Source organism: Myodes glareolus, chromosome 3 (genome assembly GCF_982192425.1).
Source record: "Myodes glareolus chromosome 3, mMyoGla1.1, whole genome shotgun sequence".
Classification (NCBI taxonomy): domain Eukaryota; kingdom Metazoa; phylum Chordata; class Mammalia; order Rodentia; family Cricetidae; genus Myodes; species Myodes glareolus.
The window spans coordinates 23,529,427-23,590,374 of NC_142028.1; the positions used below are offsets into that span (position 1 = coordinate 23,529,427).

General features: G+C 43.3%; 2 protein-coding genes across 3 annotated transcripts in view; one reads left to right on the forward strand and one right to left on the reverse strand.

Moving 5' to 3' along the window:
• The window catches only part of LOC148122601 (killer cell lectin-like receptor subfamily B member 1B allele C), a 14,812-nt gene extending 614 nt beyond the window's left edge, over positions 1–14,198 (forward strand). The window contains exons 2-6 of the mRNA XM_087904152.1: positions 5,185–5,283; positions 6,065–6,166; positions 7,397–7,551; positions 7,890–8,005; positions 13,068–14,198. Coding sequence (XP_087760278.1) covers positions 5,185–5,283; positions 6,065–6,166; positions 7,397–7,551; positions 7,890–8,005; positions 13,068–13,191 — 596 coding nt within the window. The 3' untranslated portion in view covers positions 13,192–14,198. The remainder of the gene's footprint in view (positions 1–5,184; positions 5,284–6,064; positions 6,167–7,396; positions 7,552–7,889; positions 8,006–13,067) is intronic.
• Positions 14,199–29,574: 15,376 nt separating this feature from the next.
• LOC148122602 (killer cell lectin-like receptor subfamily B member 1B allele A) lies at positions 29,575–44,845 on the reverse strand. 2 transcript variants are annotated; one of them, XM_087904154.1, is made up of 7 exons: positions 44,745–44,845; positions 43,210–43,346; positions 38,170–38,268; positions 37,228–37,311; positions 35,803–35,957; positions 35,348–35,463; positions 29,575–30,237 (listed from the first exon to the last, which is right to left on the reverse strand). In XM_087904154.1, exons 2-7 carry the CDS (start codon positions 43,292–43,294, stop codon positions 30,114–30,116), a joined length of 663 nt encoding a protein of 220 aa, XP_087760280.1. In that variant the 5' UTR covers positions 43,295–43,346; positions 44,745–44,845; the 3' UTR covers positions 29,575–30,113. The 2 variants fall into 2 exon arrangements, with proteins under 2 accessions (XP_087760280.1, XP_087760279.1); XM_087904153.1 differs by having other exon boundaries at positions 37,228–37,329.
• Positions 44,846–60,948: the final 16,103 nt, after the last annotated feature.

A 60,948-nucleotide genomic window follows, 5' to 3' on the forward strand; every position in this document is an offset into this window, starting at 1 on the left:
GTAATCTTGGGGAAAAGTCACAGTCAAAATCAAAGACTTGAATTAAATCAAAAGCTGCTGCTGGTGGTGGTGATGGTGGTGGTGGTGGTGGTGGTGGTGTGTGTGTGTGTGTGTGTGTGTGTGTGTGATTTTATTTAATTTTTTCAAAGCTGGCTGTTTCTATCTTGCAAAGTATAACGGTTTTAAATGGATGTACCACACAAGGTACCGAAGCCAGTCAGGAATTAACCCTTCAACAGTGACTGAAAGTAGCACTCTTGTCTACCTGAGGATTTAGTGATACGAGCTAAAGAAATGTGGAAGGTTGGTCAGATGAAGCACACGACCTGAGATGGCTGAGATGTAAGAGGCCAGGAGCTCAGGCAGAAAGTCTGTAAAATGCTGATGACACATTATTCCGTCCTGCTGCCTAACTGAACCCACTGACTTCTGTCTGAAAGCAGTTGCTTTCCAATCTGACATCCTCTGTGTGTTGTGACACGTGGACTTCCAACTCCAGAGCTTCTTGTTAGAATTCTGTGCATTGCCAAAGGTTTGAGTCAAGGAGAAAGTCCTCGAGTCAGCAAATAAGCTTCATCATAATGTTTACATAGGGTGAGCCGACAGTGGAGGGGACTGCTGTTCTGATAACTGCAGGGGGAACTGACAGCACCAGGAATTTTGTGGTTGTTGTTGTTGTTGAGAAAAAGCAAGTCTTTGTTTTCCCATCATGCCTAGCAAAAGTGGAGAACGAGTGTAAGAAAATGATTATGGAGAAAGATAAGGAGGCTCTTTTCAAACTCTACTGTCAAAGCCCCCAAGTCAAGAAGACTAGAAAAAAATGTATCTAGAAAAAAAAAAGGACTAGGAAAAAAGATCATTATTTTAAAGTTCAATAATCTGGGAATAAACCTGAAGAAAAACAAAACAAACAATAGTAGGATAAAAACAGAACATAGTGTTCGAATAGAAAATGTTGACGCAGAAGCATAATAACTGTGAAACCACCGGGACCTATTTAGCTAAAGGGCTCACACCATGGTAAATTCGAAGCACCATGATTAGATCTGCCAGCAAAGAGAACCGGAAAGGTAGACGTGAGTAGTGACCTATTTTGTTTGTGGTCAAATGGCCAAGGGTTTGTTCCGATGGTTCAATGGACATGTAAAAATGTAAATGTAATATGTAAAAATGCCTCTGGAGTTTATTTATTCATTCAGAAATAACCACTTACTATGAGACAAACATTGCTCTAGACACTGGGGAAACAGCCATGAAGAGACAGGAGAGCGTCTTTCTCCCTGTAGATTTTATATTACTGTGAAGGGTTAAAGCAGTGATATAAACACCTGCGTCAGAGACAGTGCGATTTTGAATGCCAACAATAAAACATTGAAATGGAAATTAAGATTTTTGCCGTTAGAGATGGCATCACATCAAGCAGAGTGATGAAGGCAGGCCTTTCTGAGAGATGACACTGGATTTAAGTCCTGGAAGTCTCTGGAGACCAAGGCTGAGTATCTGAAAGATGAGCCTTCTAGGCAGCTGCACCGGCAAATGCAGAGGGAGAACAGGCCTGTGATGTGGGGAACATGCATGACCGGTGTGCTGTGGAGATCAAACTAGGAGGAATGGTGACCAGTGGAAGGGATTTTGAGGGCATTCCATAGGTTCAGATGTTGAGGGGAAGCTATTGAAATGCCTGGAACAGTGGAGATGACTTAGCATTCTGTGGGTACCAAAGCAGGTACTGCCGCATAGCCAGTGTTTACATAGCTTCTTCTATGTGTAACTCCAATAGTAGAAGTAGTACTCCAGATAGTGCGGGGAGCCCGGGGAGCCCAACTCTGAGGACAGGAGCTCTTTAAATTTTGTCATGAATGGATAAAGATTTTTTTAAAGTCACCTAAGTGGCTTTTTACCTATAATTAAAACGAAAGCAAACAAACAAAAATCTCACTTCTTGGAAAAAAGAAAGGAAGGAAGGAAGGAAGGAAGGAAGGAAGGAAAGAAGGAAGGAAGGAAATGATATTTATTGCCAGTTACCACTGGCCAGATGCTATGCTCATGAATTTAGAGTAATTATTGCCTATAGTCCTGCCTCCTGTCCAGGACACTCACGATCTACGCAGCAGCGGTGGTGAGCCACTGGCCTTATCTTCAAGCCTAACACACTGCTTCCTTCCATGAGAGTTCCGTCACCTCTCTCCATACAGTCCTGCTCACTGTCCACAGAAGGTTACTTCCAGACCTCTGCATGCATGCTGGTCTCTTACACAAAATGTAGTCCTTATAAGTAACTTGCTTACATATTGTTGCGTGCTTCAGGTAATCTGTCGGTTACTGACAGTACCGAGGATGCTTTCAGAGCCATGGGAATAGCTGCTGTGGAGTATTCGTTAGAGACTAAAGATGGAGAAAGGAAGTGTGCCTTCCACACAGAAGCAGCCTTCTGTATGTGACTGTCCTCCGTCTGTAGCTAGTGGGGTCTACGGATACTACTCCAAGCACATGTTAAACTGTCTGTGTCTCTTCTGGAACACCTTTGTTCTTCTCTCCCTCTCCATCCCTTTCTTTTATTGTTTCTCCAGAGGAAAATTTGAAAAGGAACTAACTCATTTAAGTAACTGTCCTGCCTCAATGCTGGTCTAGATACTAGAGACAGTTGGTTCTTGTCTTTAGTCTGGGTTAAACTATTCAGTTGTCAGGGATAATGTAAAGAAAAATTAAAATGTATCTAGAAGAGGTAGAATTGGATATACAAACAATTCTGGAAAATACAATGAATAATAAAAGACAATATAATAAATAACATCATATCTGATTTTAAAAATTTAACATGATCTCAAAACATATATTCATTTACATTAAGATTTAGATTACATTTTCATTAGATTAGATTCAATTACATTAATATTTAGAAAAATATAAAGCCAACAGGAAATATATATAAATCATAAATCAAAAGGTACTTTGAAAAAATAAGCAAAACTCAGGCAGGAATGTGGTTCAAAACTATTATACCAACCAGAACCTGGGAGGTGGAGGCAGGAAGATTGGGAGTTCAAGGCCATTCTCAACCACACAGAGTTAGAGGTCAACCTGGATGACAGGAAACCCTATCTCAAAAAGGGAACAAAGTACAGCAAAAAGGAAACTAGGAAAGTTTTCTTAGAGTTTATAAAACTATTATCAATGTAAATGCTAGAGACCAAATAAGAGCAATCTGGTATTTTAATTAAATTAGAGTGATAGAAGCTAGCTAATGGTTCTCCATAGTATTTTCATTAATAAACCAAAACGATTGTTAAAATGTTTCATATGACACCCATACTTTTAAAGTTGTCTAAAGTCAAAATAAACTGTCCAAATCATGATACTTTATGAACACATTTATAACTTGGTGTATTTGAACTCCTGATACACATAAGATATTTACTGTGTAGTAACTGATATGGTCACCAAGAAAAACACAGATACAGGACCCTGTATTTCAGCAATGCAGTGTTGTAGACGTGTGTGTTATAGCACAGAACCCCCTTTATCAGACATTTCAACTTGGTGCACTTTCATAATTTGTAGTCAACAAGCTGATAAATATTAATCCAATGTTGAAATAGAAAATTCCAGGAAGAAGTAACTCTGTGTCTTAAGCTGACATTGTTCTGAAGAGCACAATGGGCTCTCGCACCACCTAGGTCAAGGCATAAGTCCTTCCTTCCCTCCTTCGTCACGGCTATTCTTGGTTGTCAATTTATGTCTGAAGTGAACTATAATCCAGAATTGGAGGGCTCATTTGCGATCCAGATGTTGAGGCAAGAAGACATCTGGCCTTTAAGGCTGGAGGACCTACGCCTTTAATTCAGACCTGGAGACTGGAAGACACACCTTTAATCTGGGCTACACCTTCTGTTGGAAGCCCATATAAAGACAATGGAAGAAGGAAGGGTGAGGGAAGGGTGTGCTTCACCTGCTTGCCCCCACCACCATCAGCACATTCATTCATTTCCTTCTTCAAGATCCCAGAAGACCAGCTGAGACAGCCAGCCTTGCAGAACTCAGCAGCTACTAGAGTAGAGCTCTCCATTCATAGCCAGCCATTGTTGGGCTGCAACCTGAAAGTCCTCCCAGTGAATTCATATATACATATATATGGATAGAAAGGGGGGAGAGAGAGAGAAACAGAGAGTGAGAGAGGTTCTTTCTGTAAATTCTGTGGCTCTAGAGAACCTTGGTTAACACAGCCTGCCAGTCACCCAGGCTTGTGCTCAAAGACCTCTCATTTTACCGAATAGTGGCCTCAAGTTGTGAACTCTCTGAACGCTGGCAACACTCCTGCGTCAAAGAGAAGCCACACTTGCTTCCTCTACATGAAAAGGTGGAAACACTCCATTTAAGGAATAGGAAAAAAAGAAAAACAAAAGCTGATTTTGATAGTACATACCAGCTGTGAAAGTCACAGCCACACTTATGCACGCACCGAGTTAAGAAGAAAAACTCCATTGTGTTTGTGTGTGTGGAGCAATATTCATAGAGATGGCTTCTAACCACAGCTCAGCTCTCCATTAAGAGTTTGAGAGCTCGACCTGTGCAGATAAGCAGAGAATAACGTACTTAAAATCCTGGAAACAACACTGTGGCCAAGGCCACTGGGGTCTGCTTAGAGTTCCAGACCAGCCAGGGCAGCATATTGAAACTCTGTCCAGAACAAACAAACAAACTACACAGATGCCTAAGCTTTACTCCAAGATGGAGAAGATCATTACAGACAACAGTGAAGCAGACCCCATGTTCAATAATAGAATTGCTATACATCACCAGCACCAAAGGTGGTACTTAGCACAAAACTGAGGTGTGTGTGTGTGTGTGTGTGTGTGTGTGTGTGTGTGTGTGTGTGTGTGCCTCCTATAAACGAAGATACTCCTTCTTGGAGGAATTGCTGGCTCATTCCCATAGCAGAACACATACTTTATTTTTGTAAAGCACTCACTCAGCAATTTTCAAGACATCTTCTCCATCAATCAAGTTTGACCTTCCTAACACCCATTTGACCCAACTGTGGAATTCCATCGTAAGGAGGCTAAGAAAGGGTCTTTTCTGCACCCCACCCTCAACGTGAATCCCATTATCCATGTTAATCAAACTACCTCATTGATTACAAACGCTCTCAACTAGACTAAAAGTGTGTTTTCTTTAACTTCTTAGACACCTGCCAGTGCCCACGCTGGCATCGGTTGGCTCTGAAACTCGGCTGTGTTTTGTTGATCCTTCTTGTCCTGACTGTGATTGGACTCGGTGTCTTAGGTAAGTGAGACAAAAGCTTTTACCTTAGAAATCTCTCTCTAGCCTGTCTGTGGTGACACACAAATTTAATCCCAGCATTCTGGAGGCAAAGGCAGGTGGATCTCTGTGAGTTCATAGGCCAGCTTGGTCTACAGAGCAAGTGCCAGGACAGCCAAGGCTACACAGAGAAACCCTGCCTTGAAAAACAAAACAAAACAAAATAAAATCTTCCTCTAGTTCCACCATAAGTATTTTGGCTTCTTCACATGAGCTGACTGCCTTGAGCCTGGGAGAACAATGGCGGGCAGTTACAGGACAATATCCCCTGTTGCATTTCTCTTGTTTTGGAGAATCACTATGGAGATGACGCATGTGCACCTAGAACTCTTCAAAAGCTCACAAGTGTGACAAGATAACAATAACAATGAAAACCACAATGCCTAAATATGAGTTTATAAGGTGTCTGCAGAACTCCAGAAGACAGTCAGCAACCTTATGCTTGGTACGAGTGTGAGTGAGCATCCTCACTCCACAGGGGCGAAGTTCAGAGGTGTATGCACTTCAGCAATGCCCTTAAATATGGTGTAACCAACAGCAGTGTGAACCTGTTTCTTCTGTGCTCTTCTGGTTCTCTATTCACTCTGTCTCCAAAGTGGTCCACGTGTCGCTAATACATTGTCTCCTGTCTATACTCAAACTTGTTGAGTTGACTTCGTTTCCTGAAGTGATAGATACAGTATCCATTCTATTGTATGTAGAGTGTACATTTCACCTTCCTCCTGTGTTTTCTATCTACCGCTAGTACAAAAAGCACAACAAGGAAAAGGCATTCAAGAGAACAAGACGACAGCAACAGGCAAAATGTGCAATGTGAGCTTTCCAGAAAGCAGTACAGAAGCAACAGGTAATTATGATTTCCTGATTTTAATCAATACCGCATTACCTTTCATCAAGGCTTACTTCATGGTGGGTCTTATGTTTGAGAAAACGGAAGCATAGAGGTTAAGAACTTGTCAGAAGTCATGTGACTGGTAAGTGATGCTGTTGGAAATGTCACTGAGGATGTGACCTGAAATCTAGCATCTTGGCCTCCTGACCATGCTGCCTCAGCCTGGTAGCACAGTTGGTTACTAACAGACGAACAGCAACTTAAAAAGTAAAATACGGAGCTTAAGAGATGGCTCAGTGGTTAGGAGCACTTGTGTGCAAGCGTGGAGACTGTAATCACAGCCCCAGCCTCCATGTAATGAACACCCCAGGACAGGCACTGAGATCTGCCTGCTTTCAGTTTTGGAGAAAAAAAATATTAGTTTCACATTCAATAAGAGACTCTGCTTCTAAAGAATAGGTGGAGAGGGATAGAGGCAGAGACCTTACATTCTTATCTGGCCTCCGCACGTGCATAGGCACATGTACTTGTACACACATGCATATAAAATACACACATACATACACATATACACACACACATACACACATAGACACATAAACCAAAAAAAAAATATTTTGCTTTAGAGGAATGTTTTAGAGTCAGTGTTCTAATGCTGTGCAGAGACACCATGACCGTGACAACTCTTATAAAGGAAAGCATTCATCCGGGCCTTGCTTACAGTTTCAGAGGTTGAGTCCATTGCCATCAGAGTGGGGAGCGTGCACGGCAGCATGCAGGCAGACATGATGCTAGAGAAGTGGCTGACACTTCTATATCTGGATCTGCAGGCAGCAAGATGAGAAGGATACTGGGCCTGGTTTGAGCTTCTGAAACCTCAAAGCCCACCCACAGGACACACTTCCCCCAACAAGGCCACACCTCCTTCAGTAGTGCCACTCCCTGATAACTAAGCATTTAAATATATCAGCCTATGGGGGCCATTCTTATTCAAACCACTACAATGAATATTTGCTTTTTTTTAATCAAAATTTCATGTAGTTAACCTCATCTAAAGTTAATTAAAAGAAACAAAAATAAAGTCTGTGTCATTTATATTCTTTTGATGTGTCATAACAGTGATCTTGTCCCAGCACATGTTACTGTGTGTGTAAAAGTGTGTGTTAGCAAAGCAACTACTATGTGTAACTGGCTGGGTGCAGAAGGGACAGGGTGGAAATTTATCATGTCTGCTCCTCCCTTCAGAGAGTCCAGTTCAGCTAGCGTGCCCCAACGACTGGATGCAACACCGAGAGAAATGCATACAGTTTTCTCAAAAGACAGGTGTTTGGAAGGAAGGTCTATCTAACTGCACTAGAAAAGGAGCCACTTTGTTGCTCATTTGGGATCGAGAAGAACTGGTAAGTTCTGCTATAAAACAGAAATGTTAGCACATCTCTGAAGTTCTACCAACATCTAGATTTAACAGATCTTCCATGCAAAGGCAGTGGAGACTTTCCATTATGGAAGATCATAGTCTGAGAGACTAATGGGGCATGTGAGCCAATAACTGCATATGTAAGGTGAGTGTCCTAGGATTGTAAATGTTGGGCACAGATTTCTCAAGGGAGGAAGAATGAACTGTGCTGAGGACTCAGGATGGACACAGGTGACACTTGACCTAGGTGTCGGGAGGCTGTGGAATATGAGTCACAGCACACAGGCTCAGGTTAAGTCCTCTCCTCTGCTTTGATTGTAGAGATTCGTAAAGGACTCAATAAAGGAAAAAGGCAATTCATTTTGGATTGGACTAAATTACTCATTGCCAGACAAGAACTGGAGATGGATAAACGGCTCCACTTTAAGTTCTGATGTGTGAGTATTGGAGGAGCTCACTTAAATATGCAATTCAGGTCATCTTACTGTAGGGCTCTAACACTGATACCAAAGATTAAAAAGGTTCAGAACAGTCTGAAAGTATGGTTCCAAAAGTGACTGAAAATTTCCGTGTATGAAAAAATACCAGCCTTTTATTAAGTCATGTGTATGCATATATGTATGTATGCATGTATGTGTGTGTGAGATGGAGTTTTAAGGCCAGGAAGCAGACTAACTCCTTTGAAAAATGGCTGCTTAGAACCTATCAGCACACATTGCTCATTCTTTTATCTTCTGTCCTTTTCTACACTTTGCATGGAATGTCTTAAGCAGCACATTAGCTATTTGCCCTTTGGTGTCTTGTTTTCTCGTTGTGTGAGATTGTCTGCACAGTCACCAATGCAATGAAAGAGCTGATGCTTCATAGCTAAGCTATTTATTTTAGCAGCATTCATGATTATTGGTATAACAAGGAGCAACATGTCACCACTCCAGATGTGGTAGCACCTGAGAGAATGGAGCCAGTAAATGAGGTGAACTAAAGTCTGTGCAGCAGCCGGCTGTGTACAGAGCAACAGGCCAGCTATACTCTGAGGGTTGAGCCAGTTCACATGAGTGAAGTTCACAGGCTTTAGCTGTACACAACAGCAAAGACAAGCCAAGCATGACAAATATGCTCTTTCAGAGACGTACACAGAGGACAGCTTGAATATTATTGATTACCAATAGTAAGTACTAATAAGTAATCTGAAATAAGCCCACTCCTTTCTGTTGTGCCTGGAGGAGCAAGAAAATGCATTCCAACAACATTTCCATGTTTGGAAGGAATTGAGTCACAAGACTCTTGTCCTGTTTTCTTGGAGTGTTCCCTCAATCACTCAGACTTCTCCTTACATGAGTCCATTCCTGCACCGTGTCCCAACAGCAGTGTATTTATGTTTTTCATAAGCAAAACAAGCAGGATTCAATCAAATTTCTGTACATAGCTTTCAATGATTGTTTTCAGAAGAGATGATGTTGAAAATCATATTTTAGTAATTGTGCTAGTGAGTTTAATTTTATACCAACTTGACACAAGCTACAGTCATCTGAGAGATGGATCTGAGAACATTCATTGAGAAACTGCTTCCATAAGATCAGGCTGTAGGCAAGCCTATAGGACATTTTCCTAATTAGTGATTTAAGGGGTAGAGCCCAGTTCATTGTGGGTGGTGTCCTGGGTTCTATAAGAAAGCAGGCTGAGCAAGTCACAGTGAGCAAGCCTGCAAGCAGCATCCCTCCATGGCCTCTGCATCAGCTCCTGCCTCTTGTCCTGCACCTGCCCTGCTTAAGTTCCTGCTCTGACTTAACCTCAGTAACTATCAGTGAAATAAACCTTTTCTTCACAAGCTACTTTTGGTCATGGTTTTTCATCACAGTAATGGTAGCTTTAACTAAGACACAAATCTTGAGTAAATTAGTGCATATTGCACAAATCAATACTTAAGATACTCATTTTAATCATTTAAAATAAGAAGGTAGAAATTTAAACAATGAAGCATATTAGGATTATATGCAATATACTGATAACATATTAAGTATAGAGATTGTTAAATAGAGAAAATTTACCTAGATAGCAAATATTGACAGTATACAGAACCACATTTTGAATTTTTTTCAGTGAATGAGATGTTAAAGTGAGGATTATTTAATAACAAGTGTTCTCTTCTAGAATATAGTTATGAAAACAAAAATATACATATTCTATTCCATAAAATCTATCCTGATTTTTCCTAATGCTTTCTGAGTGTCTTACTTAGAGTTACTATTGCTGTGCTAAAAGCAAGTTGAGGAAAGGGTTTATTTCCTCACTGTTCATCACTGAAGGAGTAAGGACAGGTACTTAAAACAGGGCAGAAACCTGGAAGCAGGAGCCGATGCAGAGGCCATGGAAGTTTACTGCTTACTGCCTTGCTCCTCATGGCTTTCTCAGCTGCTTTCTTATAGAACCCAGGAGCACCAACCCAGGGGAATCCCTACCCACAATGATCTGGGCCCTCCCACATCAATCACTAATTAAGAAAATGTCCCACAGGCTTGCCTGCAGCCCTATCCTATGGAGGCACTTTCTTATTGAAATTTCCTCCTCTCAGATGGCTCAAGTGGTGTCAAATTAGCATAAACCTGTGACACTGAAGATGATTTTCAACATAGTACCTCTAAAGAAATAAAACTATTTGATGTTAACTTATACTTTTCATACAAGGCAAGGTTTGATTTGTGAGGTGTTCCTTACTAATTTCATCCAAATATTTAGTGAATTTGGGTCATTTTCATGTACCGTTTCCTTCTATCTCTTCTACTAAAACTCTTTTTATTCCCAATAAACTCCTCAAATTCCTCTCCTACTCTGTGTGTGTGTGTGTGTGTGTGTGTGTGTGTGTGTGTGTGTGAGAGAGAGAGAGAGAGAGAGAGAGAGAGAGAGAGAGAGAGTTATGTGACACTATTTCTATGGAAATAAGTGTCTACTGACCCCAGATAGGGAACCTATGATAGATCAAAATAACAATAACTACCCAATTCCCCCTTGACAAGCCAGTGAGTTCATTGGAATTACTTGTAAGAGTATGAATGAGGGAATATTTACAGAACATAAATGACACAAAGGCAGCTGATCACTGAAAACCCTTCCCCAAACTGGTGACAACATGTAACAGCTGGATCCTTCAAGCTCACTACACAGCTTGTAGGCAATTCAACTGGTGAGACAACTTCCTCTTCTCACCAGTCCTTACTGTTCATATAACCTTTGGCTGTAAAACGTTTCCTGCATCTGATCAGTTTCAGGAGCTTGTTAAGACTTGTGATTTGTTTATTTTCTGAGTTTTAGGGAGCGTCCCTTTAGAACTTTCTGAATCTGAATGAGTCTCTCTCCAAGATGGAATGTTTCAGTTCAGAGGAAATTGCTATTCAACAGTGTGTGTGTGTGTGTGTGTGTGTGTGTGAGAGAGAGAGAGAGAGAGAGAGAGAGAGAGAGAGAGAGAGAAAGAGAGAGAGAGAGAGAGAGAGAGAGAGAGCCATTGAGTTTAATTGTGCTTGTTTGAATGAATATGATCTGGGGTATTCCCTGGAGTATGGGCAAATGAATAATAGCTATGTCATTGAAGAAAATGACATCTCCTCATCCAGCAATTAACTGCCTTTTCCTCAGTCTGGGGTCTGAGATCTCCCTTTGTACCTGTGATGGAAAGTTTGCCATCCAGTCCCAATCTCATCCAGGTCTTGTGCAGGGAATCATAGCAGCAGTGGCTTCATGAGTGCATCAGCCACATCAAGTTCAGAAGACACTTTCATGGACATTGTCCTCACCCTCTGTCTCTTACATTCTCTCTGCCCCTTTCCATGATGTACCCTGTCCCACTTAGGGCTGAGCACTCAGTGATCACTTCCAGTTGTCAAGTCACTTCTTACTGCAAAAGATGTTTCTGTGCTAAAGACTGAGAGCAGCAATAATCTGTAATAAAAAACTTATGTATTTGGAAGGCAATTTGCAACACATTCATCCAGCAATGCAACAGCAGTGTGTTCCCATATAGGTTTGCCCAGACTTGCAGTACAGGCATGAATTCCATCCTGTCCAGTGGGCCACAAATCCAATCAGAACAGAGGGTGGTTGGTAACTTCTATAATAGTCTTGCCGTCATTGCTCCAGTGGTTTAAGCAGGTTGTTATTGTAGTCTGTGAGATCCACAAGTTGGACATTGATGACTCTTCTTACCCAGAAGCCTACATAACACTTTTCTGTGTGTGTTCTGTGCATGCGCATGTGCATGTATGTGACGTCACGTGCTTATTTTATTGTGATTCATAGTGATAATAAAATTGTAAGACACATGAAGAGTATGGATTAAGCTCAGTTCATCTCTCATTTTTACCCTGAGTGTAAAATGATGCTTTGATTATATGACAGCCATCAGGTAAGCCCGGAGCCTGCTGAGCTACGGCAGAAAGAACATTGGTTAAGCCCTGCTTTTGTTTTACCTTCAACCCTGGTTTTCAGATAAGGAAAAAGTAACCATTTTCCCTGCATGATTATTTGAGGGATTAATAAATAATGTTAGAGGTCTCCGAAGGCCTGGTAGGTGAAGGCCTAGGAAGCCTCAAAGGCATTTTGAACAGATCAGTCCTAAGCAAATCATCTTTAAAACTGAATAAAACCCCGAAGCATGGAAGAAATAAGACAAAGGAACCTTTACAGTGGAGGGAGTCTATGGTATGACTAGCATCCAGGCAGCTGGGTGAGAGCGATTTCTCTCTCAGACCCAAAGGGCTCCTGAAGAAATGACCAAAGGAAAGAGAGCAGCTGGGAGGAAGTCCCGCCCACCTTCTGTCACAACCCCCCTTCTGTTTACCATAAGTCAGTGCATTTTGAACTCATCTCGTCCTTACAGTTAACCCTAATTTCACCTGTGCTGTGTTTGAATTATTGTATGGTTCACACCTGCAGTGTACCATGGGAGCCACGGGAGTCATGTATGAGTACTAAATCAAATACTCCCAGGGAATAAAGGTACCACGACCGTCACACAGCCTTAGCCTCTTTCCTCTGTGGATGCTGAGAGTCTGTAGAGCCACTAAGCACCCGCTGTGTTTATCTGTTGTCACATTTTCATGTATACATGAGCTCCTTCCCCACGCATTGGCTGGTTATAGCCTATATATTTAGGAGACGGAAGCTCAGCAAATTGAGGCAGCTTTTTTCCTTGCATGAGATGTTAGCAGTAGAATAAGATTCATTTGTGATTCTAAACCTTCTCCTTTTTATATTATATGAATGTTACTATTATTATTATTTTGCTGCGTGAATTCTTCTCCAGTAGTAAGTAAAAGTGAAAATTATTCTGGAGAGTTGTTCACACAAATCTGTATCTTAAATGTTACTCTAGGTTTACTATGACTATGAACTAGTATGACTATGATTAGTCTACAGTCCTTACAAGTCCAGAGGAAAACATGGCCAAATCAAAATAACTATGAGAAAATCCTAAACACTAAGAGTGGCTGTTCTCTTCCTCCTCAGACTGAACATCGTGGGCCATGCTAAAAGAAACAGCTGTGTCACTGTCTCAAAGGACAGCGTGGTTTCTGAGGCCTGTGATTCAGACAACAAGTGGATCTGCCAGAAGGAACCAAAACGTCTCTGAAACCAGGTGTAAGGACTCCTGACTGCCAATCCCGTCTCGATTACTTTACCACACAGATCTCTGCACTCTGTCTAGCCTGTCGGTCCTCCCAGTGGACAGCAAACCATGTGATTCTTCCAGATGCCCCTGTCCTGTTTCTTTATTCTGTAAAGGGGACAAGATGCTGATGTGACCTTCTAAGAGAAGTGTTCTGTGTAAAGAAGCCCAGGCAAGCTGAGGGGCACTGGATTCTAACCCTGGAGTCTGTGTGACCTTCGCTGGTCTCTGTTCCTGAGATAGTCTGCGGAAAACTGGTTGAAGAGTCCTCTTCTCTCCATCCCCTTGCGTCAAGCCAGCACATACTGACTAAAGCCTTTGCTCCTGATTGACCCTAGAAGCCATGGTTAAGGGATTTGGGGAAAGGCCTGACAGTGGTTTGAATGGTACCTACAAAAGCCCAGGTAAACTGAGCTCTGGTCATGTGACATCCCCACCGGGACATGATGCACTGGCACACCCTGGGCCAATGCTGGCATCTTGGTGTTGGGTTTCACAGCTCCAGAACTGGCAGAGATGAGCTTCTTCCTTACCAGGGAGGCAATCAAAGGGGCTACGGCTGTGTCTTGGTTGCTGTGTCTCCTGATGCTGCAGTGCTCCTTTGTGGACAGAGACCTTTGAAGCTGCAGCTGGGCTCCTCCTGCCATGTAAGAAACTAAGGCACCAGGGGACTTTCCAATGGCCATAGATGCCACCAATGAGTATGCTGATGAACAGGCAAGGGATAATTGTGCAGACATCTTGGCCCTGGAACAATTTCAGCAGAGTAAGATAAATGAAGCTGGCTCCCAAAGGGAGGAACTTGATATTGGTATAAGAGAGAGGGAACCATCAAAACTTTAAAACCTCCACCATGTAGAGCCCAGTGGGATGCCACCCACCTTCTGTCTAGCCTGCTTTGATATTGTTCTTGAGTTTGTTATTGCTTTGAGCTCCTTCGCTTTGCTAAATAAACTTGAGCTTAAACTGTGTCTTAGCTGACTTCTCTCTGTGGAAAGACAAAATGAGAGGAGAAATCTTTACCCGGTGTGTTAGTTAACCTTTTACCAACCTGACACAAGCCAGGCTCATCTGCGAGGAGTGAAACTCAGCTAAGAAAACACCTCCATAAAACTGGAGTGTACGCTAGCCTGTCTGGCATTTTCTTAATTAATGTTTGATATGACAGGGCCCCCACTGTAGGTGATGATGTCAGCTCTCTGAGAAGGTGATCCTGCACAGTATAAGAAGGCAAACCGAGCAAGCCAGAAGGAACAAGTCAGTAAGCAGCCTTCATCCTTGGCTTCTTCTTCAGTTCCTGCCTCCAGGTTCCTGCCCTGAATTCTTCACCTGAGTTTCCTTCCAAGGCTTACTGTAAACTTTAAATCAAATTAAACCTTTCCCCCTAAGTTGCTTTTGATCATGGTGTTTATCATAGCAACAACAACCTGACTAAGATACCTGGTGATGAAATGGTCCATATGAGATAGTTACTGACAAGCACAAACATGGGGCAGGAGAGATGGTTCAGAGGTTAGAGATCTGCTGTTCAATTCCTAGCAACCACTTAATGAGATCTGACACCCTCTTCTGGCCTGCGGGTATACATGCAGGTAGAACACTATACATAATAAGTAAATCTTAAAAAAAAAAGGAAAAAGTAATTAAATGGTTAGAACCTTTATTAATAGCCAGACATGATGGATTCACACCTCTGGGATGTATCTTGGTGCCTGAGTTCAGGAGTACAGCATTTAAAAAGATAAAACTATAATTATATCAGTGTTGGGGAGGGGTATATAAGTAAGGAATTTAGGGTTGTCTAGTAACATCTTCGTTGTTTACAAAGCTAGTCTGTATCTTCCAGACACAATACATCTGAATCATAGTCAAGGTCGTGGACAGTACCAGAAGCATCAACACTGTGAATGTGACTGTTGAAGGTGGAATGCTGAGAAGTGACCAGGGAGGCACAAAGTAATGTTAGGACAGGACAATGTTTTTCATCTTTTCAACGACATCATCAGAGCACAAATCTGAAGGAAATAGTCCCATAAATTAACATTTGCATGCTCACCTGGTACTGATAACAATTTGGCATGGTATTGGTAACAACTTTCTGTATCTGTTCATGACAGCTGAGTCCTTCCTGATGGCTCATGAGTCATCTCTCACACATAGATATTACATATGGAATCAAGTGACCCTTAACACACATTGAATAGAATATTTTCCCATGACCCCAAATTGTTAGATTTCCTGTCTCCATCACTTCCGCCGCAGCCTTAATTTACTATTGGATCATATCCTACTGAGATCATCTCTGAACTCCAGCTATGGAGGTGAAATTCCACCAGGAAGGCTTGTGAAACCTCAGGTCTAATTCAGATGTCACAGGTGGTCACTGAGCCCTGTCAGATCTGAGTCAGTGTTTATCCGCATAAACTGTCTGCACCTCTAAGTCACATCCAGAGGATGCAATTCCAAGCCTGCCTCCTGTCAATTATAGAACAAAACAGAGATGAATATTCATGAGGATACGGAGAAAAGATCAAGTGCCTACACTGGTGGGACTGAAAGTTGTCATGGCCGTAATGCACAAGAGCAAGGGAGTCCTCAAAAATTCAAGACACATCCACTTAACCGTTATACAATCTCATTCTGTGCCTATGTCCTAGTAAAAGAAAAACTGTGAAATGGTTTTACTTCTAATTTTCAAGGATGGGGGATGGGAAAGGAAGAGATAAGCGGATTTAACTAGTTAGTAGTTATTAGTTCAAGGATGGCCTTCAGATTGTCCTGCCACTGCTGGAATTAAAGGCGGGGCCCGTACGCCTGGTCCCAGTATGTGTCTTGATACTGTTTTGTGATTCCTGTCAGGGCACCTGCCTTCTAAGGCATTTTTGCACATTTCTTTTCCTAGATCCAGCAATGGAAGACATTGTCTTAGGAAGGTTTTACTTTCAAGCAGGAGTGTTAGCTCATAAATTCAAAGGGCAGTCTTTCCCTATCTTGCGTCTATAATGCGCAACTGCAACTTTGAATGTGTAGCACATGGGGAGAAATTTCACATTTACCACCTGAGGGAACCTTCGCAGTCCCTGTGCTAAAATATAGTCATAAAGCGAGTGATGTTTCAATCTAGAACACTTTGGAGGGATTTTTTTTCAGCAATGATAGTACTTTTTAATACAACAATAATCAGAACAGTGGTGTGGGATAATGCTCTTGTACACTGTAAAAATTTCATTTGTATTTGTTTAATAAAATGCTGATTGGCCAATAGCCAGACAGGAAATATAGGTAAGACAATCAGACTAAGACAATTCTAGGAAGAGGAAGACAGAGAGACATAGTCACCAACCCAATTCAGAGGAAGTAAAATGAGAACAACTCCCTGAGAAAATGTACCAAGCCATGTGGATAAACAAGGATTATGGGCTAATTTAAGTTGTAAGAGCTAGTTAGTAATAAACCTGAGCTAATAAACCAAACAGTTTATAATTAATAAAAGCCTCTGAGTGTGTCTTTGAGACTGAATGGCTGTGGAACCAAGTGGGACAGAAATGTCCATCTACAGAACAACTTTATTTGCTTGCTCCTTCATTCCTGAGTTCAGCTGTGTGGTTGCTTCAAAGATGCATGAACATCACAGGATATTTCTATTTACATAAAAACAAATTTAGAGAACGTCTTGGTGTAAAGGAACTCATTTCTTAACCTCTTAATCCCTCAAGCAGTTATAATACCTGATGCTTCCCAGAAGTGCATCCTCAGTGAAATCTTGTTTTCCAGTGTGGAGGCCACAAAATGTCTATTTTCACCTTGAGCAAATGTCAGAGAATTGAAACTTCTATTCCTTCAAGGTTATTGTGTTTCTACCTCAACCAAAGTCGCACCTAGATTCAAATCAGAGAGTTCTGCTCTCTCAAGGTTATTGTTGACAGGTGTGGCTAAAATCCAGACCTTGTGCTTCAGGAATAGAGAAGTACATGTTTCTGCCTCTAACAAAAGTCTAGGATCCAACTAAAATTCCAGTTTCTTTAAAGAGATAGCATTTGATTCCACCCAGGGAGTGGTTGTCTACAGAATGTTTTGGTCTAGGGTGTGAGTGTGACTGTTTTCTAGCAACAGAATATTTAACTATGGATGTAGCCTGCGACTTTCTAAGGGTTCACTTGTTCATCCCCGCCACTCGGCTAGCCTATCCCTGAAATAATCACACATTATTTATAAACTGTATAAATTAAATCACTGCTTGGCCCATTAGCTCTAGCTTGTTATTGGCTAAATCTTACATCAATTTAACCCATTTCTATTCATCTGTATATTGCCATGTGGACGTGGCTTACGGAGATAGGCATGTCTAACTCTGGAAGCCCCATGGTTTTCTCTCTGATTTTGTCTACTTCCAATCAGCATTAAGTCCAGTTTTTCTACCTACCTGAGTTCTGCCCTAGCAACAGGCCAAAGCAGTTTCTTTATTCTTTAATCAATAAGAGCAACACATAGACAGAAGGACCTCCCACACCATTTTCCCTTTTCTGTTTAAACAAAAGGGAAGTTTTTAACTTTAACATAGTAAAATTACATATAATAAAACAGGTATCAAGCAAGAATTACAGTTACAATATTTAATCTATTTTATCTTTTATCATAACTAAGGAAAACTATAACTATATCTATCTATTTAACTCCTTCAAAGACTCCAGATTATAATATTACTCAAGTAACCAGGAAGTGCATTGTAAGCAACTTTCAAATTTCTAGAATTGACAGAGACATCTCGCTGTCTGGACACTCACCCGAAGTTCTTCTGCACCATTGGGCCATCTGTCTTCAGCCTACAGGCCCAGAGTATCCAGCAGACTTTTCGATAAAGCAGGAAATTTCAAAGACAGTTCCGCCTATATTGGTGGTTTGTCAGTCATTTTCTTCTGTGTCCTGCAGAATGTCTCGCAGATTATTTCATGAAACAGGAACCCCAAAGGATCATTTCACCTACGCAATTTCAGCAGTCATTTCTCTGTGGGTCCTGCATGTCCAGTTATGCAGTCCAGGAAAGAGCAGTTTCTTGCCTTAATGGCCAGCAAACTCCATAAGAAGCCGCTTCAATGCCATCTTCCTCTTGAAGTAGCTGGTGCTGCCAGGAGCAGATGTGTCTCATTGCCATGAAAGTCCCAAGTTATTAAAACATTTTAAATGCCATATTCTGTAGTCTTTGAAAGGTTTGAAGAATGCCTACCTATCTGAAATACATCTCCGTACATCTATAAAATCTTGACTACTATAGGTGATTATCTATTGACCTGTATTTCTTAATTACACATCACATTTTTAAATGAACTACACAATCACAATCCCTTAATCAAGAGTAGAAATATACATATAACAAGATTGACCTTAAATTTTTATCAGTAAACCAAGATCCATACCAATGCAAATCTCCATAGCATATCTCCCCAAATGTAAAGAAGCACCTACAATCAATATTAGGGAATATGGGCATCGTTTTCTCCAAACTGCTTTCTGCTGTTTGGGAGCACTGTTAATCAGGTCTTTCATGGTGTATCCTGTGTGCTAGGTTCATCTCAGTCAGCAGTTGGGCAGTGAGTGCATAGGCAGGACCGGGCACTCTTCAGCAGCAAGGGCCATTTAGTATAGGGCTCCCACATGCCATCCACACCGAGGAAGACCTGGAGATTCTAGAGCCACACGAACCACCGCCCACCTCATCCCTACCCTCTGGGAACAGAAGCACAGAGGACGCTGGGGCCCTGTTGGCTGCATGCCTGAGACATAAGCAGAGTCAGAAGGAGGCCTGAACACTAGGAGACAACACAGGGCTCCTCCCCAAAGGTCAGCCTTGACACAGTGGGGCCTTTTTAAAATTAATTAATTAATTAATTAAAAATTTCCACTTCCTCCCCGCCTCCCTTTTCTCTCCACCCCCCACTTCCCCCTCCCTCTCTAGTCTTAAGAGCAGTCAGGGTTCCCTGCCCCGTGGGAAGTCCAAGGTCCTCTCCTCTCCATCCAGGTCTATAACGGTGAGCATCCAAACAAACCAAGCTCCCACAAAGTCAGTCAGTGGGGCTTTTTTTCAGGGCACAGTGGCTGCCATGACACCAAGTCCTGCACCCTGCATGTGGACCCTGAGGCTACTACAGGGGTCTGGGAAGGGAGAAATCCCTAAGGGCCGGTGAGTGTCGAGGGACAGCGCAGCACAAGAGACTTCGGAGATGAAAGATGATGAGAACGCGCGTGTCCCGATGACTTGAGGGTATGCGTGAGCTATCGACGGTTATTATCCGAGGAGAGGTGTAGGAGGAGAAGAGGGGCATAGGGAGAGGCTGTGGGGTCACCGGCAAGAGCTGGGGGCTGGAGGGAGAACATGCACCGGGCACAAAGAAGATAAAAAGAGGTCATCGTGCGAAATGAGTAGGGTACACGGGAGAGGGCAAAGCTGTGTATCAGAAGCCGTGCGGAGCGGACCGCTGGCTGCGAATCTCTGGCTGGCTGTGCCCTGCGACCCCACACAGTGAAGCCTGAAGTTGACATCAAGAAGAAGAGCCTTTGTTCTTGAACTCCAGAAAATCCTTCTGGAGTTATCTAGGTGTGCACCAGCCCCTCCCCAACTCTGGTTTCTGGAATCTGAAATTGCTGTGAAGAGCCGGCTCCCACAACCCCATCCCAGTTTTTACTAGACCCCGAGGTTCCACCGTCAGTGTCTGGTGGTTGAACCCTCCCCTGAGGGAGAATCCTGGTGCTCAAATTTCCCTCCGAAAGCAAATAGCCAAAGTCATTGCCAAATCCATTCCCCAACCAGTGGGCCCTTTATTTATGACGACTTTATTTATTGTAATAAGATTTTATAGTATTTATATATATTGGGTCGTCTACTTCGTTTCCCTTTTTGTAATATTAAAAAGGATACTGTGTAAAGTATACTATAATATATTAAGTAATATATTGTTACCTTACAGGTCTATTTTTGTGAATTTTTTTTGGAATTTTTAAATAAAATCTTGAGTGTGAACTGAAAAAAAAAAAAAAAAAAAGAAGAGCCTTGACGGCCAGGACTAGAGAAAATGAGGCTAACGTTCAGGATGTCCGAGGAGGGGGGTTGTAGGGAAGGGAGCGTGTCAGGCAGAGGCGTGCGGAGCACGGGCGTGGACCAGCACGGGTATCGAGCGTGGGAGTGGGTGCGTGGGCAAGGGCTTGTGAGCAGTGCTGTGGAGAGGGCGCCTGCGCGTCTGCAGGAGCTGGAGCAGGCTGGGTGCCGGTAGGCGAGCACAATCGGGGTGCGGAGAGGCTTGGTGGGTGTTGGATTTTTAGTGGGTGTTGGTACTTTAGTGCATCACGTGATGTTTTCTTGGCGGAAAAAAAATGTGTAGTCCAGACTGGCCTCGAACTCCAGATCCACCTGCCTCTGCCTCCTTCAGCAAATCCTACCGGACTGCGCCACCAGAACCGGCGGGAATTGCCGCTGATAAATTGCTACTTGAGGATGATATGCAATGACGCCACTGGCTCCGCCCCCGGAGGAGAAAAGGGAAATCTTAGATGCAGTTTTAAACCCCACCCTCCTGTAATCCAAACCTCTATACAGTGCAAGATTGGAGGTTATAGGTGTAGGACCCAGCCACGACAAGCTCAACACTGATCTGAGTCTCAGTAGTTTACCCTAAGGCAATACTTGTTTCTAAGAAAGACCAGAAACCGAAACCACACAGAAACAAAGGAAATTCCCAATGTGTGTAGAGAAGATCACCTGCCAGCACACACCCATCCCTTTCCACCAGGACACCCCTAGACAAATGTCAGCCAATCAGGGGTCCTGAACTTTTAAAATCCCTCACCTCAACCTCTGCTATTATAAATAATTCCACCCAGCTGTGCTCAGGGCTCTCCGATCACTAATACATCGGACACACTAGAGTTTGAGTTTGCGAGCTTGTGTAAGAATAAAGACTCTTTGCTTTTACATATGGGACTCGGTTTCCTTGTTAGTTTTGGGGGGACTCCGCAGATCTGGGTGTAACAATAGGCACACAAAAGAGGTAAAAAGCAAAGATACTCTGATAGAGAAGATATCAAACCATTCTCTGTTAGCAGGGAACAAACTCTTTAAAAGTTACATTTTTATTTATTTGTGTGTGGGGGGGTGAGTACATATGTTTACCTGTGTACATGTCATGGCACACACACACACGTGGAGCTCAGAGGACAACTAACGGAAGTCTACTACACGGGTCCTGGGGATCAAACTCTGGGTCCTCTTGCTTGGCAGCAGGCACTCTGGTCACGGAGCCAACTTACTGGACCTAGAACATATTATGTATAAAAACTCTAAAAGATTTTCTCTCTGTGTCTCTCTGTGTTTATGTGTGTGAACGTGTGTCTGTTTGTCGGTCTGTCTGCCTCTGGGAGATTAGAGTCCACTGTCGCAGGGCAGAGGTAGCAAGCAGACATGGTAGTTAGAGCAGGAAGTTAAGAGCTCACATCTTGAAACACAAGCATGAAACAGAGCAAACATGAAGGAGGGTGAGAGGGACCTACGATCGCAAAGCCTGTCCCCAGTGACATATTTCCTCCAACAGGGTCACAGCTCCTAACCCTCCCCAGACATCACCACCACCTGGGGCCCGGGTGTTCAAACGCTCAGGACCACGCGGGACATTCTTATACAAACTACCACACTCAACTATGTACATTACTTACCGTGAGCAATTCGAAGAGAAAGCTAAAATAACTCCATTAATAATATCATGGAAGAGGCTAAAATAGGAATAAACCAAACTGTAATGTGAATACTTTATATAGTATAAGTCAGAAAACAGAATCAAATTAAATCAAACACTAATAAATGACATCTTGGGTTAATGGATTGGATGAATAGATATTGGGACGTCCATACTAACAAAGTCATCCACAGATTCAAAGAAATCCCTGTCAAAACCTTAATAACATCTAATAGCACTGTACATATTTGAAACATTCAAAAGTTTTGAAAGCACACAAAGCTGGAGGACTTAAGTAGGCTTATGTGAAAATATATATATTAGCAACCTATAATAATAAATATTGTACTGGCATAGAACAAAATAAACAAAAATAAAAGATTACAGAAAAATGAGTATTATTAAATATTCACGTCTGTGGTCACAGGATCTTGACCGTAGTAGTGAGGCAGACAGTCTCTTGGGTGAATGAGGATGGGAGAACTGGAGGAGCACGCAGGTTTGGGTGTTATTGTTCACCATATAGAGCAATGAAGTCAGAATGAATTAAGGAGCTAAAAGCCTACGACTGTAAATTCGTGTAAGAAAAGGTAGGAAAGTACTAATGAGATTGTATTTGCCGCTGACTCGTTGGATGTGTCATGAAAAGCAGCGTAGGCAAGTGAGGCTGGGTGAGCGTTGAAAGTGTTTTTGAGCGGTGAGAGTTGAGAGTGAATGCATAACTGCGGGAGTGTTTTCCGGGAGACCGGCAAGGGTGGTACTAGCGGACGTCGTCTCCAGGAGTTGTGAGACTGCAGTTCCTTAGAGACAGCGGCGGGCATGGGAGTGTGCAGAAGATTTGGGTCCTCCAGAGGTTTGGATTACAGGAGGGTGGGGTTTAAAACTGCATCTAAGATTTCCCTTTTCTCCTCCGAGGGCGGGGCTAGTGGCGTCATTGCATATCATCCTCAAGTGGCAGTTTAACAAACTGTGCTCTCGCCGGTTCTGGTGGCGCAGTCCGGTAGGATTTGCTGAAGGAGGCAGAGGCAGGTGGATCTGGAGTTCGAGGCCAGTCTGGACTACACATTTTTTTCCGCCAAGAAAATATCACAATACATGATGCACTAAAGTACCAACACCCACTAAAAATCCAACACCCACCAAGCCTCTCCGCACCCCGATTGTGCTCGCCTACCGGCACCCAGCCTGCTCCAGCTCCTGCAGGCGCGCAGGCGCCCTCTCCACAGCACTGCTCACAAGCCCTTGCCCACGCACCCACTCCCACGCTCGATACCCGTGCTAGTCCACGCCCGTGCTCCGCACGCCTCTGCCTGACACGCTCCCTTCCCTATAGTCCCCCTCCTCGGCCATCCCGAACGTTAGCTTCATTTTCTCTAGTCCTGGCCGTCAAGGCTCTTCTTCTTGACCTCAGCTTCAGGGCTCACTGTGTGGGGTCACAGGGCACAGCCAGCCAGAGATCCGCAGCCCGCGGTCCGCTCCGCACCGCCTCTGATACACAGCTTTGCCCTCTCCCGTGTGCCCTATTCACTTCGCACGATGACCTCTTTTTATCTTCTTTGTGCCCGGTGCATGTTCTCCCTCCGGCCCCCAGCTCTTGCCTGTGATCCTACAGCCTCTCCCTATGCCCATCTTTTCCTACTACACCTCTTCTCTGATAATAACCGTCAATAGCTCACGCATACCCTCAAGTCATCAGGACACGCGCGTTCTCATCATCTTTCATCTCCGAAGTTTCTTGTGCTGGGCTGTCCCTCGATACTCAAGAGACCTTAGGGATTTCTCCCTTCCCAGACCCCTGTAGTAGCCTCAGGGTCCACATGCAGGGTGCAGGACTTGGTGTCAGGGCAGCCACTGTGCCCTGACAAAAGCCCCACTGTGTCAAGGCTGACCTTTGGGGAGGAGCCCTGTGTTGTCTCCTAGTGTTCAGGCCTACTCCTGACTTTGCTTGTGTCTCAGGCATGCAGCCAACAGCGCCCCAGTGTCCTCTGTGCTTCTGCTCCCAGAGGGTAGGGGTGAGGTGGGCGGTGGTTCGTGTGGCTCTGGAATCTCCAGGTCTTCCTTGGTGTGGATGGCATGTGGGAGCCCTATACTAAATGGCCCTTGCTGCTGAAGAATGTCCGGTTCTGCCTGTGCACTCACCGCCCAACTGCTGACCGAGATGAACCTAGCACACCATGAAAGACCTGATTAACAGTGCTCCCAAAGAGCAGGAAGCAGTTTGGAGAAAACTATACCCACATTCCCAAATATTGTTTGTGGGTGCTTCTTTACATTTAGGTGTGAGGATATGCTATGAAGATTTGCACTGAATGGATCTTGGTTTATTGATAAAACTTTAAGGTCAATCTTATTTATGTATATTTCTACTCTTGTTTAAGTTTAAGTAATTGTAGTTCATTTAAAAATGTGATGTGTAATTAAGAAATACAGGTTAATAGATAATCACCTATAGTAGTCAAGATTTTCTAGATGTACGGAGATGTATTTCAGATAGGTAGCCGTTCTTCAAACCTTTCAAAGACTACAGAATATGGTATTTAAAATGTTTTAAAAACTTATGGCTTCCATGACAATGAGACACATCCTCTCCTGGAAACCCAAGCTACTTCAAGAGGAAGATGGGCATCGGAGATGCTCCTTAAGGAGTTTGCTGGTCATTTGTGCAAGAAACTGCTCTTTCCTGGACTGGACATGCAGGACCCACAGAGAAATGACTGCTTAACTTGCCTAGGTGAGACAATCTTTTGGGGTTCCTGCTTCCTGAGGGTGTCTGCTGGACATTCTGCAAGACAAAGAAAAAAATGGCTGACAAACTACCAATATAGGCAGAACTGTCTTTGAAATTTCCTTCTTCATGGAAAAGTCTGCTGGATACTATGGCTGAAGAAAGATGGTCCAATGGTGCGGAAGAACTTCGGGTGACTGTCCTGATAGTGAGATGTCTCTGTCAATTCTAGAGTTTTGGAAGTTGCTTACAATGCACTTTCTGTTTACTTGAGCAATATTATATCCTTCTGGAGTCTTTGATGGAGTTGAATAGATAGATAATTAAAGTTATAGTCTTCCTTAGTTAAGATAAAAGATAAAGTAGATATAAATATTGTGACTGTAATTCTTGCTTGGTACCTGTTTTGTTATATGTAATTTTACTATATCAAAGTTAAAGCCTTCCATTTTGTTTAAACAGAAAGGTAAAGTGGTGTGGGAGGTTCTTCTGTCTATGTGGTGCTCTTATTGGTTAATGAATAATGAAACTGTGTTGACCTGTTGCTAGGGCAAAACTCAGGTAGGCAGAAAGACTGGACTTAATGCTGGGAGGAAGAAGACAAAATCAGAAACCATGGAGCTGACAGAGTCAAACATGCCTAATATTTTCCGGTAAGCCACTGCCACGTGGCAAAATATAGATGAATAGAAATGGTTTAAATTGATGTAAGAGCTATCCAATAAGAAGCTAGAGCTAATGGGCCAAGCAGTGATTTAATTAATACTGTTTCCATGTGATTATTTTGGGGTTAACCTAGCTGGGCGGCCGGGACAAAAAGACCCTCCACCAATAGAAGGTTGTGAGCTACTTCCATAGTTAAACATTCTGTTGCTAAAACAAAACAAGTCACAGTCACACCCTAGACCAAAACATTCTGTAGGCAAACCACTCCCTGTTTGGAATCCAATGTTATCTCTTTAAAGAAACTGGAATTTTAGTTGGATCCTAGACTTTTGTTAGAGTCAGAAACATATGCACTTCTCTATTCCTGAAGCACAAGGTCTGGATATTAGCCACACCTGTCAACAATAACCTTGAGGGAGTACAACTCTCTTATCTGAATCTAGGTGGGACCTTTGTTTGAGGTAGAAACACAATAACCTTGAAGGAATAGAGGTAAGTTCCAACTCTTTGACCTTTGCTCAAGGTGAAAATAGACATTTTTGGGCCTCCACACTGGGAAACAAGATTTCACCAAGGATGTGTTTGTGGAAGCAGCGGGTGTTAGAACTGCTTGAGTGGGTAAGAGGTTAAGAAATGAGTTCCTTTAGACCAAGATGTTCTCTAAATTTGTTTTTATGTAAATAGAAATATCCTGTGATGTTCATGCATCTTTGAAGCAACCAGACAGCTGAACTCAGAGCTGAAGGAGCAAGCAAATAAAGTTGTTCTGTCGATGGACGCTTCTGTCCCGCTTGGTTCCACAGCCATTCAGTCTCAAAGAAACATTTAGAGGCTTATATTGATTATAAACTATTTGGTCTATTAGCCAAGGTTTATTACTAACTAGCTCTTACAACTTAAATTAACCCATAATCCTTGTTTACCCAGATGGCTTAGTACATTTTCTCAGGGAGGCGTTCTCATTTTACTTCCTCTGAATCGGGTTGGTGACTATGTCTCTCTGCCTTCTTCTTTCCAGAATTGTCTTAGTCTGATTGCCTTGCCTATATTTCCTGTCTGGCTACTGGCCAGTCAGCATTTTATTAAACAAATACAAGTGATAATATTTTACAGTGTACAAGAGCATTATACCATACCACTGTTCTGATTATCTGTTGTATTAGAAAATACTATCTATTGCTGAACAAATCTCTTCAAAACGTTCTAGAATGAAACATCACTGGCTTTATGACTGTATTACAATGTTGGGGCTGCCAAGGTTCCCCCACGTGGTAAATGTGAAATTTCTCTCCAATCTGCTATACACTCAAAGTTGCAGTTGCTTATTATGGACACAAGATGGCGACAGACTGCCCTTTGAATTTATGAGCTAACACTCCTGCTTGAAAGTAAAACCTTCCTAAGACAATGTCTTCTATTGCTAGATCTAGGAAAAGATATGTGCAAAGATACCTTAGAAGGCAGGGGCCTTGACAGGAATTACAAAACAGTATCAAAACACAAAGTGGTGCATAGAGGCCCCGCCTTTAATCCCAGCAGAGGCAGGAGGATCTGAAGGCCATCCTTGAACTAATAGCTACTAACTAATTAAATCCCCTCATCTCTTCCTTTTCTATCCTCCAACCTTGAAAATTAAAAATAAAACCATTTCACAGTTGTTTTTTTTTTTAATTAGGACATAGGCACAGAATGAGATTGTATAATGGTTAAGTGGATGTGTCTCGAATTTTTGAGGACTCCCTTGCTCTGTGCATTACGGCCATGGCAGCTTTCATTCCCACCAGTGTAGGCACTTGATCTTTTCTCTGTATCCTCATGAACATTCATATCTGTTTTGTTTTATAATTGACATAAGGCGGGCTTGGAATTGCATCCTCTGGATGTGACTTAGAGGTGCAGACAGTTTATGCGGATAAACACTGACTCAGATCTGACAGGGCTCAGTGACCACCTGTGACATCTGAATTAGACCTGAGGTTTCACAAGCCTTCCTGGTGGAATTTCACCTCCATAGCTGGAGTTCAGAGATGATCTCAGTAGGATCCGATCCAATAGTAAATTAAGGCTGCGGCGGAAGTGATGGAGACAGAAAATCTAACTATTTGGGGTCACGGGAAAACATTCCATCCAATGTGCCTTGAGGGTCACTTGGTTTCATATGTAATATCTATGTGTGAGAGATGACTCATGAGCCATCAGGAGGGACTCAACTGTCATCAACAGTGCTATAAGTTGTTACCAATACCATGCCAAGTTGTTAACCATGCCAGGATTGAGCATGCAAATGTTAATTTATGGGACTATTTCCTTCAGATTTGTGCTCTGATGATGTCATTGCGTTACTGTAAAGACGAAGGTAACACCGTGCTGTCCCAACATTGCTTTGTGCCTGCCTGGTCCCTTCTCGGCCTTCCACCTCCAACAGTCACATTCATGGTGTTGATGCTTCTGGGACTGTCCACTTGACTATGATTGGGATGTATTGTGTCTGGAAGATACAGACTAGCTTTGTAAACAACGAAGATGTTACTAGACAACCCTAATTCCTCACTTATATACCCCTCCCCAACACTGATATAATTATAGTTTTATCTTTTTAAATGCTGTACTCCTGAACTCAGGCACCAAGATACATCCCAGAGGTGTGAATCCATCATGTCTGACTATTAATAAAGGTTCTAACCATTTAATTACTTTTTCTTTTTTTTTAAAGATTTATTTATTATGTATAGTGTTCTACCTGCATGTATACCCGCAGGCCAGAAGAGGGTGTCAGATCTCATTAAGTGGTTGCTGGGAATTGAACAGTAGATCTCTAACCTCTGAACCATCTCTCCTGCCCCATGTTTGTGCTTGTCAGTAACTATCTCATATGGACCATTTCATCACCAGGTATCTTAGTCAGGTTGTTGTTGCTATGATAAACACCATGATCAAAAGCAACTTAGGGGGAAAGGTTTAATTTGATTTAAAGTTTACAGTAAGCCTTGGAAGGAAACTCAGGTGAAGAATTCAGGGCAGGAACCTGGAGGCAGGAACTGAAGAAGAAGCCAAGGATGAAGGCTGCTTACTGACTTGTTCCTTCTGGCTTGCTCGGTTTGCCTTCTTATACTGTGCAGGATCACCTTCTCAGAGAGCTGACATCATCACCTACAGTGGGGGCCCTGTCATATCAAACATTAATTAAGAAAATGCCAGACAGGCTAGCGTACACTCCAGTTTTATGGAGGTGTTTTCTTAGCTGAGTTTCACTCCTCGCAGATGAGCCTGGCTTGTGTCAGGTTGGTAAAAGGTTAACTAACACACCGGGTAAAGATTTCTCCTCTCATTTTGTCTTTCCACAGAGAGAAGTCAGCTAAGACACAGTTTAAGCTCAAGTTTATTTAGCAAAGCGAAGGAGCTCAAAGCAATAACAAACTCAAGAACAATATCAAAGCAGGCTAGACAGAAGGTGGGTGGCATCCCACTGGGCTCTACATGGTGGAGGTTTTAAAGTTTTGATGGTTCCCTCTCTCTTATACCAATATCAAGTTCCTCCCTTTGGGAGCCAGCTTCATTTATCTTACTCTGCTGAAATTGTTCCAGGGCCAAGATGTCTGCACAATTATCCCTTGCCTGTTCATCAGCATACTCATTGGTGGCATCTATGGCCATTGGAAAGTCCCCTGGTGCCTTAGTTTCTTACATGGCAGGAGGAGCCCAGCTGCAGCTTCAAAGGTCTCTGTCCACAAAGGAGCACTGCAGCATCAGGAGACACAGCAACCAAGACACAGCCGTAGCCCCTTTGATTGCCTCCCTGGTAAGGAAGAAGCTCATCTCTGCCAGTTCTGGAGCTGTGAAACCCAACACCAAGATGCCAGCATTGGCCCAGGGTGTGCCAGTGCATCATGTCCTGGTGGGGACGTCACATGACCAGAGCTCAGTTTACCTGGGCTTTTGTAGGTACCATTCAAACCACTGTCAGGCCTTTTCCCAAATCCCTTAAACATGGCTTCTACGGTCTGTCAGGAGCAAAGGCTTTAGTCAGTATGTGCTGGCTTGACGCAAGGGGATGGAGAGAAGAGGACTCTTCAACCAGTTTTCCGCAGACTATCTCAGGAACAGAGACCAGCGAAGGTCACACAGACTCCAGGGTTAGAATCTGTAGCATGAGGGCCGGCTTGTTGGGGTATCTGTCCCGCCCAGTACCCCACAACCGGCAAGCCCCAAAGAAAATTAATCACACAGAGAACTCTATAAGTTATAAAGCTGATTGACCCATTAGGTCAGGCTCCTTATTAGTCCTTGTAACTTACATCAATCCATTATCATTATCTATGTTAGCACATGGCTCCATACCTTTTTCAGCTGGGCAGGTTACATGCTGTCTCTTCGGTGGTCTGCACAGGAATGGCGGAGAGACTTCCTCCTTCCTGGAATACTCCTGTTCTCATTGCCCCGCCTCTACTTCCTGTCTGGTTGACCCACCTATACTTCCTGCCTGGCCAATCAGCGTTTTATTAAAATACATGATTGACAGAATACAGATAATTCTCCCACACCAAGAATCCAGTGCCCCTCAGCTTGCCTGGGCTTCTTTACACAGAACACTTCTCTTAGAAGGTCACATCAGCATCTTGTCCCCTTTACAGAATAAAGAAACAGGACAGGGGCATCTGGAAGAATCACATGGTTTGCTGTACACTGGGAGGACCGGCAGGCTAGACAGAGTGCAGAGATCTGTGTGGTAAAGTAATCGAGACGGGATTGGCAGTCAGGAGTCGTTACACCTGGTTTCAGAGATATTTTAGTTCCTTCTGGCAGATCCACTTGTTGTCTGAAGCACAGTTCTCAGAAACCATGTTGTCCTTTGAGACGGCGACACAGCTGTTTCTTTTAGCATGGCCCATGATGTTCAGTCTGAGGAGGAAGAGAACAGCCACTCTTAGTGTTTAGGATTTTCTCATAGTTATTTTGAGTTGGCCATGTTTTCCTCTGGAATTCTAAGAACTGTAGACTAGTCATAGTCATATTAGTTCTTAGTCATAGTAAACCTAGAGTAACAACATACACCAACATAAAAGATGTAGGTTTGCGTGAGCAACTCTCCAGCATAATTTTCAACTTTACTTACTACTGGAGAAGAATTCATGCAGAAAATAATAATAATAATAATAACATTCATATAATATAAAAAGGAGAAGGTTTAGAATCACAAATAAATCTTATTCTACTGCTAACATCTCATGCAAGGAAAAAAGCTGCCTCAATTTGCTGAGCTTCCGTCTCCTAAATATATAGGCTATAACCAGCCAATGCGTAGGGAAGGAGCTCATGTATACATGAAAATGTGACAGCAGATAAACACAGCGGGTGCTTAGTGGCTCTACAGACTCTCAGCATCCACAGAGGAAAGAGGCTAAGGCTATGTGATGGTCATGGTCTCTTTATTCGCTGGGAGTATTTGATTTAGTACTCATACATGGCTCCCGTGGCTCCCATGGTACACTGCAGGTGTGAACCATACGGTAATTCAAACACAGCACAGGTGAAATTAGAGTTAACTGTAAGGACGAGATGAGTTCAAAATGCACTGACATGGTAAACAGAAGGAGGTTGTGGCAGTGGGCGGGACTTCCTCCCAGCTGCTCTCTTTCCTTTGGTCATTTCTTCATGGAGCCCTTTGGGTCTGAGAGAGAACTCGCTCTCACCCAGCTGCCTGGATGCTAGTCATACCATAGACTCCCTCCACTGTAAAGGTGCCTTTGTCTTATTTCTTCCATGCTTCGGGGTTTTATTCAGTTTTAAAGATGATTTGCTTAGGACTGATCTGTTCAAAGTGCCATTGAGGCTTCCTAGGCCTTCGCCTACCAGGCCTTCGGAGACCTCTAACATTATTTATTAATCCCTCAAATAATCATGCAGGGAAAATGGTTACTTTTTCCTTATCTGAAAACCAGGGTTGAAGGTAAAACAAAAGCAGGGCTTAACCAATGTTCTTTCCGCTGTAGCTCAGCAGGCTCCGGACTTACCTGATGGCTGTCATATAACCAAAGCATCATTTTACACTCAGGGTAAAAATGAGAGATGAACTGAGCTTAATCCATACTCTTCATGTGTCTTACAATTTTATTATCACTGTGAATCACAATAAAATAAGCACGTGACGTCACATACATGCACATGCGCATGCACAGAACACACACAGAAAAGTGTTATGCAGGCTTCTGGGTAAGAATAGTCATCAATGTCCAACTTAGCTGTGGATCCCACAGACTACAATAACAACCTGCTTAAACCACTGGAGCAATGACGGCAAGACTATTATGGAAGTTACCAACCACTCTCTGTTCTGATTGGATTTGTGGCCCACTCAACAGGATGGAATTCATGCCTGTACTGCAAGTCTGGGCAAACCTATATGGGAACACACTGCTGTTGCATTGCTAGATGAATGTGTTGCAAAATGCTTTCCAAATACCTAAGTTTTATTACAGATTATTGCTGCTCTCAGTCTTTAACACAGAAACTTCTTTTTGCAGTAAGAAGTGATTTGACAACGGGAAGTGATCACTGAGTGCTCAGCCCTAAGTGGGACAGGGTAAATCATGGAAAGGGGCAGAAGAATGTAAGAGCCAGAGGGTGGGGACGATGTCCATGAAAGTGTCTTCTGAACTTGATGTGACTGATGCACTCATGAAGCCACTGCTGCTATGATTCACTGCACAAGACCTGGATGAGATTGGGACTGGATGGCACACTTTCCATCACTCCCTGAGAAAGGGAGATCTCAGACCCCAGACTGAGGGAGGATACAGGCAGTTAATTGCTGGATGAGGAGATGTCGTTTTCTTCAATGACATTGCCGTTATTCATTTGCCCATACTCCAGGGAATACCCCAGTTCATATTCATTCAAACAAGCACAATTAAACTCAGTGGCTCTCTCTCTCTCTCTCTCTCTCTCTCTCTCTCTCTCTCTCTCTCTCTCACACACACACACACACACACACACACACACACACACACACACACACTGTTGAATAGCAGTTCTCTGAACTGAAAAATTCCATCCTGGAGGGAAACTCATTCAGATTCAGAAAGTTCTAAAGGGACTAATACTCAGAAAGTAAACAACTCACAAGTCTTAAGCTCCTGAAACTGATCAGACGTAGGAAACATTTTCTACCCAAAGGTTTTATGAACAGTAAGGACTGGTGAGAAGAGGACATTGTCTCACCAGTTAAACTGCCCACAAGCTGTGCAGAGAACTTGAAGGTTCCAGCTGTTACGTGTTGTCACCTGATTTGGGGAGGGTTTTCAGTGATAAGCTGCCTTTGTGTTGTTTATGTTCTGTAAATACCCCCTCATTCATACTCTTACAAGTAATTCCAATGAACTCACTGGCTTGTCAAGGTAGACATGGGTAGTATTGTTATTTTGATCTGTCACTGGTTCCCTATCTGGGGTCGGTAGACATTTATCTCCATAGAAATAGTGTCACATAACTCTCTCTCTCTCTCTCTCTCTCTCTCTCTCTCTCTCTCTCTCACTCACATACACACACACACACACACACACACACACACACACACACACACAGTAGGAGAGGAACTTGAGGAGTTTGTTGGGAATAAGAAGAGTTTTAGTAGAAGAGATAGAAGGAAACGGTACATGAAAAGGACCCAAATTCACTGAATATTTGGATGAAATCAGTAAGGAACACCTCACAAATCAAACCTTGCCTTGTATGAAAAGTATAAGTTAACATAAAGTAGTTTTGTTTCTTTAGAGGTACTATGTTGAAAATCATCTTCAGTGTCACAGGTTTATGCTAATTTGACACCACCTGAGCCATCTGAGAGTAGGAAACCTCAATAAGAAGATGCCTCCATAGGATAGGGCTGCAGGCAAGACTGTGGGACATTTTCTTAATTAGTGATTGATGTGGGAGGGCCCAGCTCATTTTGGGTAGGGACACCCCTGGGCTGGTGATCCTGGGTTCTATAAGAAAGCAGACTGAGAAAGCCATGAGGAGCAAGGAAGTAAGCAGTAAACTTCCATGGCCCCTGCATCAGCTCCTGCTTCCAGGTTCCTGCCCTGTTTTAGGTGTCCATCCTTCCTCCTTCAGTGATGAACAGTGAGGAAATAAACCCTTTCCTGAACTCACTTTTGGCCACAGCAATAATAACTCTAAGTAAGACACTCAGAAAGCATTAGGAAAAATCAGGATAGATATTATGAAATAGAATATGTATTTTTTTCATAATTATATTCTAGAAGAGAACACTTGTTTTTAAATAATCCTCACTTTAACATCTCTTTCACTGAAAAAATTCAAAATGTGGTCCTGTATACTGTCAATATTTACTATCTAGGTAAATTGTCTCTATTTAACAATCTCTATACTTAATATGTTATTATTATATATGTTATTATATATAGCCCTAATATGTTATTATTATTAAATACATTATTATATATAACCCTAATATGCTTCATTGTTTAAATTCTACCTTTTTATTCTAAATGATTAAATGGAATATTTTAAGTATTGATTTGTGCAATGTGCATTAATTTACTCAAGATTTGGGTCTTAGCTAAGGCTACCGTAACTGTGATGAAAAAGCTTGAAAAAGTCGCTTATGAAGAAAAGGCTTTATTTTACTGATAGTTACTGAGGTTAAGTCAGAGCAGGAACTTAAGCAGGGCAGGAGCAGGACAGGAGGCAGGAGCTGATGCAGAGGCCATGGAGGGATGCTGCTTACTGGCTTGCTCACTGTGACTTGCTCAGCCTGCTTTCTTATAGAACCCAGGACACCACCCACAATGAACTGGGCTCTACCCCTTAAATAACTGATTAGGAAAATGTTCTATAGGCTTGCCTACAGCCTGATCTTATGGAAGCAGTTTCTCAATGGATGTTCTCAGATCCATCTCTCAGATGACTGTAGCTTGTGTCAAGTTGGTATAAAATAAAACTCACTAGCACAATTACTAAAATATGATTTTCAACATCATCTCTTCTGAAAAAATAATTGAAAGCTATGTACAGAAATTTGATTGAATCCTGCTTGCTTTGCTTATGAAAAACATAAATACATTGCTGTTGGGACATGGTTCAGGAATGGACTCATGTAAGGAGAAGTCTGAGTGATTGAGGGAACACTCCAAGAAAACAGGACAAGAGTCTTGTGACTCAGTTCTTCCAAACATGGAAATGTTGGAATGCATTTTCTTGCTCCTCCAGGCACAACAGAAAGGAGTGGGCTTATTTCAGATTACTTATTAGTACTTACTATTGGTAATCCATAATATTCAAGCTGTCCTCTGTGTACGTCTCTGGAAGAGCATATTTGTCATGCTTGTCTTGTCTTTGTTGCTGTGTACAGCTAAAGCCTGTGAACTTCACTCATGTGAACTGGCTCAACCCTCAGAGTACGGATGGTCTGCTGCTCTGTACACAGCCGGCTGCTGCACAGACTTTAGTTCACCTCTTTTACTGGCTCCATTCTCTCAGGTCCTACCACATCTGGAGCGGTGACAGGTTGCTCTTTGTTATACCAATAATCATGAATGCTGCTAAAATAAATAGCTTAGCTATGAAGCATCAGCTCTTTCATTGCGTTGGTGACTGTGCAGACAATCTCACACAACGAGAAAACAAGACACCAAAGGACAAATAGCTAATGTGCTGCTTAAGACATTCCATGCAAAGTGTAGAAAAGGACAGAAGATAAAAGAATGAGCAATGTGTGCTGATAGGTTCTAAGTAGCCATTTTTCAAAGGAGTTAGTCTGCTTTGTGGCCTTAAAACTCCATCTCACAGAAACATACATGCATATATACATATATGCATATACATGACTTTATAAAAGGCTGGTATTTTTTTCATACATGGGAATTTTCAGTCACTTTTGGAACCGTACTTTCAGACTGTTCTGAACCTCTTTAATCTTTGGTATCAGTGTTAGAGCCCTACAGTAAGATGACCTGAAATGAATATTTGAGTGAGCTCCTTCAATACTCACACATCAGAATTTAAAGTGGAGCCATTTATCCATCTCCAGCTCTTGTCTGGCAATGTGTAATTTAGACCAATCCAAAATGAATTTCCTTTTTCCTTTATCAAGTCCTTTATGAATCTCTACAATCAAAGCAAAAGAGAGGACTTAACCTGAGCCTGTGTGCTGTGACTCGTATTCCACAGACTCCCGACACCTAGGTCAAGTGTCACGTGTGTCCGTCCTGAGTCCTCAGCACAGTTCATTCTTCCTCCCTTGAGGAATCTGTGCCCAGCATTTACGATCCTAGGACACTCACCTTACATATGCAGTTATTGGCTCACATGTCCCATTAGTCTCTCAAACTATGAGCTTCCATAATGTAAAGTCTCCACTGCCTTTGTATGGAAGATCTGTTAAATCTAGAGATGTTGGTCAGCTTCAGAGATGTGCTAACATTTCTGTTTTATAGCAGAACTTACCAGTTCTTCTCGATCCCGAATGAGCAATAAAGTGGCTCCTTTTCTAGTGCAGTCAGCTAGACCTTCCTCCCAAACACTGCTCTTTTGAAAAAACTGTATGCATTTCTCTCGGTGTGGTATCCAGTCATTGGGGCACGTTAGCTGAACTGGACTCTCTGAAGGGAGGAGCAGACATGGTAAATTTCCACCCTATCCCTGCTACACCCAGCCAGTTACACATAGTAGTTGCTTTGCTAACACACACTTTTACACACACAGTAACATGTGCTGGAACAAGATCACTGTTATGACACATCAAAGGAATATAAATGACACAGACTTTATTTTATTTTTGTTTCTTTTAATTAACTTTAGAAAAGGTTAACTACATGAAATTTTGATTAAAGCAACCAATATTCATTGTAGTGGTTTGAATAAGAATGACCCCCCATAGGCTGATATATTTAAATGCTTAGTTATCAGGGAGTGGCACTACTGAAGGAGGTGTGGCCTTGTTGGAGGAAGTGTGTCCTGTGGGTGGGCTTTGAGGTTTCAGAAGCTCAAACCAGGCCCAGTATCCTTCTCATCTTGCTGCCTGCAGATCCAGATATAGAAGTGTCAGCCACTTCTCTAGCATCATGTCTGCCTGCAGACCCACATGCTACTTCTCTAGGATCATGTCTGCCTGCATGCTGCCGTGCTCCTCACTGTGATGACAATGGACTCAACCTCCGAAACAGTAAGCAAGGCCCAGGTGAACACTTTCCTTTATAAGAGTTGTCACAGTCATGGTGTCTCTGCACAGCATTAGAACACTGACTCTAAAACATTCCTCTAAAGCAAAAATTTTTTTTGGTTTATGTGTCTATGTGTGTATGTGTGTGTGTGTATGTGTATGTATGTGTGTATTTTACATGCATGTGTGTACAAGTACATGTGCCTATGCACGTGCAGAGGCCAGAGAAGAATGTAAGGTCCCTGCCTCTATCCCTCTCCACCTATTCTTTAGAAGCAGAGTCTCTTATTGAATGTGAAACTAATATTTTTTTTCTCCAAAACTGAAAGCAGGCAGATCTCAGTGACTGTCCTGGGGTGTTTATTACATGGAGGCTGTGGTTGTAATTTAGTCTCCATGCTTACACACAAGCACTCCTAACCACTGAGCTGTCTCTTAAGCCCCATATTTTACTTTTTAAATTGCTCTTCATCTATTAGTAACCAACTGTGCTACCAGGCTGAGGCAGCGTGGTCAGGAGGCAAAGATGCTAGATTCAAGGGCACACATCCTCAGTGACGTTTCCAACAGCATTGCTTGCTAGTCACATGACTTCTGACAAGTTCTTAACCCTTTTATGCTTCCTTTTTTCTCAAACATAAGACCCACCATGATGTGAGCCTTGATGAAAGGTAATGCGGTATTGATTAAAATCAGGAAATCAAAATTACCTGTTGCTTCTGTACTGCTTTCTGGAAAGCTCACATTGCACATTTTGCCTGTTGCTGTCGTCTTGTTCTCCTGAATGCCTTTTCCTACTTGCGTTTTTTGTACTAGCGGTAGAGAGAAAACACAGGCAGAAGGTGAACTGTACACTCTACATATAATAGAATGGATACTGTATCTATCACTTCAGGGAATGAAGTCAACTCAACAAGCTTGAGTATGGACAGGAGACAATGTATTCGCGACACGTGGACCACTTTGGAGACAGAGTGAATAGAGAACCAGAAGAGCACAGAACAAACAGGTTCACACTGCTGTTGGTTACACCACATCTAAGTGTTGTAGGGAGCGGGGTCCCTTATTCTGGCTGCCCCGTTAGCTTCTAAGGGCATTGCTGAAGTGCATACACCTCTCCCACCTCTGAACTTCGCCCCTGTGGAGTGAGGATGCTCACTCACACTCGCACCAAGCATAAGGTTGCTGACTGTCTTCTGGAGTTCGGCAGACACCTTATAAACTCATATTTAGGCATTGTGATTTTCATTGTTATTGTTATCTTGTCACACTTGTGAGCTTTTGAAGAGTTCTAGGTGCTCATGCGTCATCCCCATAGTGATTCTCCAAAACAAGAGAAATGCAACACGGATATTGTCCTAAACTGCCTGTCATTGTTCTTCCCCCAGGCTCAAAGTGGCCAGCTCATGTGAAGAAGCCAAAATACTTATGGTGGAACTAGAGGAAGATTTTGTTTGTTTGGTTTTGTTTTTCTAGGCAGGGTTTCACTGTGTAGTCTTGGCTGTCCTGGCACTTGCTCTGTAGACCAGGCTGGCCTATGAACTCACAGAGATCCACCTGCTTCTGCCTCTAGAATGCTGGGATTAAAGTCATGCATCACCACTGCCATGCTAGAGAGAGAATTTTAAGGTAAAAGCTTTTGTCTCACTTACCTAAGACACTGAGTCTAATCACAATCAGAACAAGAAGGATCAGCCAAACACAGCCGAGTTTCAGAGCCAACCGATGCCAGTGTGGGCACCAGAAGCTGTCTGAGAAGTTAAAGAAAACACACTTTTAATCTAGTTGAGAGCATTTGCAATTAATGAGGTAGTTTGATTAACATGGACAATGGGATTCACGTTGAGGGTGGGTTGCAGAAAAGACCCTTTCTTAGCCTCCTTACTATGGAATTCCACAGTTGGGTCAAATGGGTGTTAGGAAGGTCAAACTTGATTGATGGAGAAGATGTCTTGAAAATTGCTGAGTGAGTGCTGTACAAATATAAAGCATATGTTCTGCTATGGGAATGAGCCAGCAATTCCTCCAAGAAGGAGTATCTTCGTTTACAGGAGGTACACACACACACACACACCCCTCAGTTTTGTGCTAAGTACCACCTTTGGCTCTGGTGATATATAGTAATTCTATTATTTAACATGGGGTCTACTTCACTGTTGTCTGTAATGTTCTTCTCCATCTTGGAGTAAAGTTTAGGCATCTGTGTTGTTTGTTTGTTCGGGCAGAGCTTCGATATGCTGCCCTGGCTGGTCTGGAACTCTAAGCGGACCCCAGTGGCCTTGGCCGCAGTGTTGTTTCCAAGATTTTAAGTACATTATTCTCTGCTTATCTGCACAGGTCGAGCTCTCAAACTCTTAATGGAGAGCTGAGCTGTGGTTAGAAGAGATCTCTATGAATATTGCTCCAGACACACAAACACAATGGAGTTTCCGTCTTAACTGAGTGCATGGATAGGTGTGGCTGTGACTTTCACAGCTTGGTATCTACTAGCAAAATCAGTTTTTCTTTTTCTTTTTTCTGCATTCCTTAAATGGAGTGTTTCTGCCTTTTCATATAGAGGAAGCAAGTGTGGCTTCTCTTTGACGCAGGAGTGTTGCCAGCGTTCAGAGAGTTCACAACTTGAGGTCACTATTTGGTAAAATGAGGTGTTTGGGCACAAGCCTGGGTGACTGGCAGGCTGTATTAACTAGGGTTCTCTAGAGCCACAGAATTTACAGAATGAATCTCTCTCTCTCTCTCTCTCTCTTTCTCTCTTTCTCTTTCTCTCTCTCTCTCTCTCTCTCTCTCTCTCTCTCTCTCTCTCTCTCTCCATATTTATATGAATTCACTGGGAGGACTTTCAGGCTGCAGCCCAACAATGGCTGGCTATGAATGGAGAGCTCTATTCTAGTAGCTGCTGAGTTCTGCAAGGCTGGCTGTCTCAGCTGGTCTGCTGGGATCTCAAAGAAGGAAATGAATGTGCTGATGGGTGGTGTGGGAGAATTATCTGTATTCTGTCAATCATGTATTTTAATAAAACGCTGATTGGCCAGGCAGGAAGTATAGGTGGGTCAAGCAGATAGGAAGTGGAGGCGGGGCAGTGAGAACAGGAATATTCTAGGAAGCAGGAAGCTCCCTCTGCCATTCCTGCCCAGACCACCGAAGAGGCAACATGTGAGCTGTCACACTGAGAAAGGTACTGAACCGTGTGGCTAACATAGATAATGATAATGGATTAATATAAGTTACAAGGACTAATAAGAAGCCTGACCTAATGGGCCAATCAGCTTTATAACTTACAGAGAACTCTGTGTGATTGATTTTCTCTGGGACTTGCCGGCTGTCGGGTACCGGGCGGAAACAGAAACCCCAACAAGCCGGCCCTCATGTTACAGATGGGGGTGGGGGCAAGCAGGTGAAGCACACCCTTCCTTCACCCTTCCTTCTTCCATTGTCTTTATATGAACTTCCAACAGAAGGTATGACCCAGATTAAAAGTGTGCCTTCCAGTCTCCAGGTCTGATTTAAAGGCGTGTGTCATCTAGCCTTAAAGGCCAGATGTCTTCCTGCCACAACATCTGGATCACAAATGTGCCCTCCATTTCTGGATTATAGTTCACTCCAGGCATAAGTTGACAACCAAGAATAGCCGTGACGAAGGTGGTGAGGAGTGACCCATGCCTTGATCCAGATGGTGCGAGAGCTCATTGTGCTCTTCAGAACAATGTCAGCTTAAGACACAGAGTTACTTCTTCCTGGAGTTTTCTATTTCAACATTGGATTAATATTTATCAACTTGTTGACTACAAATTGTGAAAGTGCACCAGATTGAAATGTCTGATAAAGGGGGTTCTGTGCTATAACACACACGTCTACAACACTGCATTGCTGAAATACCAGGTCCTGTATCTGTGCTTTTCTTGGTGACCATATCAGTTACTACACAGTAAATATCTTATTTATATCAGAAGTTCAAATACACCAAGTTATAAATGTGTTCATAAAGTATTATGATTTGGACAGTTTATTTTGACTTTAGAAAACTTTAAAAGCACAGGAGTTATATGAAACATTTTAACAGTACTTTTGATTTATTTATGAAAATACTATGGAGAAACATTAGCTAGCTTCTATCACTCTAATTTAATTAAAATACCCAATTCCTCTTATTTGGTCTCTAGCATCTACATTTATAATAGTTTTATAAATTCTAAGAAAACTTTCCTAGTTGCCTTTTTGCTGTACTTTGTTCCCTTTTTGAGATAGGGTTTCCTATCATCCAGGTTGACCTCTAACTCTGTGTGGTTGAGAATGGCCTTGTACTCCCAATCTTCCTGCCTCCACCTCCCAGGTTCTGCTTGGTATCAAAGTTACGAACCACATTCCTGCCTGAGGTTTCCTGTATATATATATATGTGTATACATATATATATATATATATATATACACACACATATATATGTGTGTGTGTGTGTATGTATATGTATATGTATGTATATATATGGCTTTATATTTTTCTAAATATTTCTTAAAGTAAATGAATACATGTTTTGAGTTCATGTTAAATTTTTAAAATCAGATGTGCTGTTATTTATATTATATTGTCTTTTGTTGTATGTTCCAGAATTATTTATATATCCAGTTCTACCTTTTCTAGATACATTTTAATTTTTTTTTTTTACACTATCCCTGACAACTAAATAGTTTAACCCAGACCAACTGTCTGTAGTCTCTAGACCAGCATTGAGACAGGACAGTCACTTAGATGAGTTAGTTCCTTTGCAAATTTTCCTCTGGAGAAACAATAAAAGGAAGGGATGGAGAGGGAGAGAAGAACAAAGGCATTCCAGGAGAGACACAGACAGTTTAACATGTGCTTGGAGTAGTATCCGTAGACCCCACTAGCTACAGACGGAGGACAGTCACATACAGAAGGCTGCTTCTGTGTGGAAGGCACACTTCCTTTCTCCATCTTTAGTCTCTAACAAATACTCCACAGCAGCTATTCCCATGGCTCTGAAAGCATCCTCGGTGCTATCTTTAACCTACAGATTACCTGAAGCACGCAGAAATATGCAAGCAGATTACTTATAAGGACTACATTTTGTGTAAGAGACCAGCATGCATGCAGAGGTCTGGAAGTAACCTTCTGTGGACAGTGAGCAGGACTGTATGGAGAGAAGTGACGGAACTCTCATGGAAGGAAGCAGTGTGTTAGGCTTGAAGATAAGGCCAGTGGCTCACCACCGCTGCTGCGTAGATTGTGAGTGTCCTGGACAGGAGGCAGGACTGTAGACAACAATTACTCTAAACTCATGAGCATAGCATCTGCCCAGTGGTAACTGGCAATAAATATCATTTTCTTCTTTCTTTTTTCCAAAAAGTGTGTTTTTTTAAATTTGTTTTTGTTTTAATTATAGGTAAAAAGCCACTTAGGTGACTTTAAAAAATCTTTATCCATTCATGACAAAATTTAAAGAGCTCCTGTCCTCAGAGTTGGGCTCCCCGGGCTCCCCGTACTATCTGGAGTACTACTTCTACTATTGGAGTTACACACAGAAGAAGCTATGTAAACACTGGCTATGCGGCAGTACCTGCTTTGGTATCCACAGATTGCTAAGTCATCTCCACTTCTCCAGGCATTTCAATGGCTTCTCCTCAATATCTGAACCAGTGGAATGCCCTCCAAATCCCTTCCACTGGTCACTACTCCTCCTGGTTTGATCTCCACAGCACACCGGTCATGCATGTTCCCCACATCACAGGCCTGTTCTCCCTCTGCGTTTGCTGGTGCAACTTCTTAGAAGGCTCATCTCTGAGATACTCAGCCTTGGTCTCCAGAGACTTCTAGGACTTGAGTCCAGCATCATCTCTCAAAAAGGCCTGCCTTGATCACTCTTCTTGATGTGATGCCATCTCTAATGGCAAACATCTTAATTTCTGTTTAAATGCTTTCTCACTGGCATTCAAAATCGCACTGTCGCTGACGCAGGTGTTTATATCACTGATTTAACCCTTCACAGTAATATAAAATCTACAGGGAGAAAGACGCTCTCCTGTCTCTTCATGGCTGTTTCCCCAGTGTCTAGAGCAAAGTTTGTCTCGTAGTGAGTGGTTATTTCTGAATGAATAAATAAACTCCAGAGGCATTTTTACATATCACACACACACATACACACACACACCACCACCACCACCACCACCAGCAGCAGCAGCAGCTTTTGATTTAATTCAGGTCTCTGATTTTGACTGTGACTTTTCCCCAAGATTACCCTCCTTTCTGGGAGACAAAGACATGAGCCATTAAATCTACACTCTGCACTGTGAAGGGACACTGAGGTTGCTGTGAAGTACAGCTGGGCCACGGTGTCCACTTTCTGTAGGTGAATTCGGAACTGGCAACTGATTGCATCAACATCTCTTGAAACACGACTTTGCTCATATAAATAAAATATTCTTTCTTCAGGATATTCAACAAAGTCTGAATAGGGGAAGTGATGCTCAGGTTTCCTGCTGCCTAATTGAGTAAGAATGGAACGTATGACCTTTCCAGAATTGTGGTTTTCTGCAGGCAGGCTGCCACACTATTTAACACTAACATAGACATAGACCTGCTTCTTACCTTCAAAGCAGTGACTTAAAAACCCACACTTTTCAGAGGAAAATTTAGCTGTGGAAGATAATTCAAATGCCAGAGAAGAAAAGCTGCTTACCTTGGGGAGGAGGTGGAGGGGATGCCTGCTTAGGCTCTTGGGTCCTGGCTTGGTTTAAGTTAGCATAGACCACTGATGCATCCATTGTAGGTGGAGGACTTGACACTGAACTTGTGGACAGGGACAGACTCCAAGGTCTGTGAGTTGAAATAAGCAAAAAAGGAAGTCCGCTGCAAACTCTCTGTTGTGTGTGTCCACACCCACCCACGCGGGTAGCTGAGGGTTTCTCCATAGTTACTGACCATGGTGCCTGTCTTGCTCAGAGAGCTTTCTTTTTTTTTTTTTAAATTTTTATTTAGTTTATTATTTTTTTCTTTTAGAAAGAATGTGTAACATACAGAACACAGAGTTTGGTTTTAAACATATTTCTGGGATGATCTTTTTTTTTTTTTGTTCTTGTTCCTCTGTCTGTTATGAGCTATCCCCTCAGAACTCTGATGAAATATTCATCTTGAATTCAAATTTACCTTACTCCTGAACTCCCAGGGGTACAGATGTATGCCATTTTGTCCTGTGCCATGAAGCTGAGGGTTATACATGAAAGCCTACGGTGCTATTTGGCACCGGTTGAAGCTCTGAAATCCTGAAATATCCACACTGTGAAAGGAGCTGTGGAGTTGCAGACGGGAATGTGGGAAACCTCATGACTGTCACAATAGGAAGAGCAGTGACAGGGAGCAGCGCGTGCCACTCAGAGTGGTCCCGAGTGAAAGGACTTCATCTGTCAGAGCGACAGAGGGGAGGACACAGGTCTATGGGATGTGCTAACTCCTCCAAGGATTTCTAGATCCAGAGTCTTAGAGCAAGGGCCACACCTAAGTCAGACAGTCTCATATCACAAGTGAAAAAGAAGAAGAAAAGCGAGGATTTCCTTAAAGTCACTTTCTGTGGTCGGAGTGGAATCGTACCAGGTGCTCACAGTTACATGACCGTGCAGCAGCCTGCAGGCTGTGCGTTCCAGGAGTCCAGTGCATACTCAGGGCGTGGAGAGCACATTCATCTCCCGAGGACAATTCATGATTACAAAGTGAGGTGAAGCCTGTGTGCGGGTCTCACAGCACACATCGTGACTCAGTGGAACCTCCTCAGCTGTCACTCTTGGATGACAGTCATTTCACTCAACGCCAGGCACGGAGTTCTGCTCATTCTCCATCTAAACCTAAGATTCAGCAAGTGTGCAAGACTTTCCAGAGATGTGCATCTTGTGTGATTCTATTTATTTTTTTCGCTCAGATTACTATATTCTCTGGTAGACAAGGGTGCTAATTTCAACCGGTGTTGAACTTTTAGTATAAATAAATTTCATATACATCAGGCCCTCAGGCTTTTGTTTATATAAGAATTATTTAAAAGTTCATTAATAATTCATTTTCTGTCCAACAATCCCCCTCCCTTTCTGGGATATCATAGCCTTCAGGGGTGAATATGTGAAAAACATTCCAAATATTTGAGGTGGGTCATGGACAATGCTTAAGCTCATGCACCAGGGATAGATTCTGGTCCCAGGGGCCCCTCAGGTAGACCACATTACACACCTGTCTTCCACATGCAGAGGGCCTGGTTCAGTTCCGTGCAGGCTCCACAGCTGTCAGTCTAGAGTTCGTGAGCTCCCACAAGCTTGGTTCAGCTGTCTCTGTAATTTAAAAAAGGCTAGGAGAGGTGAGTGATATTTCAAATGTCAAAATCACAGAAAGATTTACATGGATACAAAAACAAACAAACAAAACAAAAAGAGGGATGCATGGCCAAGTCAGAGAACGGAAGGGATACTTTATAGATTAAAACATCACAAAATGTATGAGCTTCTTCAGCAAGAGTTTTCAGAATTATCCTAAAGACGCTTGGTCAGCTACTAGGAACTAACGAGCCGATGGATGCCCCCAGATGAGCAGGTACAGGAACACAGGAAGGCGACACACAAGCAAAATCATCTACCAACAAAGATGTGTAATACGTGCATAGAACCTAACAGATTTGGGGAATGAAAAACCACAACAGCGGAAATGAAACGTTCCCTGGGGGCCAAGTTGGTATTTTTCAAAACTGTAAGCAAAACAAACTTCGTTTCATGAAAGCAAAAGATGGAATATTTGTGAAGGAGAACAAGGACGGGAGAAAAAGAGGGGAAACTGTTGAGGGCACAGGTTGTCAGTGAATCAGAACATGGTACAGACACGTGTGAACGTGTCACAAGGAAAACCGTTAGACTGTACACTTACTACCTTCTAACAAAAAGTGGAGGAAAATGATAAGCCACTTTTCTTTACAGATATTGTGGTCTCAATATTTTGTAACTGCAGCAAATGAATTCATACCGATTACAACTTCAAAGCTCTGAAAAATTCATTCCAACTGAAAATATTGCAGTCAGCAAAATTATTCTTCAAAAATGAAGATGAAACTGAGACCTTCCCAAATATTCAAAAGGTGAAGGAGTTTATTAGCACTGCACCTGCTGCATAAGAGACAACCCAGAGGTCTTCAGGTCAAAGAGAAAGGACAGTAAGGAGAAAAACACAGTCATACAATGTTTCCTGCACACACAACAACACAGGCTACTTTAATACTGATACATAGATTTTAAGTGACAAACACATACAAAAAACAGGTATAATTGTATACAATGTGTATATAATACTTAAAAATGTCAAACATAACTGTTCAGGTGGACGCTTCACCCCAGCCTCTGGCATCCATATACCCAAAGAATCTGGAATATTCTGGAAGAAGCTCCACCCCAAGCCCCCACCCCATCCTACCCCTGGCTCTCTCCAAACCCTGCTGCATCTCAGAAAGCCTGCCAAATGATAACGCCTCCCCCAGAGATGCTCAAGACCACTCCCACAGGGTATTAAATGGCCCCGCAGAAAACAGATGGTCATAGGTCTGGCTGCCATCATCGTGGGCACAGGAATACCTACTTACAACCCTGCATGCACACCCCATGGGCCACAGCGTGAGACAGCCCGGAATGAATGCAGCCCTCCACAGAATCAAAAACTTACTAAAAACATGCTGAGATATTTTGTGTTTGAGTTTTGTTTTGTTTTGTTTTGTTTTGTTTTGACTCAGGCGTGTAGTTCTCAAGAGTGAACTATGTGGGTGACAGCATCCTGTCACCCTGTCAAAACGTTGGCATATCTGTCTGCATATTTGGTCCTCAGTGTCAATACTGACCAGGCAGGATGTTATAGAAGAGACCGGGTAGGAAGTCCTTCCTGGTTCCAGTCTTAACGCTAGCTTCCTGTTTCACCACACGATCTTCCTCTCACCCTTGCTTCTTACCGCTTCCTCCCACTTTTCTCCTCTTAGGTAAAATCCACTCTATACTGGGGTTAATTTTGGGCTGCACCAACCAACCTGTGTAAAAAAGGCACTGGAGAAAACAACTTACAGCAGTAGTAACCCCACGTGGACACACCGTGTGTGCTGGCTAGGTTTTGTGAAACTTTGAAACGTAAGAGTCTTCTGGGAAGAGGAAACATCAATTGAGAAAATATCTCCATAAGACTGGCCTGGCAGGAAGTCTATATGACATGTTCTTTGCTAATAATTGATATAGAATGGCCCAGCACACCGTGGGTGGGTGCCACCTGTGGGGAGGTGGTCCTGGGTTACTTAAAAAAGCAAATGGAAGAAGCGATAAACAGCAAGCCAGGCAGCACCATTCCTCCACGGCCCCTGCTTCCCCTCTTGTCTCCAGGTTCCTGCCTTGAGATCTTCTTGCCTGGCCTTGCCTTCACCGTGGACTGTGACCGGGACACGTGAGGCCGCTAAACCACTTCCTCCACAAGCAGCTGCTTTTGGTCATGGTCGTTATCACAGCTATAGAAGACAAACTAAGACCCGGTCCTGTAGAATGTTCTCTAATAAGAATGACCTAGATGGCTCGCAGGACTAAGGATTTAAAAGAATAGTTCCAAACGGAAGCAAGGAAGTGACGGCACTTGCGGAGGTCACAGCCCCTTGAACGCCCTGGAGAGGACAGGAATAAAAGCCCAACCGAAATCCAGGAGAAGACAAGGAAGTGGCTGAACGGAATAATGAACAGGAATAGAAAGGTGCACTCAATAAAGAGGCATAAATACTGAAGGAAACTCAGGCTGAAATGGAGACAGAATTGATAAAAAAAAATCCCTTTTGTTAGGGACACTCAGAGTACAGGGCGCTGGACACCTTCAGGCAAACAGCTTCTCTATGTGTGAGCATTCAATTTCCGGTGGAGAGAGCCAGACCAGAACCTAACCAGACAGAGATCTGTTTGGTAACATAAACTTTAATGGCTACTTTAAACTCATAGGGTCGGTTTAAATGGCTTTCATGTCAAGGAAAGGAGGTCGACTTGGGGAGTATTCTAAGGTCACACGTAGCACTTCGGCGGAGACTAAACGAAATGGTGGGCTCTTTGTTCTTCCTTCACGGCCTCCTAGAAGGCTTACTAAGCAAAGACGGGATTGCTGGAGAGATGTATCAAGGTTTCTGTACATGCAAGGGCATTGCTCCCCCTGTGGCTGCATTCTGGTTTTTGTTGCTCTGGGTCTCAAGGGAGTCTACCTCACCTTGAGGCGATTCAGTGGAAAGCCTTCCTAGGAGAATGGGTCAAGAAGAGATAGAATGTCAAGACTGAGAGACACAATAGAACAACTGGAACACTCAAACAAAGAAAACAATACATTTAAAAGGAATAGGCAAGAATCTGGGGACAATATGAAGGCCAAATTTATGGGTTACAGATAAAGAGGTAGGAGGAGAATCTCAGGAGGAAGCAAATGAATGGGGTATACAGAGAAGGCCCAGAGTGTAATGCTTATCCTAGGATGGGATCTCTGTGAGCTACTGACCCCGTCAGGCCACAGTCTCTTAGCTGTGACCAGCTCTCAAAATGCCATCATCTGTTGAATACTCCCAGGATTGATCATACATTCCTTTAAAACCATGAAGCACTGCTAACGTTCGCCAGACACGTCCTCACAGACACGCACAGAGACTTGCTCCACTAATTTCCTAAGTATTTCTTAATCCAAACAAGCTGACAATCAAGGTTGAGCATCACAACAGCATAAAAGTAGCCAAGGAGCACGGGAAATGTTGCACAATATCGTTTATCATCATGAGTATTAAAATAAAAACGCAGCGAGGTAAGCTCCTGGTTTCTATATCTCCGTGAAGGAGCTTGGAAGTTTCTGGTTCATTTTCACAACACCCATGTGGAAAGCAAGCATCTCTTCTAGGCTGGGTAAGAGAGGTGAGGACACATAGGAAATAAGTAAAGAAACTTTGGAGTTCCGCGTTAAGTGCACAAGGTCACAGGCACCCTGAGACTTTATCACACTTTCCTGACTCTGCACCTCACCGGCACACTGGAGGTCTAATGCTGCAGTTCCTTTACTTGGATCAATCGTGTCTGGTTGCCTAGAAAAAGGCACTGGCACTGCACAAACAAAACGCGCAACTGGAAGAAGACCCAGTTCAGACCAATCCACGCCGGAAGGTGCGGGAGTGTGTTTGCCGGCGTGACCAGCAGGGGGCGCGAAGCGGGAAGGTCCTTCGGGGCTCCTAAGGTTGGGGTTCCCTGGAGTGAGAGGATTGTGCAGGAGCCCGGCGGAAACCGCGCTTGGTCCTGGCTGACAGTGCGGTTTGGAGGAGAAGGCGAACCCGGTCATTTTCGCTCTACATTCCTTCCACAGTGTTGAGAAGGCGGTGACGTCATTGTAACTCAATGCTAACTAGTATTTTGACAGCGAGATTTCTCGCCGGTTCTGGTGGCGCAGGCCGGTAGGATTTGCTGAAGGAGGCAGAGGCAGGTGGATCTGGAGTTCGAGGCCAGCCTGGACTACACATTTTTTAAAACCGCTCCCCCACATATATATATTTTTTTTCCCCTAACTTCAATAAGAAAACAAGTTCACGGGCACACATCATCCCAAACATCCCTACAACTACCACAATTCTGAGCCTCACTCTGTTCCCACTCCGGCCCCTCGCACCCGCGCCTGCACCCAATTTGCACCAACCAACTCCTCCAGCCACCCAGGTATCAGTTCACTTTACAAGCTTTAGCCCACGGAAAGTTGCACACGCCCAACCCTCGTGTCCTCACTTCTCTCCTGACACGACCCCTTCACTCCAATCCGTGTCCTCAACCCTCTCGAACCTTAGGCTCCATTTCGCTAGAGCTGCATGGAAGCAGCAAGCAGCGGTCGTCCAGATCAGAAACGATCGCTGCAAAGAGTCCGGCTTTTTTGGTATGTGTTTTAGCAAAAATTCATTGAATGAAGTTATTTGATACTAAAAGGGCGGTGACGTTGAGCCACGCCTGCTACCTACATCAGGTCCAGATTCACTGCTGCTGGCGGCCTGGAGGGATGGCTCAGCCGTTAAAGGCTAGGCTCACAACCAAAAATATAAGAGTTCGGTTCCCAGCACCCACGGCTGTCCCTCCAGGTACCTTTTTTGTCTTACTCCGCACAAAATTAAAAGTAATATTAAAAAAAAAAAAAAGAAAAACTAAATAAAAAAGAATTTCGTCTCTCTTCACTAAGTTGAATTTTTTTTTCTTACATACAGTTTTTTAAAACTCTGACTTTAAGCAATTTAATCAACTCAACTGGTTTGAAAGCCTGCTTCTAACCAGCACCACCTGCAGTGCTCACATTCAGAGACCCTAAGCCGCACTCTCCCGCTGCTCTGAGCCATCTCGCTTCTGCCTGGCGTTCTTGACATCACCTTCAGCTCGCAGTGTGGGGCTCGCAGTGAACACCCAGCAGCCCCACACACCCTCCGCTCCCCACCCTGCCCGGATCTGTGTTCTGTGACTGCTCTGTACACTTAGCACGGAGACCTCGTTCATTTTCATTGGACTCAGTGCGTTTTCTTTCTCCCCCTGCTTTTGCCGCTCTTGCTGTTGTCACCCCAATTGTCACCACCTTTTCTACCGCCCTTCTCCCTTCTCCCTTCCTCTTTATCCTCTTTCTCCTCTTCTCTTTGTCTTCCTCCTTCCCTTTTAAAAATAGCTGTTGACATGTCACTCCCCCCCCACCCCCATCCTCACCTTAAGCCTCTAGGAACAGCATTTCCAATACCTGTTCTCTTACCCTAGGCTCTTGTGCTGGTAGGCTCTCACTATTCAATAAGGACCTCGGGGGTCTCTCCCCAGACACCTGGAGCAAGCCCAGGTACACATTCCGGATGAGGGGGACAACCCTTCTTGTTAATGGCAACCAATATGCTTGTCTGCTCCTTCAGAAGTCCTCCAAAAGACAGAGTTGGGCTACTGCTCTGGCCGTTTCCCTGAGGTCTGAAATGATGCACGCTGCCGGCAGAACACCAGCATCCTTGATGCTTCTGTTGCTGGAGGATGGTCCCCGGGCTGGCAGTGGTTCAGCTGTGTAGTAACACGTGATTATAGAATCCTGCGATCCATATGCGTGAACGAAACTATTGTATGAAATAACGTCATCTAGTAAAAATGCGGCATGACCCCTGCAGGCCCTTTTCTGTTATGTGAGCACCCCACCTAGGCGAAGCTGTGTGGAGTAAAATCTTCTTGGATGTCTCCTGAGAATTATCTGGATTAGCAAGTGGGCAAGGGTTGTAGAAAGACTGAGCAAGGAAAAAATTCCTAGTTTTCCTGTCTGGCAACTGACCCGGGCAACCTAACTCTTTGGTTTTTCTATGACCAAGCAAAGGGCCCATTCAGCGGCCTCTGGGAAGCACCAGAGACAGAGCTGGGGCAGGAAAAGCTGCAGGGACCAAAGAGTAGAAAAAGGGAGCTGTGTTCACAGAACAACCAAGTAAAGGGGGGACAGGATTGGACGGGACAGGACTGGCGAAGGCTGGTGCCGGGCTGTGATACTCTTTGTCCTAGTCACACTCATTGCTGTGACCATAACCAAAACCAGTCTGGGGTGCAACACCAGGAAAGGAAACTAAGGCAAGAACTGAAGCAGAAATCACAGCGGAACCCTGCTTACTGGGTTGATCTTCATGACCTGTCACGATGCTTTCATATTTACCTCAGGATTCAGGGGTGGCACAGCCCACAGAGGGATGGGCCCTTCCACCCATCATCAGTCAGGAAAATGCCCCCATGGGCTTGCACACAGGCTAATCTGAGGGAAGCCATTCCTGAGCTAACGCTCCCTCCTCCAGCTTGGGTCAAACTGACAAACCTTACTCGATGGTTTCTTCTGGGAATAGGCAGCAGTTCCCCCAAACTCCAACACCTCCTCTTCTTTTGTGACCTGCTATTTCCTGTTAGGGCCTGTTGGGCAGTCTTTAGACTGGAACAACAGAAAAAAGGCCAAACAGGTCTAGGCTGAAGTAGCCACGTGTCTTAGTGAAGAGACACCATGACCAAGGCAACGTCTGGAATAAAACAGTTGGGGTTTGCTTATAGTTTCAGAGGTGAGTCTGCGACCAGCATGGCAGGGGCATGGCAGCAGGCAGGCAGGCAAGGCACTGGAGCCAAAGCTGAGAATTTACATCTTATCTGCAAGTTGGAGACAGAGAAAGAGAGCTAACTGGAAGTGGTTTGGGAATTTTAAAACCTCAAAGCCCAATCCCAGGGAAATACCTCTTCTACAAGGCCACACCCCTGAATCCTTTCCGAACAGTATTAGCAATGCAGAGCCAAACATTCAAATAATTGGCCTATGGCATTCTCATCTAAAGACCCATAATATATGTTACAGTTCTTGACAAAATGTTTTCTAAATTACTACCACTATTATAATTGTTTTGATTTCTTTGAGACGGGGTTTCTCCGTGTAATCCCAGCTCTCCTGGAACTCTGTAGACCAGGCTGGCCTCAGATTCAGAGATCTACCTACCTCTGCCTCCTGAGTGCTGGGATTAAAGACATGTGCCACCATGCCCAACTGTTAAATTGCTAAAATGTCTACCTCCAGAGCTGAATGGGATTCAAGGGTTAGGGCTGAACAGATGGAAGCCCTTTTCCCTGTTTTCAGTCCCCCATGGGACGGACTCAGGTCCAGTTCTCTGAAGAGTCAGCGTGGAGACAGAACAAACTTCAAGTACTAGGAGTAACTCAGACACCAGTCACCACCAAAGCTGGCCTGAATCTGGGCACCAAGCAAGGTTCATGCCTATAATCCCACCACTGGGAGGCAGAGACAGGAAGATCTGGAGTTCAAGGACAGCATTGTCTAGCCTGGGATACACGAGGTAGGTCCTGTGTAAAAAATAACAAATCAAACCGAAAAGCCCCTATGGCCAAAGGGGGATGGATATGCAGCACAACTCACAAGAGGCCAGCGGCACAGTGTCCAGGCTGTGGGAGCTCCAAAATTAGTGACGTGGAAGACGAGCGTTGATTCAGACTTCCCTTTCATCGTATTGGGTAAGATGAAAGCTTGTCAAGCCACCACCTGAAAAAACAAACACTGGTGGCTTTGGTTGGAAGAGAGGACTCCATTTGGAACTGTCCTGAGTCTCAGTTTTCCTTGAGCAAGTGCTCTAGGGTTCTTGGGAACACACTTAACTAAGCAAGGCAATTTTCATAGCAGGGATTGCTTTTAATTTTCATGCACTATGTTCTCAAGTTGTACTTAAATGTCTGGTTTTGAATGTTACAAGAATTAAACTGTTTAAAATGTACTCCACAGGGGTTAGAGAGATGGCTCAGCAGTTAGGAGCACTGACTGCCCTTCCAGAGGTTCTGAGTTCAATTCCCAGCAGGCACAGAGTGGCTCCCATCAGAAATGGGATCTGGTGCTGTCTTTCAGCCTGCAGGCAAGCATGTAGTCAGAACATAGTATATAGACATAATAAATAGGATGTATTCTGGTGCATTTCACTTCTTGCATCGAACATTACTTTTTTTGGAGATCGTTCATGTTATCTAATGCATGAATGGGTTCTTGTTTGGTGTTAAGCAATATCCCTTTCATTAATACATCCTAATGTTTCTATTGTACTATTAACTAACACCTAATTTTCCAGACTGTTAAAATTGGTGCTTATGACCATTTTGTTCAAACTTTTTGAGCATATATTTATGTTTGGGGACAAATATCATTATGAATAAAATTATTGTGGCATATTTTGATTATGTTTAACATTGGTAGCTACGGTAAGGAGTTTAAAAAAAATTACAAATATTTATTCGTTCATCAGTTGTAACATATCACCATGCCAATTAAAAAAGATATTCTGGTCTTTATTCTGGCCAATACAGAAGACGTTTGGCTGTCTCTGGAGGGAATTTTCCTTGTTCCCAATTTTTTAAAAACATCCTTTAATTTGCTGTTGTTGTGTGTATGATGGGAGGGAACACATGGCATGTGCCTGTCTAGATGCACAGATGGTGTCAGAGTTAATTTTGTGGAGTTCTTCACTCTCCCTCTGTGTGTTCTGGGGACTGAACTCAGACTGCCAGGCTCACATATGCAGCCCCTTTATCTGCGGAACCATCTTACAGACCTCTTTAAATATCTACCTGAAACGCTGCACACTGGCAAGGTCATCCTGTCTCAGGAGTACAGCACCATACACCTCTCTAGAATACTGCATACATTTTATTTCCCAACATGCATTGTATGCTACTCCTCTCCCTTCCGTTGCTCTTTTCTCTTTAGTATACTCTATCACACTGCTGCTGTGAATGTCATTCCTATTTGCTTATCATAAATTATAATGCAATGAGAACTCTCATACGGTTCTGTGTCTGTCCTGGGACAGGTCGGGGCTCTGTCTGTAGGTGTGCCTGTTCCCTTATCTCCAGAAACCCCTCACCCTCTAGCAAATGTCAGAGTTATATCAGAATTGCCAACTCTGGAGAATAGACCGTTAAATATTTCTCAGAATTAAAATGCCCCCAACTAATAACAGTAAAAAATACCAAAGTGAATAGTGTGCATTTAGAGCTTTGATACTTTATGACAGACACCTACTATTATTTGTTCAAGGTCATTGATTTTTTTTCTTCCCCACGTCTCCTCCACCGTTCGTTTGATCCAGGAAATTCTTTGCTGACACTGCAGCTTTCACATCTAGAAGCTTTTTTTTACTTCTTTTTTAAAAAATACAGTCTTCCATGGCTACTTCAGACAGTGTTATGAATGGGTTCACCTTGACTTGTGATAGAAGTACTTGCCGAGTAACCCGGATGGCCCACACCCACCCCCAGTGCCAGCTTGCTATGAAGAACACATCGTAATGGACGTCGGCGGAATTTCATGACTGAAACCCGCTGCCAAGAATTGTGTGTTTCCTTTAGCTTTCGAGTAACAGGTTACTTCAGGCACTTCCCCTTCCGCTCGCCCTGCTGAACCAGCTTCTGCCGTAAATACCCCGCAAGTCACACACTGTCATCCTAGAGCTGTGCCCCTCTTTTCTTGTTCTCGGGCATTTTAGGGTCCATGGTTATAAAGTGAGACTGGGTTTTTCCCGTAAATGGGCAGGGACACCCGAGAAGAAATGACCCTCGGTGAGTGCTGGGCAGTTTTCTCATAGGCACACAAACACAAACCTCACTACCCAGCATAGAGAAGGGTTTTCAAGAGACCGCGAGAACCAGAGACTCCAGCGAGGAAGCCGCGTTTGGGGATAAGCCACCAGTTGGTGCTCTATAGCTGTTTTCAGATTTGCTAATTCTGGAAACAACTCAGCTTTCAAGTACTTATAAAAATGAGAAGTGTCTGCTAAGTCACTTCAAACTATGAAGTTATGAAACCTAGACAACGGAACCAAAGGCCACAAATGCACCATATGTTTTCATTGACATTTAAAAGCATCTAAGAAAGGAAATGGTGAGACGGATAGTTTTCCAAGAGGTTTATGAGCTGTTCCAAATTAAAAATAAATGTTCGTGTCATCAGGGGTCCCCTGCTGGGGTCCTTCATCTCAATAATAAAAGAATTAAGGGCGGACTCAAACCCAAGCTCCAGCCAGTTTTGTTAGAGCCTAAATGAGAAATCTCAGAGCTGGTGAGCTCTCAGCTGCAGCAGGGAGGAGGGAGAGAGAGAAGAGGGAAAGCCACGCCCTGTGGGTTAAGCCAGTGGAGGTCAGTAGCGTGGTGGGCAAGCAGCCATTTGGGAGGGGCCTTCAGAGAACGAGTAAAGCCTATGGTGATTTTGATGAGAAACGCACCCCTATCCGCTGACATGTTTAAACCCTTATAGGATGGAGCTGTTTAGAGAGATTATAGAGCCTTCAGGAGGCCAGGCCTGTCTTGTGACATCAGGTAATATCTTCGAATGTATTAATGAATCAGTAAGTCTCAGCAACTCAGGAACTAAGAATGGCATCAGACAGCATTAAGGAAATTAGGGAAGAGATTTTCCCAGTTTTCTGCAACCTGCCTGTCTGATGTTTCCACCGAAGGCTTTTAAACGCCTTTGTTTACAACTTTACTTTGTTGTATAACCAACTATAGAACCTCCTGAAATGTCTCTGTTGGATCATGTGCTGGTTAGTTTTATGACAACCTGACACAAACTAAAGTATTCTGAGAAAAGGGAACCTCAATTAAGAAAATGCCTTCCTAAGATCAGGCTGTAGGTAAATCTGTAGGACATTTTCTGAATTAATAATTGATGTGGAGGGCCCAGCCCTTGGTGGGTGGTGCCATCCCTGGGCTGGTGGTTCTGGTTTCTATAAGAAAACAGGCTGAACAAGTCATGGTGAACAAGCCAGGAAACAGTAACCACCACCACCACCACCCCCACCCCCCCCCCCCCCCGCCATGGCTGCTGCATCAACTCCTGCCTCCTGGTTCCTGCCCTGATTGAGTTCTTGCCCTGGCTACTTTCAACAATAAACGGAGACAGAGTCAAGGAGAAGCCATGGAGCCGCCAGAGGAGAAAGACATGAGCTGCCAGTTGGAACCTTGCTGGTAGGCTATGAGCCTTGTGGTAAAATATAAAATAATAGAAATGGGTTAATTTAATATGTAAGAGCTTGCTAGGAATACTCTAGAGTCATTGGCCAAGCAGTGTTTTGAATAATATAATTTCTGTGAGATTATTTCAGGAGGCTGAGCAGCTGGGAACTAACTAGTGGCCTTTTACAACACTGACTGGCTTACAACTTGATGTGTAAACCAGGTTAGCCTCAAATTTGCGTAGAATTCTGCCTTTCAGAAGCTGAGATGAAAGGTACCCAGCCTATAAACTTTTATATTAGGGCATTGCATATCTCCTGAAAGCTATCCAATAACTGTAACTGCATCTAAACAATGCGGGTCACAGGAAACGCTGTGACCACGTGGCTAGCTGGGCACGGTGGCTCCCTGCTGCTGCCCCATAGGATAGAGACATACTGTTACTCACTAGCCAGAACAGTAAACCCCCTTTCTTTCATTTCCTTCGACTAGTGGCGAATTCCAGTGTGACCGTGAGAAGATGGTTTGAACAGCTGTGACCTGTAGGGGGCAGCAGTGTCACTCGGAGGTTGCAGTCTAGTGACGACCACTGCTGCTCCTTTCATGTTCATCTCCATAACACATCAGCGAAAGAGCAAGACATGACCCTTGTTCTTACTGAGATCGAAGGGACACATTCATACATAAGCTTGCCAGTGATACTACCATCCTTTAACCCATTTCGCACAGGGAGAAATCCTGTGACAGGGGCTACGAAACTTTTCAAGTTACTGGATTATGAATAGGGGAATCTACACTTTCTCAGTGTGTGGCTTAGAAGCCAGTTTGTACTGATGACTATTACACCAGCTGGGGTCACAACGTCAAACTTCTTTTGTGAATTAATATGGTAGGGTTGCAGTTTCCTCTGAGAAACATGCCATCCTATAGGGAATCTTGAAAGAGAGGAAGTTAAACAACTCAAAATAGCTTCAGGACATCCCTTAAACTGACCAAATTTACTAGGTCCCTTACCAAGAGCATGCAGTAAGTGATGGCTGAGAGTCACTGTCAGACATGCCCAACTGCCTGGAAGAAGCAGAGACCAGCAGGATCACAGACCAACTGGGCCCCTGGGAAGGACATTGGTGATTTGGGTAAGAATGGCTCCTATAGGCTCATGTATTTGAATGCATGTTCAGCAATTGGTGAGACGCACAAAGAGAGAATCAGTCATACAGAGAGAATACAGTAAAGCCAAGCAGGATGGTCATCATGCATTCAAACATCTGAACACACCAGGGGAGTTCAGCGATGTCGTCTCGCAAGGATCCCAGACACAGGATCTGTGCTCACATTGGATCCTTCTCTCCCCCATTGTGTCCTAACCAGACAGTGTCTCTTACAGGTCAAACTTATCTCCAGACGTATTCAGACCAGTCATCGGGGTGCCTCTGAACTCTAGGCACCAATTAGTCAGAGAGGATTTTCTTGGGGCCTTGGAACATCCTCAGGGTGTGAACCCTCTAGGAATCTTGTTTTCAGTTGGCATACTCTTAACCACTCCAGGGACTCCTGAGGCCCAACAGTATCTTAGTCCAGTCTCTGAGGATCTCAGTGGGCCATCCAAAATGTTATAGGGAGTCCTCCAGAGAGGATCATTCAGAAATAGCTTATAGGAAATTGAAAGTCTTTATTTCAGCCAGCTAAAATTACATTCGGGTATTTGGGTCCCAAGTACAGCACAAAGTGTCCATTGCTCCCCTTTTTACAACAGCAACAAAATGGACCTAACCTAGACACCCACCAACTAAGAGATAATTAAATGTGTTACATGTACAAAGAGAATGCTGTGCAGCCATAAAGAAGAATGAAATCTACAGGAAAGTGTGTGGTCTGGGAAAGTGCAATGTTCAGTGAGGTCACCCAAACTCAGAAAGAGAGAGACTCATGTTGCCTGTCACATGGAATCCCAGCCTGGGACGCACAGTGTGGACATCTGTGAGTGAGCACACGGTGTAACACGTAGGAAGGAGAAAAAGGAAGGGTGACGTAAGATGACAAGGAAGGACAGGATGCAGCAAGGGTCCAAAGTCATGAACAAAAATTGTAAAAAGAACTGTTTTTCTAGTTTCAACTCATCTATAGTTTTTCTTTTTGTGTGTGGTAGATGAGCGCATAAAAATGTGACAGACAGTGAAAGTTGAAACCATAACCAAAGCTCCATGGCTTCTAACTGTGGAAGTTCAGTGAGATGCACAGGGTTTGGGACTTGTTGGAGTGGCTGTGCTAATGGAGCAGTGTGATGTGTTCATTTGTGAGTCTCTCACAATAGAGTGATTGTGTGTGTGTGTGTGTGTGTGTGTGTGTGTGTGTGTGTGTAAAGAAGCTCTGAATACAACAAGGTTTCAGAGGACAGCCTTGAAGCTTTCATACCTTCTCCTTTTTCTTCCTTCAGCAGGTCAGGACAAATGTCAGCTGCTCTTTGGAAGTCCCAGTGATTTGATTAGAAATATTAAATACTAGAAATGACCCCCACTTATTTTTAGAGGAGGGGAATTTGCTGTAGCTGCTCCCAGTTCCCACACCCAGTACCACGAGGCTTCAGTGGAAGGAAACAAATGCAGCAGGCAGTGAGAGCTGCTGCCAAGTCTCTTCCCCTGACTCTGCAGAGCTAAGGGATGGTTTAGCTTACACTGACCAACACTTTCAGACCAATGTTTGTCCTGTTTAGATTGACATACTTAAAATTGGTTTCATAAGACAATACCGTGGTACATTTACACCAACTATGGCAGGAAAGCTGTACGAGATTTTAATCACATAATTCAGAATGGCCTACAACTAAAAGCTTAGGAATCATGTAATCTGGAACTTTCTATTTAATATCCTCAGACCATGGTTGAAGATGTTAACATAAGCCATGGGCCATGGGCATTCTGTACCCCTTTCCCAACAGAATTACCCTTCACTGCCCTCACCTCCCTTTTAGCTGCTGCAGCAGCTTCTGTGAGGCTCCTCCTTTGAGATTTCATGACTTGTCCTCTGCCTTGAATAGTTCCCTAAGGCATACATGTCTCCTGCATCACTCTAGAGGGATGCTTCTTCCCAGAGATGCTGATCCTGGCCTCCTGTGCACACCACAGCCTGTGCTGTTCCTTCACTGCATCTTCCTGCTAGATCCTAAGTTCCCAGAGAACAGGAATTTCCAGTGTCTTTTCTTTCTTGCCCTTCACACAGTGCCTGGCTCACAGTGCTCAGTAAGTGTAACCAACAGTGTGGATGTGGACAGAATGCTGCAGGATCTGGAGATGTCACTCACCTGACAAAGACAGAGCCACAGAAAGTGCAATCACAGCTCCAGTGAGGACGATGATCACTGCATAGCAGCAGTGAAGCCCAGCAGGAGACACGGGGGAGACGGTTCTGAGATGTTGTCCTTGGAGATTTTTAACCCGAAACTATAAATATGAGAACATCAATCTCAAAAACCTTTTAGGGTAAAGATAAATTCACCCAGAATCAACCGTAGATTTGATTTGTACTCCCCTGCTGGAAACTCCCTTCACAGAAGGCTCTGGTCCATAAATGACGTCCTTGGATCACAGAAAGGTAGAGGAAAGGGAAATGGAGTTTATGCTACAGAACCTTTCAGTTGTTGTTCTAAGAGGAAGAAACAAAAAGAGTGAAGACCAGGATAAAATAACAACAAAGTATCTACAGACTTAGTTCCATAGGAATAGACCTGGTTAGGACTGAGGGGACATAAAGATAAAAAAAAAAAAAAAAATCAATGTCCGAGGTGTGGCAGCACAGGACTGTGATCCTCACACCTGTGTGGAGGCAGGAGAACAGGGATTCATGGCCTGTCTTGGCTCAATAGCGAGTTTGAAGCAGAGATGGACTACATTCAACTCTATTCTATCTGTCTGTCTATCTATCTACCTATTTATCTAACTAACTGAACTAAAATGAACTAACTGAATGTAACAATGTAGTAAGAGAACAAGAAAATAAAAAAGGAGCATTTCAGTAAAATCAGCAAAGCACATACAAAATTCACTGTAAATACACAACAAGAACTCTCAGCATATGAGGAATTGAGGAACTTTCTCAGCCTAACAAGAGGTAACGATGGTAAACCCAGACAAAAGAACAAGCAACATGAATGCTCCCCCCTAGTGACCCAGAGTAAGGTGAGGATGTCTGCTCACCATTCTAGGGTGACTCTGGGAGTCCTAGACAGGACAATAGAGCAAGAAAAAGAAATAACAGTCAAGCCTCATGGAGATAAAAGTGTTGATATTCAGACAACGTGAATATGTATACATACAAAAATTCTTAAGGTGTCTATTTAAAAAGATTCTAAAGTCATGAATGAGTTTACAATGTGGCAGGGCACAATGTCAGTGCTTAAAATAATTTGCGTTTTCCTACACTAGCAATTGTCAAATGCAAACAAATGTGTCAGGATTGCAGCTCTCACAGCACTGCCAAACGCACCAGTGCACATTCAATGGAACATGCTCACAGTCAGTTGCTGGAAGAGCAACAAGTGTTCTTAACCTCTGAGCCATTTCTCCAGTCCCTACCAGTAGGCTCTAAAAGATCTCAAAACATTGTATGTACAATTTCTTTTGAGAGAGAGAAAAAACACCTGCCAGTCTATTGTTTATCTTTTTATTGCTTTTTCAGGAACCAGAGCAGAGTGTTCACTGCACTAAATCCAATTTATTTTTCTGGTGTGTAGGGAAAGCTTTTGGTATTGTAACCAAGAAAATCTTTACCTGAGACAAGTTCACCAAGATATTTTTTTTCTTCAAATATATTTAAAGTTCCAGGTTTAATGTTTGTGTCTGTGATCCGTTTTGATTCATTTATTGTACAGTGGATGAGGAACGAGTCATCTCCATGAG

Coding starts and splice junctions, on each gene's coding strand:
- LOC148122602 (XM_087904153.1), bottom strand. CDS start 43,294: ATGGATGCATCAGTGGTCTATGCTAACTTAAACCAAGCCAGGACCCAA. Junction 35,958..37,227: donor AAGCAGTACAGAAGCAACAG/GTAATTTTGATT, acceptor TCCTCCCTTCAG/AGAGTCCAGTTCAGCTAACG. Junction 30,238..35,347: donor TCCACTTTAAATTCTGATGT/GTGAGTATTGAA, acceptor CTTCCTCCTCAG/ACTGAACATCATGGGCCATG.